The sequence below is a fragment of the Gossypium hirsutum genome, chromosome D04 (genome assembly GCF_007990345.1).
Source record: "Gossypium hirsutum isolate 1008001.06 chromosome D04, Gossypium_hirsutum_v2.1, whole genome shotgun sequence".
NCBI lineage: Eukaryota > Viridiplantae > Streptophyta > Magnoliopsida > Malvales > Malvaceae > Gossypium > Gossypium hirsutum.
Window position 1 is genome coordinate 40,487,768 of NC_053440.1, and position 72,089 is coordinate 40,559,856.

Sequence of the window (72,089 nt, forward strand, 5' to 3'; positions counted from 1 at the left end):
ACAAACTAATGGGCAAGTGGAAGCAATAAACAAGAAAATTCTAATAACCCTCAAGAAAAAAGTTGGCAAGCTAAAGGCACTCGGTTAGAAGAACTACCTGGAATCTTATCGGCCCTTTGAACTACACCCCATACCGCAACAGGAGAAACAACTTTTTCGATTGTCTAGGGTGCAGAAGTTCTAATCCTTGCAAAGATCGGTTTGAGGTCGCACAGAACACAGCACTTCGATGATGAAGCTAATCAAGAGGCCATCAAGCTCAATCTTATCCTGATTGACGAACTCAGAGAAATAGCTAAAATTAAAAATACAGCATACACCCAACAAGCAGCTTGCTACTACAATTCCAAGGTAAAAAACAAGCAGTTCCAAGTTGGCGATCTTGTCTTAAGAAATACTGAAGCTAGTCTACTCACTTCGTAGCAGGGAAAAATGGCTCCAAATTTGGAGGGGCAATACAAGGTTATAGAAAAAGTAGGTTACGGAGCATAAAAGCTATCAAGAATAGAGGGCATAGTTGTACCGTGAACTTGGAATGTTCGACATCTCAAAAAGTATTATGTGTAAACCCTTACCCTATGAATGAAGAATCTTTCCCTAACAACATTTATATCATCTTAAGGCTTTCAGGATAAAAACTGTAACCTCTAACACAGTTAGCGAGAGCAAAGCTCCCAACTGTCATATTAAGGCTCGCAAGATAAAAAACTGCAGCCTCCAACACAGTTAGCAAAAGCAAAGCTCCCAACTGTCATCTTAAGGCTCGTAGGATAAAAACCACAGCCTCCAACATAGTTAGCGAGAGCAAAGCTCCCAACTATCATATTAAGGCTCGTAGGATAAAAACTACAGCTTCCAACACAATTAATGAGAGCAAAGCTCCCAACTGTCATACTAAGGCTCAGAGGACAAGATCGCCGCCTCCAACATAGTTAGCAAGAGCAAATCTCCTACCTGTCATACTAAGGCTTGTAGGATAAATACTGCATCCTCCAACATAGTTAGTAAAAGTTGAAAACTCCTAATTGTGTTATCTTTCAAAATTTTCTTAAGTATAAAATAGCTCTTAGATTCATATCCCCAGCTAGTTATCTTCCAAAATTTTCTTAAGTCTGAAACAACTCGTGGATCCACATCCCCAATTGGTTATCTTTCAAATTTTTTTAAGTATAAAATTACTCGCAGACTAATATTCCTAGCTAACAATCTCATTAAGTCTTAAACATATTGCAGCTTGTGATTTTCGAAGGTTTTTACTTAATGCCTTTATAACAACGGTATAGCTATACGACAAATGTGAGCTCGTAAAAGACACAACGGCAATAGACTATCAAAAACAAACTTCTTCAATATCAAATTTTCATTTCATAAAAAAATAATAGCAAAACAACAACAAATACAAAGAAACTAGGATGCATTATCTTCTCTGTCAGCACATTGGTCAATATTGTCAGGAGGGGCAACGTCATCAGTGGAAGGGACCACATCATCATTCTCCCCACTTTCAACTGGATTCACTTCTAAGTAGAAGTCTGGAGAGTTCTTCCAGGTAGACAAATGAGTTTCATGCAACATTCGAGGGACATAGCACATCAAAGCCTAGCTAGCTCATATCCACTCTGTCGAGAGCATCAAAGTCCAGTTTACGAGCATCGAATGGGCCACCAACAACCTGAGCTGTAGCAATATATTTATTTTCAACTTTGAAATATAATTCAAGACATTCTCAGTTGTTTTCTTTTTAAACTTTTCCAAGGCCTCAATTACTTTTGTACAGTGGCCTCCACTTGGTCCTAGCACTCCCTAATGATTTTTTCGAGAGTGGCCGCATGTTTCGCTATGACCTTTTTTACCTCATCCTGCATAGCTTCATTACTCTACCTTTCAACGGCTACCTCGTAGGCTAGCCTCTCCATCTTAATATCAAAAATAGTCAGACATTTTGTAAGATCCACATTCTGTTTATTAATAACCTCATTTTCTTCCATCACCTTAAGATACAGCTCGCGAACTCTGGCCAACTCTACCTTAGTCTCGGCAAGCTCACTCTGGTGGGCCTGTTTATACTTCAACCCCACCATGTTAGCCTAAAAAAAAGAATTACAGGGATGGGAACAGGCTTGATGCTGGGGGTGTTTGTGTGTTGCTTACCCTCGCAGCCTCTAATACAGAAGCCCTTTATCCTTGGGCCATATCAACAGGATTGTAAGGGTACTCCTACGCGCTCAAGTCCCTGCGTCATAGAAATGAACCCTATCGTTTCCCACTAGCACTTCTTCAACAGTGGGTACAAGAGAGGAAACATGAGAAAAAATTAGAGGAGTATCCTCAATGGTAATTGACGAGCTCGCCATTGAGGACTAGGAGATCTAGCCACACAGTAATAGGACCAACAGGGTCATCCCTTCTTTTATTGCGACACTCCAATAGTATGTTGCTCCTCTCTTCCTCACTCGTAGAATTAATACGCACAGCCCTGCGGTAGTCTTACGCTTCTTGTGAGCACCAATTATCAAAGAGTCAATATCCATGGCCTCGTTGATCTCACAGAATATACTATCAGTTTCACTTGAACTATCCCTAAAGTTATAATTAATCTCTGTATCAGCAACAACCCCATGATCAGTGGGAGAAGTTTACAAATTTACATTTTGCCTATCACATTCCCATTGTGAATACTCGACGAGAGCAAATGAGTGAAGCTTCATTTCACAGAAATGATAGAAAAAATTCACTAGTTCCTCTGTGGTACCCCGCAATACCAAGCCTAACTTGTCAAAGAAGTTATAAGGCCACATACAGCTCTCAAGTAGTGCACCAAGGGATCGAGCGACCTCCATGTTATCACCAGACCTCCATCCGTCAGAGCTGTAACCTTCCAAGTAGTACTAGAAAACATTCATCCCTGTGATAAAATCCTCCAAAACCAACTGACGCCTAGTGCGAAGCCTTCAAAACTGGGCCACAACTTTGTTTATAGGGATAGTTCGTTGGAACGAACACATGTCTTGCCTCAGCGAATACCACTTGATTGGAAACCCAAAGTCATCGCTAAGTCTGCTACGAACTCAAACATACTTCCCCTGGTTCAAACGAAGGTTGGAACATTGGTTCACAATAATCATCTTTACCTTTTTAAGAGGAGAGAAGTAATAGAACCCCAATGAGTTCTCTAGATTATGGCTCTTTAACTAATATAGATGTTGAAAAATAATGAGCAAAGGAACCTGATCACGTTTAGAATAATTGTTGAAGTACGTCATGAAAATCCACCAAGAAAAGACCGAGAGTTGGCCATGTGCAATCCTGTAGTCCTTGAGTAGACTGCAGAAGAAAGGGTGCAATGGCAAGTGGAACCCAGCCTCAAGCGTGTGAATCGAAAGAAGAAAGCTATCTTCAATGGTTTCGCATAACCGGTGTGAACCCTTTGGGATGGAGAACTTGTACGTAAAATTGGGAAGTTTTATTCCCCGAACGGCCAAAACTCTTTGCAGTGCCTCCTACTTAGTGGTACAGGGATAAAGCTTTTCTGTCACTAGAACCGGAGACAATTATTATCGCAGTGGACAAGCTGGGACTATCCGGTTACCAATCCCTCTCATCTTCACCATAACTCGAGTAAAAGAAGAAAGCAAAAATTTAAAAAACAAAAATGTTTGATAATACCTTTGTTTCAGATTACTGAAAATGCTAAGCATGACAGGTTTAGGGTTCCAAAGGCTCCTATTTTAAAGAATAATTTCTCATTCCGCTCTTTGACGAATCGTATAATCGAGGAAAATCAACGATCCAGATGCAAACAGATGGAAATGATTCAACTTTCAACGGTCAGATACACATACTCGAAACCCAGTCGTGCACTCGATAAAATGATCATTACGCATTACAACTCGCAAGCATACCCAACAAGCTGCATTAAAACTTGATATGACGGACCTAAGGCGCGCCACTTTATAGCACCCTTTAGGCCTACTAAGTGGGGAGTAGATTGTTATACACTAGTAATCACCGACCTGAGCCCTACTAGGGACCTGGGTCTTTGACCCATGACCTGAATAGGTCCCACCAGAAGATTAAGTGCGAAGCGAGCCACGATAGGACATCAAGGCAACTGCGCGGGCCCTACTCACATTGCGAGCTCGCGGATTCAGCTCGCAAGGCAAAGCCAATAACCTAGCTCGTAACGTAAGGCCACAGATCTAGCTCACAGGGACCTAGGGAGCTCGTAGAAAGGGTCGTGTGCTTCGCAGGCCAACTAGACATGTAACAGCCCGATTTTGGGCCTAGTCGGAATAGTGGTTTCGGGACCACAAATCCGACGAGGGAAAATATGGTTATTATTATATTTTTATGGTCTACAATTTCAAGGAAAATTTTCGTAAAATTTTCGTTCAAAAATTTTGACGTTTGGGCACTCAATTTAGTCAAAAGGACTAAATTGTAAATAGTGCAAAAGTTGAGTTCTACATCTTAGAAGTGTCTAATTGTTATGAAATTTTAAATTGGAGGTCTTTATGTGGTAATTAGACCATTAGTTAGTTGATGGACAAAAATAGACATAAGAAATGGGTGAAATAGATTTTTTTTAAATGGGGGCATTTTAGTCATTTGGTTATTAAATAGAATTAAATGGGAAAAAGATGGCAAAATATCCTCATCTTCTTCATGGTGAACGAAATCAGCAAGGGGGAAGCCATATTTAGGGTTTTTAAGCTTTCAAGCTCCATAATCAAGAAAGACGTGAAGAGTATATCAAACGAGGAAAAGAAAAGATAGTGGAGTAAAGTGCAAAATTACGATATTTTGCACCGAGGTAAGTAAACATGTGACTTAATGTATTATTTTGACATTATTTGACATATGTTGAGATTTATTTGGAATTAAAATAAATGTTTGGCCATATCCTAAAAATGTTGTTAAATCGGGAAAGGTGGTAAAGGGTTGCAATATATGGTTTATGGGTTGAACACTCGGAATAAGCCGGGGTATGTTGTATATAAAGGGGTTGCTGTGTGCTGATTCCCCGATTCATTGGTGGTGCTATGTGCGTGATCCACCATATCTTTGAAATGTGAAAAGGGGGTTGCTATGTGTTGATTCCCCCGAGGGATTGCTAAGTGCTGATTCCCCGGTTCATTGGTGGTGCTAAGTGCGATATCCACCATATCTTTGAAATGTGAAAGGGGGTTGCTATGTGCTGATTCCCCCGAGGGGTTGCTAAGTGCTGATTCCCCAGTTCATTGGTGGTGCTAAGTGCGATATCATTGTATCTTTGAAATGAAAAGGGGGTTGCTATGTGCTGATTCCCCCGAGGGGTTGCTAAGTGCTGATTCCCCGATTCAGTGGTGGTGCTAAGTGCGAGATCCACCAAAAACGGTTAACATTCCGAGTGTTCAACGAAAAAGTGTGGAAGGTGAATATTGCCATATGGTGGAAAATTTTATGGGGTAAATATTGAGTTGGACACTAAATCGATCCATGTATGAGATGGGAGAAAATATTAAAAACGAAAAAGGAACGATTTAATTATAAACTGTGTTGAACAACAGCAGTTGGGTAACTTTGAAAAATCACCATAAATGGTGGAAAATGAATGGGAAGCTGAATAATATATGAAATTGAAGCTGAATGTGTCTATTTTCATATGAAAGAAATAGAATAAGCAAAAGAGTTGTATTTTTGGAGATATCTGAATTTTACTGAAACAGGGCTGGATTGATTTCGAGATCCCCTGTTCTAACTTTGGAAAATTACCAAAAATTGTAAAAAAATAATTATGGCATGAAATTTATATCCTTGGATTCCTTATTGATTATATTTTTAATAGAAACAAGAGAAACCATTTTTCAAATTTTGTACAGAGAGTTAAGGGAATTTTTGTGAGGAAGGGTCAGAACCATTGGGCAGTGAAACAGGGGAAGGTTTAATGAATAAACTGTACTAATTGGCTGGGTCAAAAATTCTGAAATTTTTATGGTGAAATGTTATATGAGTCTAGTTTCAGGAAAAAATTACGGAACTCAATTTGGAGCCCTGTAGCTCCAGATAAAAATAAATTAGCGACTATGACGCAGAAAAACAGTTTGCTGGAAATTGCCTAAACAATGAAGTTATTCATGAATAAGTTTATATTTTGGTGTAGTTATGTGAGTAATTACTTATTTATCATGTGTTTACTTACTAAGCTATATGCTTACTCGATTTTATTTTTCTCTTGATTATAGTGACTTCCAACAACTCGGAAATTTGGAACGAAGTCAGACAATCATCCACACTATCCTTCACACTTGGGGTATTTTGCTACTATCGCTCCGGAAATTTTATGGCATGTATAGACGACCTATGAAGTATGGAATCATCATGTAAACTTATGTTATGCCTCGTTTTAAATGTGGTGTTCATTAATAGTTAAATTGTGAGTATTGTTATAAATGAGTTTGGTTGATATATATATATTGGATTGTGTTTTAAATTTGCAGGAGGTTTAAGCAAAATTAAGCAGAAATGCTGTCGAAATTTAAAAAAAAAAACTTAGTAATACCTCATACTCTGTTCCGAGCCGGAATACGAGTAAGGGGTGTTACAAGACACGTGTCTAATAGGTACGGAGCTCGCCCAGAATGTCAGTCCCATGAACAGAAAGGACCGCGTGCTCTGTAGACACGTGCCCAACACACCTGGAGTTCATAGAGAATGTCAGTACTAGAGGCAGTGGAGTCAAGACAAAATAGTAGGCCCTATCATGAGCTAAATAGCATTTATAACAACATGTATAAATACCTGAACACTCCTATAAACAATATATGAGAAAATATTAACCAACAATTATATATATTAATATTTATTGAACGATTGAATTTTTTTACATAAAAATAATTAGAAAATTTTAATTTACATCAAATTTGACATCCATGATTTATATGATTAAAATATAATATATGATGATTGGATCATTAAAATATTAATAGTATAAAGAGATACGAAAAGGTATAAAACTAATTTAATTTTACACGTAGATCACTCCCTATTATTATATTTGCTAAAACCAATATCATATGTTTTTATAAACAATGATCAAATAGAAAAGAAATCTTATCAAGATTATATAGAGAGTGATATGAGTAAAAAGTAGAAAAACTATTTGAAACTCAAGTAGGATAAATCTCAAAATTATATATGAATGTGTAATTTGATACATTAATTTTCATTTGGTGCAATTATATATATAAAACTTTGATTGTAGGGTGAATTTTGGCCGATTGAGTCTTAGCTCAATTGACATGGGCATTGTTGTCAATGCAAGACAACATGAGTTTGAGTGCGCTGAAGCACATTATCTTTCTATTTATGGGTTAGGGAGGGGCTATGAGTAGTTCTATATATTGTGTCAGCAAGAACAAATATGATTAGAACCTATAACAAGATTGTTCAAAAAAAAACTTTGATTGTAGTTTAAAAGTATACATGAAACTTTGGTTTTGAATCAACTATATACACTTAAATAAATACATCAATATATTTTTATAATAAATATAATTATTTGTGTACGCAATATGAAAACTTAAAACAATGCTATATTAGATAAAGTTGAATCAAATCAAGACTTGATGTATAAAAATGTACAAAATCAAAATTCATATATAATATTATATATTAAACTAAAATTTATATGTAATTTTTAGATTAAGATTTGTTGAGTAATATTTTCTTGTGTGTTATTGATAGGAATGTTCGGGTATTTATACATGTTGCTACATATGCTATTATAGCTCATGATAGGGCCCCACTATTTTGTCTTGACCCCACTGCCTCTAGTATTGGCATTCTCTGTCCCTAGTACTGACATTCTCTGTGAACTCCAAGTTTGCTAGGCACGTGCCTACGGAGCACGCGGTCCTTTCTGTTCCTAGAACTGACATTCTGGACGAGCTTCGTACCTACTGGACGCGTGTCTAGGTGACTTGCGAAGCACGCAGCCCTTTGGTAGCCTTGTCCTTGGCTTTGCCTTGAGAGCTGGGTCCACGAGCTCGCTCTGCGAGTAGTGTCCGCGAACTCGCCTTGCTATTCTCTTCGTGGCTCGCTTCGCACTTAATCTTCAGGTGGGACTTATCCAAGTCACGAGTCGAGACCTGGATCCCTAGTAGGACTCGGGTCGATGATACTTGATGTATAACAAGATGCAAAAAGTGATACATTTTTCATTTAGGATATAATAAAAATATTAAATATTAAAAAAAACATGCTATATTTGAAGCTTTCCTTTGTTAAAAAGAAATCCTGTGAAGTTAAAATATTAAATACTACCAAAATATTTATGTTCTCGAAAAGTTATTTTTCTTCATAATAAAAAATAATAGGCTATTCCTTTTTTCCTTTTCCAATCCCGTAGATCAAGGAAAATGAATTCGAGATTTCCAGACTTCCAGTTACTATTAAAGGGTAAATTCAACCACAGGTCACCCAATTATAGCCACTTTTCTCTTTTGGTCTTGCAACTGTCATTTTTTTTAATTTGATACGTTTTCTTTTTCAATCTATGCATCATTTTAATTTGGTCACTCAACTAATTGAGAATTTTTTTTTTTGCTTATTTTCGTTAACTGCTATTAATATGTGATAGGAGGGTGATGTGACAGTTAAAAATCATTATAATAATAAATTTAACTTTAAACTTTTATTATAATTTTAAAAAATTATTAATCCTCAAAATTTAATTATAGCTAAATCGATATAATATATAAAAGTTTAAAGTTAAATTTATTATTATACTGCTTTTTAATTATCACATCACTCTCATGTCACAGATTTAACTACACTTGATAGAAATAGATAAAAAGATGGATTAATTGAGTGACTAAATTTAAAAAATTGATGGTTGAGTGATTAAAAAAATAATTAGGTGACCATGGATGAAAAAAAAATTACAAGAATTTAGAAAAGGGGAAAAGTTGAAAAAGAAAGAAAAGTCGAACAAGGAAAATGTTAAAAAGCCATTTTGTTGTAGTCAAAACTCAAATGGTTCGCAAAACTATCTATTGGGAAGTAATTTAACGTCATTTGATTTCCCGGCAGAATAAGAAAAGGAAAATTTTGCGGGAAAGGGAAAGAAAAAGAATGGTGTTTGCAGAGTTGAGAGAAGCCATTGAGAAAATGAAGGTGGTGGATTCTCATGCGCACAGTATTGTTCCTTTAGATTCCTCTTTTGCTTTCATCAATTCACTGTCTGAAGCAACTGGCGACGCCTTATCCTTGGCTCCTTACTCCCTTTCTTTCAAGGCAATGGCAGCCACTCTCCTCCTCCTCCTCCTCTTATTCTTCTTATTTTTTAATCTTATAAATCAATCAGTTTATTTTCATTTCCAATGGTGACTTAATGTCTTTTGATTCTTTGACTTAATACTATAAAACAGTGGTGGAAACTTTTTTCTTTTTCTTTTGGTGTTAAGTATTGCTGTTTGTGTGAAATTGTTTTCGATAGTTTGAAGCGACGTTCAAATTCAATTTTCCTTTTACTATTTGTCTATTTCTTTAATGCTTTGTTTCTAATTTTGTTCCATAGATTTATGAATCTTACGTTTTAAGCTTGTTTGGTTCTCAGTTTAATAATAGATCTGGAATAGTTTGACTTTGCTTTGACATTTCTTGGATCGTTAAATCTGCTGGTTGAAAGTTGAAAATGAATAAATGAATATCTGTTCAAACAAAGCCTTGATTCAAAATGTAAAAGTGCAGCTTTTTGAATAACAAAAGTGTTTGGTTTTACGTATCATAGACCAACTGTGCTATAATTGTAAATAAAGTCAATCGTTATTGCCTGATAACTTTGAAAAAGTAGGGCTCTAACCTTTTGTTCTGAGACAGTTTGGTTTTGACAGAGGAATTTGAGGGAGATTGCAGAATTCTATGGCACGGAGTCATCATTGGATGCTGTAGAACAATATCGCAGATTGTCTGGATTGCAATCCATTAGCTCAAAGTGCTTTAAAGCTGCAGGAATCTCTACTATTCTTATTGATGATGGACTGAAGCTTGACAAGAAACATGACATTCAGTGGCATAAGAATTTTGTTCCATTTGTTGGTAGGATACTCAGAATTGAATCCCTGGCTGAGGAGATCCTTAATGGGGTAGGATCCCTTCTTAACCTTCTTTTTAAATTTATATTAAATTCTAGTAAATATTATCATTGATGGCAAGTTCATTTTTCACATTTTTTTATATCTTTGGTGTTGTTACAACTTACATATGTTTACAGGAGATGCCAGATGGATCTACCTGGACATTGGATGCATTCACCGAAACATTTTTGAAAAGCTTGAGGTCATATCCTTTCAGATAGTTATAGATGTTTGTAATAGTCATTTTCCATTACTCACACATATGTGGCTTGTAGAACCTATATTTACCATCACGGCTTTACCACTTTTTGTTCATCCTGTGACCTGCTCATTCTAACTGAAAGACATCTACTTCCATGGTTCTTTCTATTGATTTGAAATTAACACATCATCTGCAACATCTAATTGAAGATTTAGGGACAGTTCATGTAACTTCGGTTGACCACCAGTGAAAGATTATTGAGGTTAGCCTCCCTAACTGGTAAGGATGAATAGATAAGAAGAGCTTGCTGTCCTAGCTGGATTTCTTAACTCACTGTTACAGTTGCAAATGAGATTGTTGGGTTGAAGAGCATAGCTGCATACCGCAGTGGTTTGGAAATCAATCCACATGTCACCAGAGAGGATGCTGAGATTGGTCTTTCTGAAGTTTTACAACGTAAGTATACTATAGCCTCTGAATTGGACTTTTTGCATTTATCAGTGGATATAACAATTTCCCATTTCAGGTGGGAAACCTGTACGAATTACAAATAAAAGCTTAATTGACCATATATTCATTCATGGTTTGGAGGTAGCTCTACAGTTTGATTTGCCGTTGCAGATACACACAGGGTAAGATAAGCTTTTACATTGTTAAATGTTCCCCAACTAAACCCTTGTCGATTGCTAGGAAATTGAGGAAATGAACTTGAGTTGGATTGGATAGCAATCTGAAAGGGGCCCTGCCAGATGAAATTAAAGTTTATATCAAATTAGCGGTTGGTCTCTATGTTGAAATTAGCAAGGTCCAATAGGCAGCTCATCTATTCCAAGTTATTCTCCTTATAAGTGAGCTATCAGGTTGCACGCATGCAACCCAAATGCACTTTTAGCATCTTTTTCCTTATTTCTCGTGTTTCATTTCTCCCACAACTAGCTTTGGAGACAAAGATTTGGATTTACGGCTAGCCAATCCTCTTCATCTTCGAACCCTTTTGGAGGATAAAAGATTTTCCGGGTGTCGCATTGTTCTTTTGCATGCATCCTACCCGTTTTCAAAGGAAGCTTCATATCTAGCCTCTATCTATCCCCAGGTGAAAATTCTACTCTCTAGTGGATCACCTCATTCTTTAAACTTATTCAATCTTCCATGTTCCTTTGTATATAATGAGTCGTACTTTCAGGTTTACCTTGACTTTGGGTTGGCAATTCCCAAGCTCAGTTTTCATGGGATGATATCCTCAGTCAAAGAACTTTTGGAGTTAGCTCCCATAAAGAAGGTGAGAATAGTCGCCCAAAGGAAATATTGAGAATCCGTACTCAGTGTACAGAAGTTCTTAAGAAAATGAACATTTGTTTTTTTAGATAATCACACAACTTAGTAAAGAGCTCTATACTAGTTCATCCAGTGAGGAATCTGTCAATAGACACGGTTGGTTCTTTTTATATGTGCTCTAAGTTTGTTTTATTACTGATTGATCTTAAACGCAAAAATTGCAGGTCATGTTCAGCACTGATGCAGTTGCAACTCCTGAAACATACTACTTAGGTCAGTCGAAGTTTCCATCCGCACATATCATAGAATGGCTGGAGAATGATGCTTCTGATTGTATTCATTCTATTTTTAAGAATCTCATGTCCAAACCTGATCACTCTTAGATTATTATTGTCTGTCTGTACTGCTGGCGATTAAAAATTTGCATTGCACCAGGAACAGTTCTAAGTGCTAGAAATTTTCAATTTTTCATATTCTCGATATTCATTAAAAATTCTGATTAGAAAACACTGAATTACCATCTAAAATAGCCCTTTAATATCTTTAAAGAAATAGTTACTCCCTTATAGAAACTGTTTTTTCTAAGTTTATATATTCATGTACACGTAGAGGTTTTGCTGTGTGAATCTGTCTTGGGATTGGAAGGTGCAACATAAATTTTATTTCTTTGAGGAACGAGTTCGTTTCTGTGCAGGTGCATGTATTTGGCATGGTCCTCACCCTTCACTTTATTGACAAAAATAGGACTAATTTGTTAAAGCATTGGAAAAGTCTAGAAGCCTTCAATTGTTTGAGGGTTTATTTGATAAAACAACTTCTGAAGTAAATTATTAGATTTCCTTGTCTTACACAAAATAGAATCCACGTGATGACGAGGCCTAAACCTACTCCTTTGTTTCAGGTGCCAAAAGAGCGCGTGAAGTTGTCTTTTCTGTTCTACGTGATTCATGCATTGATCACGATCTCTTGATCACTGAAGCTATTGAAGCATCCAAGGACATCTTTGCCCGGACTGCTATACAATTATACAAGATTAATATAGGCGAGGAACTAGTAGGTTTAAAGGCTAGTGACTCTCCTAGCTACGTGATAGGGACAAATGTTCCAGAACATAGTGTTTCCCTTGTTCGTATTTTATGGGCAGATGCTTCCGGACAGCATAGATGCCGAGTAAGGTTTCTTTTTCTTCGTATAGATCAGTTATTCATTCTTTGATTAAGTTCATCATCACAACTCTCAGGAAGAAATATAAGTTATTCCTTTGCCACTATCTGAAAAACGAGGAAACTCAAAAACTTTACTAAAGGGAATTACCAACTTTGATGAGCAAACCTATAACTTCTAAAAATCAAATTAATTTCCTTTTCCCTCTATTCTTCGGATGCTACCTTAGGGATCATATGCTGGCTGGTTTATGCATCATTCACCTAATAGTGCAAAAACATTAATCTGTTTTGAATTTCTATATCCTGTTAGTTCCTATTGCAAGTTTTATGTTGTAGTTATTCTGCCAGCAATTGGACTTTATTACTCCAAAATAGAAGCCAATGGTTTGGTTGATCCTAATAACAATATGATGCCTTAATGGCACATTGGAGGAAAGATTGAGATCGTTTTCATGCTATATAATTGTGCCTTAGGCTATATTTTCTTTCTTTTATCAGGTTCTATAATTATATGGTATGTACTGAATAGTACTATTGTAGATGTCATTTGTTCAAGGAGTGTTCTTGACCATTTGTGACTGTAAGGGTAATCTGCAATTTAGCTGTTTCTTCTTAATTTATTTGACATTTCAGGTTGTCCCCAAGAAACGCTTTAACGATGTTGTGAGGAAAAATGGTGTCGGTTTGACTTTTGCATGTATGGCAATGAGTTCCGCTGTTGATGGTCCAGCTGATGAGACTAATCTAACTGGGACTGGTGAGATTAGACTGATGCCTGACCTATCGACTTGGAGGGAAATCCCATGGTACTGTATCTTTGAGGAATAATATCTGGTTTACCGCAATGGGAAATATTTCTATCTTCCCCTTCAATACCTTCACAATTTTACATGCGTTTGCATCATTTAGTATTTCCTGTTTTGCTTTCATATCTTTGACATGAATATCTCTTTGTTATCGTTGCTAACATTGTTAATTTTCATTATGCCTTTAAAATAATGTTGGTACCCTCTTCCTCAATAGGAAAAAACAAGAGGAGATGGTCTTGGCTGACATGCATCTTAAACCTGGGGATGCATGGGAATATTGCCCAAGAGAGGCCCTACGAAGAGTTTCAAAAGTTCTAAAAGATGAATTCAACTTGGTACGTCAGGTGGTCTGTCATGCATATGAATTCACGCTCAATTAATGAATTCTATATATGCAGGTAATGAATGCAGGATTTGAAAATGAATTTTATCTCTTGAAAAAGCTAGAAAGGTGGGTGACATAGGCACTTCCCTCCTTTTTGTTGTTTTAGCAGCCTTTAGCTCTGGTTAATTGTAATGAATTTTTCCCCTTGAAAACTTGCAGAGAGGGGAAAGAGGAGTGGGTGCCAATCGACTCAAAACCTTATTGCTCCTCTTCTGGATTTGATGCTATCTCCACTTTATTTCAAGAAATTGTTGCAGCTCTAAATTCCTTGAATGTTGCTGTTGAGCAGGTACAGATGAGAAGTCATGTTCTTGATATCCACTATCATTGGAGGGACTTTCATCAACTGATACTATGCGGCTGTCATTAAATTTATTCATATTTTACCTGACAATTAGTTTGTCTTCATTATGTCTGTTATTTAGTTGAGTGTCTGCATTAAGACACAAGTACATAATCCAAGATAAGAATAAACGTGCAGAGATCAACCGAGTTTGCCCAAGTACCCATTCAGGTGTTCTTTTAGTGTGAGTGCACGAGATGTACTGAGATCATTGCAATTGTTCATGTAGCCTACTTCCAAATCAAAGAATCTTTGGTTGCGTTATCCTTTTCTAAAATGTAATAAATTTCAACACACTAAATGCATCCCTTTTCTTACAAGTGGTTAAGAACAAAGGTCTACTATTTGAACCTTTTATGAGTTGCCAGGCTTGCAGAAAACGATTAATAAACAATCATCAGTAATGGATCCCTATGGTAATAACTTTAGATGATGGTATAAGCATTTTATCATGTAATAATTATCTAGAAATTTTGTTTCTTTTCTCAATTATGTTAAGTTTCTATAATAACAAATAAAAGTAGAGATCCAGTGGTTTTATTCGTTTTCCTTAATGGGGAGCCATCATTTTCTCTGGTTTCCTTCGTCCCTCCCTCTCCTGAATGCTGCTTTTTTGTGCATCTTAGGAAGTGAAAAGTTGAGTATTACTTGATTCTCCTGGCTTACTTTAGCTTTCAAAATTTACAGATGCATGCAGAAGCTGGAAATGGTCAGTATGAAATGGCTTTGGGGTACACTGCTTGTACATATGCTGCTGACAACTTGATTTTCACGCGCGAAGTTGTTAGGGCTATTGCAAATAAACATGGGCTGTTGGCAACGTTTGTCCCCAAGTAAGTTGTAACTTTTTCTTATTTTGACCAATGCTTTCTACCTCATCTTCTGGTCAAGGCCTATAGTTTCTGATATTTTTCGCTTTTGCTTTGGATGAAACTCAAATGGTTCATTAAAATATTTATTTTGTCATGTAGTGGTATTGCAGATGAAGGGTTTATTGAATGTCTACTAGTATACCAATTTATGCTTTATCATTCCAACTGAGTTACTGAATCTTTCTGATTATATAATAACAAATAAATATTATGGGAGACTCGTCTGATAATCATTTGAATTGAGCTAAACTTCATATATTAGTCAATGCTGTGAGGCTTTCATGCATGTTTTTCCCTTAACGTTAGAAACTTGGAATACCCAACATTTTAACTATGTTTCTCTGCCCAGGTATGCTTTGGATGACATAGGTTCTGGATCCCATGTGCATCTCAGTTTATGGCAGAATGGACAAAATGTTTTCCAAGCATCTGATGCATCTTCTCAGCATGGAATGTCTAAAGTTGGAGAGGAGTTCATGGCAGGGGTTTTAGATCATCTTCCCTCAATTTTGGCATTCACGGCACCACTTCCAAATAGGTTTATTCTCTACTTCTTGCACACATGTGTATTTGCTGCACGTGATAATATTACTGTAATGCATTCATGTATTCTAAATCTACTTTGATTTTATGTTCAACTTTTATTTGTCTTCAGTTATGATCGCATACAACCTAATACATGGAGTGGAGCATATCAATGCTGGGGCAAAGAAAACAGAGAAGCACCTTTGAGGACTGCATGCCCACCTGGGATTCCAAATGGATTTGTGAGCAACTTTGAGATCAAATCTTTTGACGGATGTGCAAATCCACACTTGGGATTGGCTGCTATAATTGCTGCTGGAATTGATGGTCTAAGACGGCATCTTCATCTGCCTCAACCTATTGGTAAGATTACATTTTTTTTTGTTGGTATTTAAAGATTTTTCACTGCATAATAGCTTTTGTTATCAGAAACTTTAAACAGATTGTGCTCAAACTCTTCATGTTGCTTGAAGTACTTGAAGTACCACGGTTAACGCATATTTGGACACGGGTATTGAAAAGCTTAGAAAATACTGAAGCCAACTCATGTGGACACATATCATATGTAACGCTCACGTCAAAGTTCAAATAACATAGCTTTTGACACATACACTGCATAAATTGGTTAAAAAGTTAATCTGCAGAAAGTAATGGTCTTCGACTGAATATTCCATTACTACTTGAAATCTATACTCTGACGTTACCATCTCAATGCAATTTTTATGAATAAAACAGATGCAAATCCAGCTACACTAGAAGGGAAACTATCGAGACTTCCTAAATCACTTTCTGAATCTTTAGAAGCTCTTCAGAAAGACAATGTCTTGAAGGAGCTGATTGGTGAAAAGCTTGTTGTTGCTATAACCGGAGTTCGAAAGGTAATTTCCATCCACGTTTACCTGAAGGTTTCATCTTCGAAAATTTTAAATCCATGAATGCATGCATGCATGATCTGTTCCATGTTCTGCCTCGATGCTTAAATCGAAATACATCTAATGCATTTCAGGCAGAAATTGAGTACTATTCGAAGAATAAGGAAGCATACAAACAACTTATTCACCGTTATTAAGTTGATGAATCAATATCCAAGCAGTTGGGGGAAGAGTAAGGAGTTTTGTCACTCTTAAAATAAATTGATAGATGATGCTAATCATGGTTAATAACTTTGGGGTGTTGGCTACTTTTACATTTTTATATATGCAACATTTTGTTGTAGAATAATGGTTTATCTCCGTTATGTTTCTTAAGCTATTTAATCCATTTCTCTAGGTTCAAGGACTTTCCCTTTTATAAGGGGAAGATTTATTCACAGTATTACCATTGTTGAAATTTAAGTTAAAATGAACTTATTGAAATGAAGTACGTTCTAAAATTAAATTGTCATGGTTTGACATCAATTAATTAAGTTTTGATGAATTAAACTAATAAGAAAAATATATATATATAAAATAATAAAATTTTCGAGATGTATTCAATAAGCAAAAATAATGAGTTCATTATAACTTATTACATAATACATAAACAATGTAGATTTTAAGCTTCACAAGTGAACTTAATAAATTATTATATTTAGTATGCATAGATTTTAAGTTTCACAAATTCTTTAAAGATTAGTATTTACATTTTTTTTATTCTACAAATAAATTTAAAAGATTATCATGATCTTGCTTGAAAAGTCTAAAAATTCTATTTACAATCAAATCATTACTGTTTAATTATTGCGATCTCTCATAAAAAGATAATGATATATTAATCTAACTTGCCTTTTATTTTTCTATCTTATATTTTTTAAGTAAAGTTTTGTCATAAGTTTCTCATTTTTGGAAAGACCAATCCATAAAAAGAACTTGTAATTGCAAGCTTATGCTTGTAATAATGAAAAGGAAAAGTTAATATTTAGTCAGTAAACCACCTTCAAAAATTGTCGTTTACCTTTTTTTTTATATATTTATTTTTATGTTTTATTACATTTTTATTAAATACTTGTCAACCTTAGAAAAATTTAAAAACTTCATTAATAATTTATCAAATATTATTTTAAAAAAAATTCTTAACCTAAAACTAAAACATTTCAAAATTGACTTGCATAGATTAGTGATTAAAACTTTTACCAACACTCATTTGACACAAATTTAAATCATGTTGCCCCATCCCACAATATTATATATGAAAAAAGAACACTTCAGGATTTTATTTGTAAGAACCATAATTATTACAAGATTATTGTTGCAAGAACGAAAACACTTCAAGAAAGAAAAGATTATTGTACTTTAATTTTTTTAATAATACAATATAGTTATCTCAAACCACATACCTCAAACATGATCATTTTTCCATATGATCTTAAAACCCTAATATTGTTGAGATTAAAAATACGAATACATACCGAAATGACATCGAATAGATAATTGAGTTTGAATCCAACATCTATGACCCCTTTATTAGGATCAACCTCGTTTGTACTAATATATACCAATGAACAATTTCTGTTACATTAGATGATTGAGTCACTATTAAGCAGTCTAGTCAAAATCCATTGGACAGCCATAATTGTATTATAGACATTGTTATAATAATAAAACCCTTCTTAGTAGTCATTCGGGCCCATAAATATAAGCAAACTGGTCATGAAAACTTCAAAATTTCACTTGGATGATGATCTTCGTATATTACAGACAACTGAGGCAAATAAGAGAACTTAGAATACAAAAATATGCTTCTTACCTGAAGCATGAAGATCATTCCGGGAAGCACTCTCTAAACCTTAAAAATAAAGAATGAAAGTATTGCCCATGTTGGAGATCAGTCTATTTCTTCTGTTTCTTCTTTTTTTTGTTTTCTGTTTTGGTCTCTGTTCTTGCTTCTAAACGTTTTGACTGCTGCGAACGAATCTCCAGCAACTTCGACTTTGCATCTCGGAATAGAGCATCGGATCTTGAAGCCATCAGTTGCTGAAATCAAAGGACACATAAGGGTGGAAAATAAGTTTTAGCCTTTTTATTAGAAATTTAAGTGATGATAGTGGAAATGCCATTTTATAAACCTTTAGATGATCCATTGCTGCAAGGTTGAAACCAAGAGTATCTTTGCATTCCTGAGAAATTCGAAAGGTTATGTCATTGAAATGGATCCTTAAAGTTTTCCAATATTTAAAATTTGTTAGGGGCTCCTAATTGCAGAACTGAACGTTCTTGTTCCAAGGGAATATGCAGGTTCAAGACGAGTATAATCCAAAGTACATATTTACCTTAACTCGTGGATAAATAATCTCCTTTAGAGCAGCCAACACTGGTCTGGCAGATGGGGTACTAATTAACTGACTATGATGTATCTGCAACAACACTGTAACAATCCTGCAAACCAGCTCAACCTGTGCAAACAAGATATATTGTAACTAACAACAGTAAGTACCAAATGATGAGTGCTCAAATGCATAAAACATATGCTTTCGTAACATCGATAGCTTTAGTGTTTATCTCAAAGAGAATGCATGGTGTACATGACACATCTATTTACAAAAACATCCAACCATAAAGACATTTATAATGCAAGGTGGCCAACCTTGTCTGGATTTGAAGTCCAGTCCTTTGTATAAGAGAGCAGCTTGAGAGCATCTGAGAATGGTAATGCCTGGGCAGAGAACAACTTTGAGTCAGTAAGATAAACAATAAGATGCGTAAAAAATGAAAGGTTCCTATTCATAATCTACCACAATCCTGAAGTGAAGTTCAATTTAACTTCTAGACAAAACAAAGATAGTCAAGCTTTCATATATGATTTTTCTTTTATTAATTGTGAGAAGCTGAATTACTAACTTGGCTATTGACATGGCTGGAATATGAATAGAAACTCAATTTAAAGTTGCTGAATTTTCAGCATATGCGTGGTATTTGGTCCTATTATAAGGTAAATAATTAACTAAACAAGTAGAAAATCATGGACTGCAATCCTAAGACACACTTAATTACCAGTAAAGTCTGCTCCAGATCATTGGTGCTAATATTTGAAAGAGCACGAAGGACATAATCAGATGGGGACAACCCAAGCATAATCATATTTGGCTGGAATTCAGCAACTTTTCCTCTGGCTTTCTCATCCTGAGATACAACATAGTAAACATATAAATTGGAACAACTTTCTTTTTCTTTTCTCCTCTTTCCTTAGGGGAAGAGAAAATTATTAAAAGCATCAATTAATGAGGGTCAAAATACAAATTTGGCATTCAAAGATAGATACCACTTTTTTTCCCAAACTTAACAAGCAAGTTAAAGCCATTAACATATCAATTTAGAACAAATGAACAAGGTAAGTGAAAAATACCTCATGTTCAGCTATTCGTTTCAACTCCACTTCCGCCACATCTAGTGCATCAATAATTGAATCAGTGGCTGTCAGGGTTTCCAAAGTTCTCTTCCCTGCTAATGCAACAGCTCCCTCCTCTGGAAGTTCTTCCTTTGGTATATGTTTGTCTTCAAATGTATTGTCAATGTCAGCCTCAAAAATTTCTTCCAATCTTTTCTCTTTTTCTTCCTGCACATTCAAGCAACGGTAAACACAAAAAGAGAATCCAGCTCTAAAGATAATCACAAATGCAGTAAGTAGAACTAGCTTAACAACAGCATTCTCCTTCCTGAGCCAAGAACTTCACTTTCGGTACACAGCACAAACGTTAGAAAGTACCTCAATAAAAAAAGGCTCCTCAGTACGATCCCAACGGCGAATGGACCGGTCATGAGATCCTGTAACAAAAAAGTCACCACGGTTGCTGACTGCAAGGCACCATACATCTGCATGATGCCCTTCAAGAGTTAAAAGCAACTCAAATTTATCGGCATCCCAGTACTTTACAAGGCGATCTTTCCCCACACTAAACATGTAATGTGTGTTGCGGACAAACTGAACTGCCATAACACTGATAAAATACCTCATCAGAATTGGTGATTAAAATGTTCAGCAAAAACCTCTTGCATTTCATGATAATTACCATCATACAAACCTGTCAGCATGAGCAAAGATGGATTTGTGGCAATCACCAAAATCCAAGCCCCAAATCCTCAAATTCTTGTCTGCGGATCCAGTTACAATCAAATCTCCGTCAGATGAAATATCCATACATAGGACAGGAAGTTTGTGGCCATATAAGGAAAGGAAAAATTTGAGCGAGTCCATAAAAAGAATCTGCATAAAAGGGAAAAGAAAATTGTCATTATCAAATAGGCTCATGATAATGCAAAACAAGTGGACTTGCAAATCCTAATTGATAAGAGGATAACACAATGTCATGCATGCTATAATGAAGTTAAATTGCAGAGAATGCTATTCAGTTTATTGAACTTTATTTTTTTTTTCACCAGAAGCTTCTATCAGAACATGTTTGGACAGAATCTGAAAACAAAAATTTTTAAAATCAGCAGATTTAATTAGCACACATTAGTCAATATTTGTAAGACATGATAAGTGCAGGAGGGGATGCAATATCACTTCTAGCTCTCACATATAAAACATGGGATAAAAAAGGTTCCATACAGGGGGTTGAAGACATAGTGAAGAAGTGAGATGAAGGAACTAAAGTATAATAACCTTGTGTTTTACAGGTTGAGCAGAAAAACTACGTGATGCTTCCATTTACAAATTATAGAAAAACAATAACAGAATAAATTCACCAAGACAAATAAAAGTGGACAAAGAAAATTCAATGGAGAGAAGGATAAGTCAGATTATTTCTACCTTCACAGTGCAATCCAGCAACGCAACAGCAACATATTTAGCATCTGGGCTAACGGCAACCACTAGAACATCATCATTCATTTTCATTGTCCTTACATTTGATATAGTAAGGCATTTAGAATCCTGAAAATCAACAAGACCAATCTAGCATCACTCATCTGTCAACTCAACATGACAACTACATTCATAATAAAGGATGAGTTATACATTCCACTACATAATGTATAAAGGCAGAGCTAAACAAGCTGAGCTTTGAAGCGATAAATCAAAAGTTAGCCACTAATCCTGAAAATTAACAAGACCAATCTAACATCACTCATCTGTCAACTCAACATGACAACTACATTCGTAATAAAGGACAAGTTATACATTCCACTACATAATGTATAAAGGCAAAGCTAAACAAGCTGAACTTTGAAGCAATAAATCAAAAGTTAGCCACTCAAAAAATTTAAGGAGGTTGTGAAGGTAGGAGGAACACACTTGACTAGGTCTCTGCTTGATTTGGTATCCCCAGAACTTCACATCATGGTCTGCACTACCGGTAACAAAACCATTTCCATTTGGAATGGTAGCAATTGACCTTATGGAGCCGCCATGAGCTTCAACAACTTCACTGAGAGTACCACTACCAATGTCAATAATTTCAATTTTCCCATCCCTAGTGCCAACCATTGCATACTTGTTATGAGGTACAATTAGGCCACAGAGTCCATAACCAGAATCAATTGTTCGTAGGCAAGAACCAGTACTTGGATTCCAAATCTTCACAGCATTGTGACTGGTTGACATCAAAAGAGTATTGTCTGAACTAAGTGTGACACTTCTAACATCAGAACGGTGTCCTTGAAGCTCAATAGCGAGTGTTTTTGTACTAGAACCGCTTTCAATTGAATAAAACTCCAATAAGTTATTATTCAAAGACAATGCTAAACTAGCTAGTGAGCTCTTCGGAGTGACTGGACAGAAAGAGATGGAACAGATCTTTTTGCTGGCTCGAATAGTTTGAAGGAGCTTAAAAACATCAGGAACTGTAACAACCAAGACATTCCCAGCTTCTTCAGTACCATGATTTGCTTCCACATTATCAGTCACTTCAACTCCCATTTTTGCAGATTTCTTCTCTTTCTTCCTATTAAGTCTACGTTTTGCTTTGCGCTTGGATTCAACTTCATCCAATACACGGAATATTTCAACCGTTTTTCCTGCTACCTGACACGCAAGCAAATTTCCAGACTTGCTAAATCTCACAGTTGCAACCCTATCCTTACCTTGCCGCTGAATTTCACCAAAGGGCTTTAGAACTTCCCACTTATTTTGAGTAGCTGACTCACCATCATTCCCAGTTTCAGGCCCAGTTTCATTCGCCATAGATTCTCCATTCATCAACTCATGCTTTACATTGTAGAATCTGAGTTCAAGATCTGCTGAACCAGTGACCAGGTATCTTTCATCTGGGTCAACATCAATAGACCAAATTTCACTATGATGGCCGCTAATAACTTGCATACAATGCTGAGTTTCAAGATCCCACACTCTCAAAAATTTATCCTTGGAAGAACTAACAAGTTTTTTGCCAGAATCAAGGAAAACAAGGTCCGTGATCTGCAAGATGTAAAATGCAAAGACATTAAAACATATAAAAAACAAATAACACGATAATTTGTTAACTATAATAGAAAAACTAACAAATGATAAACCTGATCACGATGCCCACGAAGGCGAAAAAGACCCGTCTCACCAACCACATCCCACAATATAACATCATTGTCTTTACTTCCAGAAGCAAGCAGAGATCCAACCTTATTGTACCTTAAAGCAGTCACAGCCCCCTTATGTCCATTCAATGTAGTCTCACAACTTCCTTTATCGCAATCCCAAATCCTTATACTACCATCCGCATAACCACTTGCTACCTGCAATTTAAATCTTTTTCTTTCATTCATACTTATTTTCATGAAAATCACGATAAATTCACCATCTAAAAACATTGTGAAAAACCTTGCGACTCAGTTGGGGTTGTCACTATTACAACTTACATTTTATAAAAGTTCCTAATTTATCAACGCGAAAACAATAACATACATGCTTATCATTCATCAAAATATTAAAAATAAAAAATTAAGGTTTTGCTTCTCTGAAAACTATAAAATAAAACGGAGCATTCATTATAATAATTGATAATGGAAGAGAAGACTAAATCTTTTACCAGTGAAGAAGGGGCGGAGGCGACACAGGTGACGGCGAGGGAGGGGGCACGAGAAGAAAGAGAAGGAGATAGAGTTTTAGTGCAGACGCCTTGACGGACGTGCCAAATACCGAGCTTCTCGAGAGCCGGAGCGAGTAGGTGCTTGCCTGAGCTGTCGTATGTGATATTGGATTCAACGGATACAATAACACCGAAGAAAGCCGCCGGCTCGTACCTTAGGTAGGATTTCACCATGGTCCGCCGCCGCCGCTGCTGCCGCTCTGCTTTTTGCTCTGGCGGTTTGGGTTTTTCTTCAGCTCTTGAGGTTTAACAGTGTCAAGGGTTTAAGCAAAGGTATAGTTGTGTGTTTTTAAGGATTTTGATTTGTAAATGGGCTAATTTAAAGCCCAATTAATTTAATTTCGGGTTTCAATATGAACGATGAACCCAATCTCTTCCTTTTTCGGGCTTCACATTTTCTAAGAAATTATTATAAGTTTTTTAAATATTACATAAATATAAAACTTAGGTATCTATCACAATTTTAGTTTTACGTTTATAAAAATATTAGTTTTTGTCATCAAAATTTATAAAAATTAAATGTGATTTTAATTAGAATGACAAAGTTGAAATAGTGAAAAGTATGATATTATGAGTATAAATTTTTCTAAATTTATAAAAATATTAAAAGACATAAATACTTTATCAAATAAATAAACTTTTGGGTATAGTATTTATATACAACAAGTAAGTAAAATAATAATAATTGCACCATAGTGCTTTTGAGATTTATACTTTAAAATTTTTGGATCATCTTATTTTAAATTCAGACAAGAGTCATTATAGCAAAATTTATAATAATAAAAAAAATAGAGGAAATTTCAATGTTGTTTGAGGGATTCAAAAGGTGACTTTAAATTAATTAGATTGAAAATTAATTTATTTTCACCACTTGAAGAATGGAGGCCACTTCACACCTTAATGTTATCAAGTCTTAGCTTATTATTTACTTTTATTATTAAAAGATAATGAGTCATTTCGTGGAAGTCCAAAACATTGCCGCCCATCTATTAATTACCTCACTTTCAACCAATAACGCTGCCCTTTCCAATTCATTTAATTATTTGTAAAACTTATTTTTAAATACCAAGTGAATTTATGATATTTAAAATTAGATATAGATTTTAAATTATTAAAAAAAAATTCTGAAAATGGATGAAAGCGGATTGCTAATCAAGCTGTGAATAGATGTGTAAGTTTAACCCATCAGATGCATTATTTGCAATAAAAAGTAAAAAATTTTTAGGTAACAAAATACTTTTTTAAATTAAATTAATAAAACATTATTTAGGTTGTGTTTGTTTTTCTAAATATAACTTTAAAAAAAATAATTTATGAGAAATAGATTTTTTTTTTTGAAAAAGTTGATTTTTTTTTATGTATAAATGATTTTGTGTAAAATATTCTCTATTGTTTGACAAAATTTTTTGAAATCAATTTTCAAATTTATTTTAAGTGAAACAAACATTATATTTATTACAAAATATTGTAAAAATATTTTTTTTGATAATCAAATTTTTTTATGATAAGATAAGATATTTTATATACTTAATAATAACAAATATCTAATTAAAAATTAATTTGAAGTTAAGCATATTATATTATATATATATATGAAAGGTAAGGCGAAGGTATAAAAAAATTAAGGATCATAATTAAATTATAAATTTTTGGAGGTGAAAAACCAATTTTATCATCATACAAATTCATAATTTTATAATTTTTTTTAAAGAATTTGCAAAGCAATGTTACCTTTTTCTAATGATACCAAAAATTAACTAGAGTACTAATTTGGAGAGTGGTTTTGACTTGGGGGACCAAGAGTCGATATGGACCAATTGAATTGATTAAAAACTGATTGAAATGGTTCAATGGTTTTTTTTTAATTTTAATAAAATTTTAATTGGATCGATGAACTGGTGACCTGATTAGTTCAACTATTGATTCAGTTTTAAAAATATTGCCTTCGTTTGGTGGGGCCAAGGCACGATAATAATATATTAAAACTTTTAGGATAAATGAATTTAAGTAGGATATAAACAAATAACCATATTTATATTCTAAAAAATATTCATAATTTATATTATGAACAATTTATCACCAAATATTGATAAATTTTAATATATTTTTATTATTAAAATGTTACTATAATTTTTTCTAGTAAAATATTAAGAATATTACTTAAAATTTAAAAATATTATTAATGTTAAATTTTATTATTAAAGTAAAATTGTAATAATAAATAATTTTATAAAAATAACATTAATTATTAATAACTTATGTTTAAAAATATTGAAATTTATAATATTTGGGATTAATATTTTAATATTTTTAAATATTTATTTAAAGTTAAAATGAGAATTTTATTTTTTAGGTGACTTTAGTCTCGTTGATTAAGAATTATGACTGTTTGATGATGAATTTCCATGTTAATTTATGGCTTCTTAATACATATTTGAATTCATTGGTCTTATAATTTTCTGCAGCATTTATGCTTTTGTATTAGCAACCTAATTTTGGTATAATATTTGCTCTAAAACATGCGTCCGAATGGAGGGGAGTTCTAAATTGGACTTTGCTTTGCCAAATGCCCCATTCATACCCAACTAACCAAATTTAAAGAAAAAAAAAACAGCAAACTAAGTGTTGCTGTTTAAAAGTGATAATGTCTTCTTTTTTTTTAATTAAAAGTGATATTTAAATTATATATATTTTTAATGTTAATATCTCTTGTTAGTTAATCGTGATCAATAATAACGCCTATCAATCTCATAAAAATACATACCATTGTCATATCATTATCTATATCTAATGGAAATTTTTAAAAGAAAAAAATTATAATATATGATAAAGTAGATACCTTATATTTACGTCAAGTGATATTTTCACAATTTTTTACATTTAATTTCTTATTAATTAATAAAATATATAAGTATTTTTTGCACATGTATATTAAAAATAAAATATATATTAAAATATTAATATTCAATTTTTTTTGAGTAAAATATCAAGGCTTCTTATTATAATATTAAAACAAAACAAAACACCCACCCACACCTAGCATTCTCATAGTCACATGTGGAGATCCAGCTATAAGCAACAACATTAACACATGAAAAACATAACTCTTAAAGACAAGAAAAATAAATGAAGAGCCTCGATCAAAACAGAAGGGCGATTCAAAACACAGCAGTGAAAATCCATCTAGCTTCCCCTGAGAACAAAACTTAGCATCAATCGCCTTTCTACAAAATTCCATTCTTCTGATAGATCAATACGCCACTGTAGACGAACCAGAATCAAACATCCACCGCCGGTCTTGATCTACCAAATTCGTTGCTTCTTCAGGTACGTTCTCTACCCAAAATTGAGGGCTTTCAAAGTTGAAACCTATTTGTGCAAGCTTATGAACAACTTCATTTGATTCCTGATTTGTGTGCCGAAAAGAAATAGAATTGAAAATTAGGGCCTTCATTTTAATTTCCTCAATATAGGTCCCAATCTCAGATCTATCTCGGGTCCCTTTTTAGATTTTTACTATGGTTGTTCTTGAATCCCCCTCCATTACTACCTCCCGAAAACCCATTTCTATCAAAAAAATCCAACGCTTGGACACATGCTAAGGCTTTCGCCGAGAAAGCATCCGCCACATGGTTGTTTACCACCACTCCACTACCCATGACTAACCCATGATTATCCCGGATTACAAACCCCGAACATGATTCACAAATTTGAGGTTTGAACATCGCATCAAAATTAACTTTTATTGTCAAATCATTCAGGGGAAGCCATTTCATTGTAGCATGTCTCGGTTTATTAGGTAACTTCAAGTTCACAAACTCTATCTCTTACATGAAACACTGAATTTTTGAACAGATATCTTGAATTGTTTGCCTTTTTCCTTATATGACAAATTTGTTGTGAGCAAACCAAAGGGACCATAGTGTTATTATTATTCTACCATAGGTAACATAACAATTCCTCTGTAGAATATATTCAAACCAATCCCAAAAATTATCATACTGAAGGGTTAATACCCAACTAAGTCCCAGTTTGTTCCATAACTCTACTACAGGACCACAAATTGTCATCACATATAGCATAGATTCTGGTAGCAACCTACATCGCGGACATATAGGAGAAGAGGAAAATTTTTTATTGTAAAGGTTGTAAGCTGTAGGGATAAAATTGTTTAAGAATTTCCATGTAGCAATCTTAATTTTTGAAGGGATGTTTAAAGCCCATAGCTTTTTATAAAGTGCGCTCCTGTTTTGAGTGATAGTATTAGGGTTAGTTTGTTTGTTGAGAGCAAGGATTTAAATTGCGGTTGTGGCCACAATTTCGGTCGCATTGCGTTTATCGCGGTTGCGGACATAACGAATGTTATTGCGGTCATTGCGGGTATCGCGGTCGTGAATTTTAAAAAAATTCACACAACTTATTGTAAAATATAATAGCAGTTTTGGCAGTAGTGGTTTCAGACGGTGCCGCTACCGCTATATAACGGCCGCTATTTCGGTAACGGACCGCTATTTAAATCCCTGATTGAGAGTCCTGTATCCACTCTCAGAATACTCTCCTGAGTTTTCACCCTTCCAAGTAAGTTTATCTTCATCAACCGAATGAGACAACGAGATGCACTTAATTGCTGCAACGTCTTCTACATTAAACACTCTGGTAATTAACTCTATATTCCATGTTTTTTGTGTTTGTGTCTATAAGATCTGCTACCCTATTAACAAAATTATTAACCAAAGTGTTTTGTATTCTTCCTCTAGCCCAGCTAGGAAGCCAACTGTCCCTCCAGATCAATATGTTCATACCAGAGCCCACATTCCAACCCACCCCGTCCTCTAGAAGTTTTTTTGCTGCAAAAATGCTTCTCCACACATATGATGGGTAAGTTCCCAACTGAGCGTTCCAAATGGTAGTATTAGGATAGTATTTAGATTTAAAAATACGAACAACCAACGTATCAGATTTAGTTAAAAAATGCCACTCTTGCTTCGCAAGCAACGCAATATTAAACTTACATAAATCGCGAAACCCCATACCCCCTCGATCCTTCTGTTTACACAAATCATCCCATCGACTCCAATGCATCCCTCTACGCTTTTCACTTTTCTGCCACCAAAATCGATTCAAGATTTTTTCAAGATTATGGCAAAGGGTTTTGGGTAGAAAAAAAATAAGACATGGAGTAAGTGGGTAAAGCTTGAAGAACAACCTTTATGAAAATCTCCTTTCCCCCATGCGAAAGAAAATGAACACTCCAATTTTCAATCTTTTGTCTCATCCTATCGCAAATATATGAAAAAGGCTTCTTTCTTGCTTCGACCTACCAGAGTTGGTAATCCAAATACCGTTCCATACTAAAATATTTTCACACCCCTAAATTGTTCACAATCTGATTGCAAACATGATTCTCCAAAGTCGAGCTAAAGAAAATGACAGACTTATCCAAGTTAATTTTCTAACCTGAAGCCCTTTCATACTTTTCAAAAATATCTTTAATCACCTAGCCTCCCCTTTCCGTAGCCTCACCAAAGATAATACTGTCATCGTTAAAGAAAAGGTGCGTCATTGATGGACTCCCTCTCTCTCTTCATTATGCCATCCTGCTTTGCAATCTTTAGTAAGGTTGAAAAACATTTTGTACGTATTAAAAATAAATATGGACTCAGAGGATCTCCTTGTCGTAATCCTTTACTAGGAATAAATACTTCAATGGCCTCTTTATTAACCATTACAAAGTATGAAACCAACGATATGCAATGTATAATAAGTTCCACCCATCTTGTATCAAAACCCATTTGAAGCATCATACCTTCCATAAAATCCCATTCAACCCGATCGTAAGCTTTGCTCATATCGAGCTTCAAAGCAAATGACCCCTTTTTTCCCGTTCTCTTCCTCTTCAAAGCATGCATCAACTCATATGCCACCAAAACAGTGTCTAAAATAAGACGACCCGGAACAAATGCCCCTTGTGCCTCATCAATACAAATATCCAAAACCATATTCGATCGATTCGCAATGACTTTAGAAATTACTTTGTATAATACGGAGCATAAACTGATCGGGTGGAATAAAGACATATCATTCGCCTCATCAGTTTTTGGGATCAAGGAAATCTTTGTAAAATTTATCTCATGCAATGGTATCTCTCTATTCAAGGCTTGTAGACAAAATTGTTTAACATCCTCCCCAATGATATGCCAAAATCTCTAGTAGAAAATGGCTGGGAAACCATCATATCCCGAGGCCTTCTTAAAGCCCATTTCCTTCATCGTTTTCAAAATTTCATGGTCAAAAAATCCTCCAAAAGGGAATTATTCATCGATCAGGTCACTGTAGGAGTCAGCCCATTATATATAACATTCGCACCTACAGAACCCTTACTTTCAAAAATACCTTTAAAGTAATTATAAGAAATATCTAATTTTTCTTCCTCCCCTTCACGTAACACTCCATCACCATCTTTCAGTTTCTGAATTCTATTAACTTTACGCCTAAATGACGCATAATTATGAAAAAAATTAGTATTGTGATCACCATACCTTAGCCAATTTGTTCTGGCCCTTTTCTCCCAGTGGATCTCCTCTTTATCAACCTTTAAATTTAGTGCCAACTTAGCTTCAATTATTTCACCCAACACTACATCAGCCACATCTGCTTCATACAGCTCATTGAGTCTATTTCAGAATTTATGAATGGCTTGCTTGTTGTCATTTTACTTTCTAGTTTCCCATTTCTTCAACCTCTTTCCCATATTTAGTAAACAATTCGGTATACTCAACTAATTTGAATCCTGCCAAAGTTTAGTAACCATCTCCTCACACGAGTCTTCCAACATCCATGTTGTTTCAAATTTAAAATTCGGTTCCCCTGCTGACCTTTGACTGACAAAATTGAAAGCCTTTGTATCAAGTAATAAAGGGTTGTGATCTGAAATTGGGCTAGTGAGATGAGAAACGACATAATTAGGGAAAGTACTATACCAAGTTGCAGTAGCGACACCCCTATCTAACCTCTCACGGATGTTATTTGAAGCAAAATTGCCACGTTCCCACGTATACCATCTTCTTAAGAAACCCATATCCGCTAATCGGCATCCCTCCAACGCATCCCGAAAAGTGCTCATAGGTCGCTCCTCTTTTAGCCTCCCTTATTGCTTCTCTTCATTCAACACAATTTCATTAAAATCACCCATGATCACCCATGGCCCTTCATAATTCTGGCCAAGTCATTTCATTAAGTCCTACGATTCACTTTTTCTATGACCCTCCAGAACTCCATAAAAGCTAGTGAAACACCACTTCAAATCCATATCAACATCAGTAATCGTTACATCAACATGGTAGTCACTAAAATTCTGCAAATCAACTGACAAACTATTTTGCCATCCCAAACTTAAACCACCCCTTGACCCATTAGATGAGACATCAATGCCATTATATTAACCAAATATTCTACGATTTTTTTTCCATATTACTCTCATTTAGTTTTGTTTCAATGAAGAAAATTATATGGAGACGATATTCTTTCAGTAACTGCTGAATTCTTCGAACTAACCGTGGATTCCCTATTCCACAAACGTTCCAACTTAATATTCTCATAATACTCAGCTGACCTATTCTACAGGTTCAGCCGTTGAAATTTTTTTCCATCACCCTTTTTTCCTTCATTCCCAAAATTCGACACATTCTCATCAGAACCACACCCATCATCAAAATATCTGGGACTTATTTTCCTATCTACAAAATTAATGGGCCGATTATCACTCCCCATATTAGCATTCATTGCTTCAGATATGTCTTCATTCATACAAGGAAGTTTTGACTTTCCAGCCAAATTAATGCCCAAGTTGCTGCCAGCATTTCTCATACAATCAGCCATATTAATGTTCAGATTAGACTTTTATTTTTCCTCCATTGTAACTCCTGAATTACCTTTCCAATTACCTCTTGTCTCGTAAAGCCAAATGCTACCTCCGGCCACCATCTTCTTCGCCATCGCTCTAAGAGAAATGTCCCATCCCATTGGTAATTCTTGGCTCCCCTTAACCATCTGGATAAGGCAAAAGCTTTCCCCATGACCTAGCCTACCACACAAAAAGCAGAACGTGGTTAGTTTTTCATATTTAAACATGGAAAAAGTTTTCTTTTTTCTTGCCAATTATAAGCTTATTCTTCCATTTTAGTGGGAGTCAAATGTCTATCAAAACCTGGATTCGCATAAAATTTTTTAAACTTGCTGCCACAACCTTCACATCATATTCATACAGAAGGTTATGTATTTGCACCTAGAAAGTCAATTTCAACATAGGGACTTTTAAAGGACCAGCACCGATCTGTAAAACATCAAACATTAATAAGTGATTGTTAAAGGTCCAAGGAGACCCCTGTACAACTCTAGTCATATCAACCTCGCAATAAAAGCGAAAAAGAAAATATTTGTCCCTAATATCAGTAATGGTGACTCCACCAAGGGGATGCCAAAGATTTGCTAGAACATTATTATGGATTGAAAATTCACGGTAGTAGCCGTCAAAAAATGTTAAGAGTATGAATTAGAAATGTGTTAGCTAAGTTCTGTTATTGAGCTAAGTCTATTAGCTGTTAGTTTGTTACTTCAGCAGTTAAGTTGTTAGCAATGACAGTTATTAATGTACTTTATAAATACCATAGTGTAAAATAAGAACAGATGATATACAAAGAATTCATTCATACTAGATATACTTTCTAGTTTTATATTTTTAATAATTGAGTTAGTTTTATTCTTTTATCACACAATACATTTACTCACCAAAGGTGTTAACATGGTATCAATCGCCTAAGGTGCTGGAGACTTGTGTTCATGGCCACCACGACTTCTACTGATTCTGCCTCTATCGAACATGGAGGTTCAATGTTCACCGGTGCTAGGCTCGTTTACTCGTTTTTGCGTCATGAGACTGTCAAATTGGATGAGGGCACGTTTGTCCAGTGGAAGCAACATGTTAGGTTGATAGTTGAAGGATACGAGCTAATTGGTTTTTTAGATGGAATGGTACCTGCTCCACCGCGATTTGTGCAGTTTTTAAAAGGCTCGCTTGTTTTGAATTCGGATGCCTCGGCGTTTATTCAGCAAGACCGGTTACTCACTTCTTGGCTACTGTCCATAATTAATTCCTCACTTCTTTCATCGTTTACAGAGGCTCGAACGATGTGTGATGTGTGGAACACTGCCACTTGTCTCTTCGCTGCCGTTACAGGTACAAAACTTTCCCAACTTCGTCATGATCTTTATTCAATGAAAAAAGGCAGTTTATCAGTCACGGAGTATATAGAAAAAATTAAAAACATAAGTGTGTTGATCGAAGCTTCCGGATCTCAAATCTCAGAGGCAGTGAAAGTAGAAATTGTGCTTGCAGGCTTACCTCAAGAGTTCGATTCTGTCATCACCCTCGCGTCGCTCTCGTCGAAGCCTCTGCCGCTTCAGCATTTAATCGATGTGCTGCTTGAATATGAGAGTCGGCCGGTGCGTGTGGTATAGGATGTACCTTTTTGTGCAAATATTTTGAAGCTACTTCGTCGTAGGAGGGCTCTGTTCATGGTGATCAGTTCTCGTCTGGAGGCCGCAGTCGAGGGTTTTGAACCCGTCTTCAATGTTAGATCTGCGGAAGATTCAGACATTCAGCCCAGAGAAGCTTCTTCTGCTTTAATCATGAGTATGTTGACTCCTCATCAAGTGTACGAGTGTCGAACCTGGCGGACCATCATGTTCGTGGTGCGTTGGGTCCGTCACCTCTTCTTGGATCTGTCTTAGTGGAATCGCAGGGTCCTTTGTTGGGAGAACAGGTTGGGCCGTGTGCTGAGTCTCGCTAGTTTTAAAATGATAGGGCTTCTAATCCATCCTTACAGGGAAATGATGGTCGATTTAGCTGTGGGCCTTATAAGGGTCAATTCGGTCTTGGGCAGGCGCCGTACCATGCATATAGGCGCACTAACGATGGGATGTTTAGGCCGATTGGACACTTTGATGGGCCTTTTAAGCCTAGGCCAAATGGTCTTAATTTTTTAATGGATATTCTAGCCCAAGCCAACAGTTTAAGGGAGGAGCTCTTTCTTCTTTTGGGCCGTCGGTTCCTGCTCCACCAAATGGATCGATTTTGAATTGTGTAGAATGTGTTCCTTCTCTGGGTCATGAACGAGCTCGTGGGGCTTCAGGTGTTGCTAATGTGTCTGGGTCGTCTGTTCCCTGGCGGACCAAGCCAATGGCTCATGTAATAGTCCGTTTTTTAGTGGTGTCAAAAATAGTAGTTTCGGGGCCACTAAATCCGACGAGTAAGTTCGTAAATATTATTATCTAATATTTACAAGTCAAGTGTGATTTTTAAAAAAAAGTTTTTGATTTGATAATTTATGTTATATAAGTGAATTATTAAGTTCAAGTGGTTTTAGAAAATAAGGTATCGGAACCTTGTTTTTATAAACTGAACTGTAAATATTTATAAAAATATTTACGGAGTGTCATTAAGGTGGTATTAAAGTTTCATTAAAAAATTTTAACGTTTCGATGGTTAGTTAATTAAAAAGGATCAAATTTAAAAAATGCATTCCCGAGACTCTGTTCCCGTAAATCGAACTCGTAAATATTTTTAATAAATATTTAAGAAGCTAGTTGTGTAGTTAATTATGTTTCGATTAAGTGAATTTGCTTGAATTAAAAGTAATTAGGTATAAGGACTAAATTGCATAATATAGGGAGAAAGTTGAATTATAGATTAAAGAAAAATTTAAGGGACTAAATAAGCAATTATGCCATTGGCATTAAATGAGGCGATATAAGGATGAAGATATTTATAAAATTTAAAGTTAAAATATATATTGTAATATTAAATATTATATATTAATTATTAAGTATATATATTATATTATATTATAATGATAAAAAAAGAAAAAAATAGAAAGAAAGAAACAGAGAAAGTTAAACGAAACAGAATAGAAAAAGGAAAGAAAAAGAAAAAGGGAGAAAGGAGAAAGACGAAGGGCCTTAGGGGTTTCAAAGTTTCAAGCTCAATTATTAGTCAATTTAGTTCTATTTTCTTGTAATTTTTTATTTTTAGAATCCTGGTATTAAATACTACCCGACCCATGTCAAAATTTTAGAAATTATTAAGTTTTTAAGTGATTTTTTTAAAGTTAGAAGTGAAAAATGATAAAATTGTAGAGCAAGTTGTAAATTTTGAGTAATAGGGACTAAATTGTGAAAATTTTGAAATTTAGGGATTTAATTAAAATTAGAGAGTTAAATCTAGTTTAAAGTGAAAATTGAATGAAAATATAGAATTGATTGTGTAGAAATAAAATTAGTCTTGGTTAAGGGACTAAATTGGAATTTAGACAAATGTTGAGTAAAAATTGAAATATGCAATCTGAATTTGAATTGTATTGTATTGATGAATTTTAATTGTTTTAATTTCGTAGCTAACGTCTTACCGGAATCCTTGACTAAAAAGGGGAAAGATAAAGTCGATGAGGAATAACTTAGAATTTCTGGTTTGTATTTCTATAATCTGAATTTAATTGTTAATTGTTATAATTCAATTTAATGTATATGATAAGTGTTGAGGTGAGAATTATTGTGTTTTGCAATTGAAATGGATTGATTTAGTATGTGATGAATTTGTTGAACTTATATTGATTGAATTGGTATATATATATTGATTATTTGATTATTTGAATTGAAATGAATATTGGTTGTATTTGAAAAGTGAATTGAAACCCTATTAACTATATTGGGGTGATTCAGATATAGATGGCATGCCATAGGATTGGAAGAGTTCAGGGATTTCTTCGACTTCGAGTCGATGAGACACTGAGTGTCAATTTACTACTTCGGATTAATTCGATGAGGCACCGGGTGCCAATTTACTTCGGTTTAACCAATGAGACATTCGGTGTCAAATTATTACTTCAAATTATCTGATGAGGCACTGGGTGCCAAACTGGTGTGTTTTGGTTGGATCCGTGTATCCGTCCGAGTTCGAGTCATGTTAATAGGGGTAAATGAGTAATAAAGTTTTATAATTGATATTGAAATGGTATGGTATGAGAAATGAAAGTGAAATAGTGAATTGAAAATAGAATGTGAAATATGTTGCAAATACATGGAATATATGAGTTATATACTCATGAAATGACTATGGAATGGATATTGCTATTGTATAATGAAATGTGAAATAAATTGTGAAAAGCTATTTATATAGCAAGTATGAGAATTGAGATATTTTTGAAACAAATGAAATATGATATGGTTTTGTAATAATTAAATATTAATATGCGTTTATATTTCAATTGTATATTTGTAATTTCTTATCTTTAAATATTGGGATTATAGAAATACCACTGAGTTTATACTCAGCGTACGGTTTTGTTTCCGTGCACAGGTTAGGTACTTAACTTTTGATCGTCGATTTAGCATCCAACAACGATCCCGAACTCAAATATGGCGATGTTTATCCTTTGTGTCGGCATGTACCTAGGATGTTTAAATAATAGTTATCTTGTGGTTTGATTGTAAATGAGGTTATAAGTTTAATTTTGGTTGGTTTTATACATATAAATACGTGTTTGTCTTTGAAGCCATATTATGGCATGATAAATTGAACTAAATCTAGTTAGGTGCATGTGAATTTAATTCTATGTTTAAGTGTTCATGAACTAGGTAAATTGATTTGGATTTGATATGTTTATAATATGGATTAAAATGATGTTTTGATGTCTTGTTTTGATGATATGAAATGTTTAAAATTTCTATCTGTTTGATTTGTAAACTTCAGTAATGCTCCGTAACCCTGTTTCGGTGAAGGATACGGGTTGGGGGTGTTACAGCTCGTGTATACATTGGGTCCGACCCCTGCATTAGGCTTCCTCGTCTACCAGACTTGCATGTTTCTGATGTTCCTAACTCTATTAAGTCTCAAATTAATGCCACTCAATTCGATTCAAACTATGAAGGCACTGAGTCTTATATTCCTATGCTCGTTGGATCTACCACTTGGTATCCAGATTCAGGGGCTACACATTATGTATGTCTCGATGCATCTGCTTTGCATGACTATACACCATGTTCAGGTACATCTTCTCTCTTAATGGGTGACGAGACTCCCACCAAGATATCGTATATTTGGTAATTCAGTTGTAACTACACAGTCTAAATTGCTTCACCTGTCTAATGTTTTATGTGTACCTAATATCCAGAAAAATCTTTTGTCTGTATCTCAGTTTGCCACTGACAATAATGTGTTTTTTGAATTTCATCCAACGTATTGTGTTGTTAAGGACATCGTGACTCGGGAAATTTTACTGAGGGGCAACATTCGTGATGGGTTCTATCATTTTTCTCCGTCGGTTGCGTCTGCTCAGTTTGTTGAAGCTTCGACTCCTACTCATGTTGGTCTTCAGAATAAAGATGACAGTGGTGCTATTTTTTCTCTATGGCACAAACAACTTGGTCATCCCTCTGCTTCTGTTGTTAAGACTGTTCTAAATAAATGTAAAATTATTTCTGCTAAATGTTGCCTTGAAAATATTTGTACTGCCTGTCAAAAGGGAAAATCTCATAAGTTGCCGTTTCTCAACTCTACTCAATATTTGTACTGCCTGCATCTGTTGCATGTGGTCGTAATTGGTATTATGTGTCCTTTATTGATATGTGCACTCGTTTTACGTGGCTTTATCTTATTCGTCAAAAATCTCAGGCAGTAGATTGTTTTGTTCAGTTTCAGAAGTTAGTCAAAACTTAGTTCGGGAAGACTATAAAACAATTTCAGAGTGATTAGGGCGGAGAATTTTGAGCTTTCACGTCTGTTTTAGCAACTTAAGGGATTATTCATTGGTTGTCTTGTCCACATACCTCTGAGCAGAATGGGGTCGCTGAACGCAAACATCGACATATTGTGGATATGGGTATCACACTTCTGGCTCAAGCGAATCTTTCTATGGAGTATTGAGGCTATACGTTTTGCTGTGCTGTTCATCTCATCAATCGTATTCCTACTTCAGTTCTGAATGGTCAGACTCCATATAAGGCTCTTTATGGACAAGATCCCACATATGATCATTTACATATATTCAGGTGTTGTTGTCACCCATATTTACGTCTATTTTTATGTCATATGTTGGAGTTTCGCTCTCAACCTTGTACGTTCTTGGGATATAGTCCTCAACACAGAGGCTATCAATGCCTTCTGCCAGATGGTAAAATCATTGTTTCGCGTCATGTTGTGTTCGATGAGTAGCGGTTTTTGTCTTCTTCGTCTACTACAATAGGATTCATGTCTTCGTCAGAGTCTATAACAACTTTTGTTCCACTTGTTGCGAAGGTTCCTGCATCAAATTCAGATCATGGTTCCTGTTCATCACCCTCTCCCTTTGACACTCCTCTGGCTGAGGTAAGATCTAACACTGAGCAACAAAGATCTGTCTCCTTACCCACTGGTGATAGTAGTCCCGGTCCTACTGTACCGACCACTAGTACTCCATCTTTTTCACCTCCATCATCCTATCTGCCTTCAACAAATACTCATGCAATGGTTACTCGGTCTAAAGCTAGCATTTTTAAGCCCAAAGCTTTGTCTGTTAAGGTTTTTGAGCCTCGCACGATTGAGGAGGCCTTTTCTACCACAGAATGGCGTGCTACTGCTCAAGCTGAATATAATGCTGTTATTAATAATTTCACATGGGATCTTGTTCCGTTACCACCGAATCACAAGGCAATTGGGTGTAAATGGCTTTTCAAAGTCAAGAAAATTCCTGATGGCACTATTTCTCGTCGCAAGGCTCGGTTAGTTGCAAAAGGATGTTCTCAAGTACCTAAGTCTGATTTTCAGGAGACATTCAGTCTAGTGGTAAAACCTACAACTATTCGAGTCATTTTGTCCATTGCAGTCTTAAAAGGATGGCAACTTCATCAAGTAGATGTGAACAATGCTTTTTTTGAATGGCGATATTATTGACGAGGTCTTTATTTAACAACCTCGAGGGTATGTCCAATGTGATTCCAGTGGCAAACCTTTGGTCTGTCGTCTGAAGAAAGCCTTATATGGGCTTCGTCAGGCTTCGCGTGCTTGGTTTGATAAATTGAAGGCTTTTCTTCTTTCTGTTGGCTTTGTTGTATCTAAATCTGACGCGTCTTTGTTTGTTTGGGTTACCACTAGCTCCACTCTCTACGTGCTTGTGTATGTGGATGGCATTATTATTACTGGAAATGTCCCTGATTGTATAAGTAGTTTTGTTCAGCAGCTGAATGGTGAGTGTTCACTTAAATATATGGGTGATCTCCATTATTTTCTAGGGATTGAGGTTACTCGTTCTTCCAATGGGTGTCTTCATCTTTGTTAGAAAAAAAATACATTCACGATTTACTTGACAGGAGTTCTATGTTGTATGCTAAGCAGGTTATACTCCAATGGTTAGCTCATCTACTCTTTCTAAAGATGATGGCCATCGTCTGTGTGATCCTACCGAATACAGAAGTCTTGCAGATGCTTTATAGTGTGTGGTCCTAACTCGTCCTGGTATTACTTATGCGGTAAACTGTATCTGCCAGTTTATGCATACACCTGCTACTGTTCATCTGGTAGCATTAAAACGAATTCTGTGATATTTGCGTGGAACAATCGATTATGGGATTATTTTTCATCCATCTGACCGCCTTTAGTAAGTTGGATATGCAGATGCTAACTGGGGGCTAGATTTTGATGATCGACGCTCTACGACGGGCTACTGTGTGTATTTTGGTCACACACCTGTCTTCTGGTGTTCAAAGAAATATCATGTTGTTTCACGTTCTATGGTTGAGGCTGAGTATCAGAGTCTTGCTGCGGCTACCAGTGATGTCGCTTGGTTAGTCTCATTGCTACGAGAGTTACACCTTCAGAGTGTTGATCCTCCTACCATTTGGCGTGACAACTCTAGAGCAGTTGTCGTTGCAACTAATCCTGTGTTACATTCTAAATTCAAACATGTCGAGCTTGATTTGTTTTTCGTTCGCGAGAAGGTAGCCGATGGCTCTGTTATCATTGGTGAGGTTCTTGCCTGTGAATAGGTTGCCGATATTCTTACCAAACCACTTTCTGTCTCCTACTTTGATCGATTTCGGAGTCTTCTTCGGGTTTTGCCTCTCGGAAAGTTGGGTGAATGTTAAGAGTATGAATTAGAAATGTGTTAGCTAAGTTCTGTTATTGAGCTAAGTCTATTAGCTGTTAGTTTGTTACTTCAGCAGTTAAGTTGTTAGCAATGGCAGTTACTAATGTACTCTAGAAATACCATAGTGTAAAAGAAGAATAGCTGATATACAAAGAATTCATTCATACTAGATATACTTTCTAGTTTTCTATTTTCAATATTTGAGTTAGTTTTATTCTTTCATCACACAATACATTTACTCACCGAAGTGTTAACAAAAAACAACCCACCAAACAAAAATCGAAAATATCCTGCGTTGATCTCTCCCACGGATCTATTTTTCCATCCTTCTCCTTCCCTATTTCCCTCTTCATCTTCCAGTTGAAGATATGCTAATGCCACTTCCATACTCTACACAAAACCCCACTGTTGTCAAAACAGGTTTTCTAAAGAAACCACCAAATCTTAAACCAAATGCTACAGGAAGGCATACAGTAAACTTAGATGGTTAATATTCAATCATATGATACTAATAATTTTGTACATATTAGTTAATATATGTTTTATTTTTATACATTTTATTAACTAATAGAAAATTAAATGAAAAAAAATTGTGAGAGTGCCACTTGGTGTAAATATAGGGTATTAACTTGTTATATTAAATAAGAAATACTTATGATAATCATAATTATTTTTAAATTTTAATTAACCATCACTAACTCTATAAATACAAGTGTAATTTTTTTCTATATTATTGTCAAGTATATGATTTTGATTTAAGTATTTTATAAATTGACTTTATATCTTTTTCCCTTTTATATTTTTTCCAGATTGTCCAATTGTCTAATAGTAATCTATATTAGTACTTAAAACTCTTTTGTTCAAAATATATATAAAACAACACCAATATAAATTCTTTTTTTTAGGGTAAATTCTTTTATTTATTTATGCTCTTCATTGCACATGTATTGAAATAAGCAATATATACATACACATTATATACGATTACTATAGTTCCTAGAATCCTTAATTAATGTTAGATATCAAGCCATTCTATAAAACCAATGATATAACTCTATGAACCAATAGCATGTTACTGAGTCTGCTTCTAATAGCACATTTTAGTCAAAATAAATCTCTTCGTTCAACAACTTTTACACGCAATGCAAGGCGAAAGGACAAGATTGACGACAACGACTGTGCGATGGAGGAAGAATTAGTGGCGTTGTCGATTGCTGAAGGGGAGGGGAGGAGGATGCATGGTAAGTTGATTTGGAGGAGGAATTGAGGAGGGAAGGGGAAGATCTGAGCGTTGTGGGCTGTTTCTTGACTGCTAGTGTTGTTCAATTCTAGGCTATGCGTACAACTTTAGCCAATTTACAGCATCCGCTTGGGGGTGTGACCATTACAGATCTAGGGGGAAAATGATTTCTTTTTAAGTTCTATTATGAGATTGATCTAGCCAGGTTTTTAGAAGGAAGCCCTTGGATGTTTAATAACCATTTGTTGCTTTTCCACAGATTAAAGGTAGGGGAAGATTCATTGGCTGTGCCATTGTTTTGGTCAGATTTTTGATCCAAGATCTTGATCTTCCGGCGGGTTTAATTTTTGAGATGATGGCCAAACAGTTTGGGGATTTCTTAGGACAATTTTTAGAGTGTGATGCGAAATCCATAAGCAAAGGTTATCAGAGTTACATGAGGATTCAGGTAAGAATTGATGTGAAGAATACGATGAAGAGAAGGAAAAAAATTGTTTTGGGTAACAAAGGTTGCATTTATGTACGCTTTCAATATGAAAGATTATTGATGTTTTGTTTCCTGTGTGGACGATTGGGACATTCAGAAAGATTTTTCCTGGAAAGGATTGTTCATGGGAAGAAATATTTGGTGTTTGAGTGGGATCTTTCTATAAAAATGATTCCCAAACGAGCAATGATGGCGTCAAGCTGTTGTTTACGTGAGGAGAGGGAAGGGCTGTAGTTTGATGAGTTGGGGAAGTCGTTGGGAATGGGAGAAGAATAGGAGCAAATGAATATATAAGGCTTTTTTCGAAATGCTGATTTTTTGAGGCATGTGGGTGCCAATCTAGGATTGAATAGGGGGAAAAAGACGTCTGATCTAGATGGGGAAGAGAATATGGATCCATATAGGGATCTGGTGGGGGAGATTGTCCCATAAAAGTTAGGGAAGGGAAGAAACGACCTCGTAGTTCATGATTTTCTCAAGTTTCTATTGGATGGATTCGGGGAGAACTTTTGATGAACATAATTATGTTCATGTTTCTGAGATATCGGTTGGCTCTGTAGGGTAAGGTAGTCGAATGTAGTAAAAATCTTGTGTTGGAATGTCCGGGGGATGGGAACCCCCGGGTGATACGTCGCTTTCGGCACATGTTGAGGGAGACTAATCCTGAGGTGGCTTTCTTCATGGAAACTAAGTTATAAAGTTCTAAGATGGAGAAAGTTCGAAGTAGTTGGGGTTTGATAGAATGAATTGATGTGAGTAGTGAAGGTATAAGGGGGGATTATCTTTATGTTGGAAACAAGGGTGTAGGGTGGTCTTATGAAGCTTCTTATTGAACCATATTGATATGATTGTGGAAGGTGACACAGAGGCTACTAGGTGGCGATTTACTGGTTTTTATGGGCATCCAATGGAAAGTTTAAGGCATCATTCGTGGAATTTACTATGAGGCATATCAACATAGAGCTTTGAACCGTGGTTGGTTATGGGGGACTTCAATAAGATTTTGTATTCTCATGAGAAACAAGGGGGAAGCCTAAGAGATGAAAGTTGTATGGAAGCTTTTAGGTTTGCTCTTGATGATTGTGATTGCTAGATGTGGGTTATGAAGGCCAATGATTTACGTGGGAACGTGGAAAATTGACTCATAATAATATTCGGGAAAGGCTTGATAGAGGGGTGTCAACACCAGGAGAGAGAGATTTATTTCCGAGTTATAGTCTTAAGCACTGCACGCATTCAGTATCTGACCATTGCCCACTTTTACTTAATACTTGTGGTTTGGTTGAGAGACAGCAACAAAGGTACCATAATTTTAAGTTTGAGGCAACTTGGATTCTTGAGGAATCATGCGAAGAAGAGGTCCGTCGGCTTTGATTAATTCGGAGGGATTGGTGCCTGATAAGATTAAGTCAGTTGAGAGGGGTTTAATGAGGTGGGCAAAGAAGGTTAGGCAGAGTTCGCGAATGACTATGGATAGATTAAAACATCTTCTAGAAGAATTAAATAGCATATCTTCATATAATGAGATATTGGAAGAGTTAATCATCATGAAGATACAATTAAATTTGGAGATTGATAAGGGGAGAGGTATAGGGAGCAACAAGCAAGGGCTAATTGGTTGAGAAACGGTGATCAAAATATAGGTTTATTTCCATGGAATGACAACTTAGCGTAAAAAGATGAAGAGTATTAGTCGACTTGAGGATGGAGATGGACGAGTGAGGATAGGGGATGAAGGGATAGAGCAAAATATGTGTCGATACTTTTCAGAGTTATTTATTTCGTAGGGTAGATGTGATAGTAGAAGGCTCTGTTCAGGTATTCCGATTCATGTTACTGATGGCATGAATGAGTTCTTGAGTTCGAGATTTATGAAAGAGGAGGTAGTGGCGACAATTCGAAGCATGCATCTTACAAAGGCACCGGGGGAAGATGGAATGCCAGCTTTGTTCTATCAACAATTCTGGCATATGGTTGGTATTGATGTAAGTAATTATTGCCTTGATATATTGAATAATGAAGGATCTACGTCGAAGATTAATTATACTAATATAGTGCTTATTCCAAAATAGTCTAATCATGTTAGTATGACACATTTTAGACCGATTAGCCTTTGCAATGTCTTGCTTAAAATCATTACTAAAGAAATTGTTCATAGATTGCAAATGATAATGCCACATTGCATTGATGAAGCGCAAAGTGTATTTGTACCGGAGAGGTTGATTATGATTAATGTCATAGTGGCTTTTGAGTTGCTGCCTGCTTTTAAGAAGAAAAAAGGAGGTCGAAGAGGGTCTTTTGCATTAAAGTTGGATACGAGCAAGACATACGATAGAGTGGAATGACATTAACCGTCTTAAAAGATAGGATCTTTTTCACTAAAGCTTGATTACAGTTAATGTTGAAGACGGGTTTTGGGAAGGGTTGGGTCAAGCTGGTTATGAGATATGTTACGTCTGTCCAGTATTCAGTTGTGTTGAATAAGAAACTAAGAGGGCTCATCTCCCTTTCTAGAGGACTTCGACAAGGTGATTCGTTAAGTCCTTTCTTATTTCTTTTCTGTAGTGAGGGCTTGTTTGCTCTGTTACGATTAGCCTCTCAAGATAGTCTTATAAAAGGAGCGAAAGCGAGTCGATCAAGGCCTATAGTATCTCAAGATAGTCTTAAAAGGGGCGAAAAATGTGAAAAATGTACTGAAAGAGTATGAGGGTTGTTCGGGTCAACTAATTAATTTTAATAAATCCCTTGTTTGCTTCAGTTCAAATGCTAGTGAAAGAACTCGGCAACTAATTGAAAGGGTGTTAGATATGAGGAGTTCTTTGGATCCTGAGAAGTACTTAGGGTTACCTATGGTGATAGGTCGAAACAAAAAGCTCGCGTCCTGTACTATTATGGATCATATTCAAAGCAGAATAAATGGATAGTGCAATTGATGGTTATCGTAAGGGGGTAAGGTATTTTTTATTAAATCAGTGTTACAAGCTATTCCCAATTATGTCATGTCATGTTTTCTGTTGCCAACGACATTTTGTGATGAAATAGAAATTGTGTTTTGTTGTTACTGGTGGAAAAAATCACAGTCGAAGTGAGGGATTCATTGTTGCTTTTGGGAGAGGTTGTGTAACCTAAAGGAGGGTGGGGGATTGGGTTTCTGACAACTAACGAAATTTAATGTAGGACTTCTGGCCATGCAGGGTTGGAGGCTGGCTTGTAATCCTACTTTTTTAGTTGCACGAGTTTTGAAAGTTAAATATTATGCGAGGAGTGAGTTTATGAAAGCAAAGTTAGGGAGTCTGGAGAAGCATTTGGGCAGCAAAGGGACTCTTGTTGAAGGGAAGCAGCTGGCACGTTGGTGATGGCAAATCAATTCCAGTATGGGATGTAGCTTGGTTACCTGGAGACAAACCATATATTGTTCAATCACCTCGAGTTAATGATGTAATTACTGTGGCTGATTTGATTGATGAACAGAATGGAAAATGGAAGGAAAATGTAGTTCATCTCACCTTCAATGAACAGGAAACGAGAAGAATCTTAAGCATCATGTTGGCAAAGTATGGTCTAGCGGACAGATTGAGATGATGTCCTGAGAAACCTGGTGAGTATACGGTGCGTAGTGGGTATCGACTGCTGTTGTGGGGTTTTCCAAGAACTGATAATGATTTGTACGGTGATATAGAGTCGGAAATGCGAATGTTGTACAGACAACTATGGCTGGCAAAGGTGCCAAAAAAATTGAAAATTACAACATGGAGAATTTTACATAACTATGTGCCTACTAGATCTAATTTGCTGGTTAGAAGGTTAGCAGATGCTGCTGCATGTTTTCGTTGTGGAATGGCGACAAAGACTACTTTGCATGTTTGTCAAGACTGCCCTTTGGCAACAGATGGGTATTAGTTGGAATCTGTATCAAACGGGAGTTATTCCTTCAATGGCTTCAACACTTGTTTTTAGGGAACAGTCAACAACAATCTTTGATTACTGTCATCATATGGGCTTTATGGCTATCAAGAAACAAGTTGATGCATGAAGGCAAAAGACAACCAGTCAGTGATTTTTTCACTTTTGTATTGGGATATATCAGAGAACTGGAATTGCTGGGGAATTCTTACCCAAGGACTTTGTAAAATTAGGCAGTGCTATGGCAACTTCCAGAGGATCAGTGGGTTAAAGGTAACTTTGATAGGGGCTTTTACAGTGACATGGGAGCATCCAGTACGAGAATAATCATTAGGGATACCAGCGGTTTGATAATGGGAGCGACATGCAGCCGGAATAGCAACATACTATCAGTCGAAGTAGTGGAAGCATTGGTCGCTGTTCAGGCCATTCAATTTGCCCAAGAGATGGGGTTTCACAGAGTCGAGTTCGAGGGCGATTCACTGGTGGTTATCTCAAAGTTGAAGATGCAAGGGTTAGTTAGATCGACAGTCAATAATTATATCTGGGAAGTTAAACAACTGGTAATGGGCTTTGAACGATTTGAATTCCAGCATATCAAAGAGGTGGAAATAAGGTGGCTCACCAGTTGGCAAAGGAGGGCTTCATTCGAAAGAGGGATGTTCAGTGGGTGGAGGAGGGACCGCTGGCGATCTGGGAAACAGTGGCAATCGACGAAAGGGAGCTATCCAAAGCCACATCATAGCCATGTATAGTTTGAAGAAAGAGCTGAAACAAAGGATGCGAGCAGCGTTTCGTGAAAGCACTTCAAATCAGAGCATGTCGTTGAAAAACTTATAAAAAATAATCCACATTAACAAATTTAAAATATAAAAATTGTAACACGTTAAATACATTTAAAAATTTGTTTGTCCCCTTAAATATTAAAAAACAAATATTTGTACATATAATTTCCCGAATTAAAATTTAATACTATTATCCAAAATTTTACAAACTTAAAACTTTAATACTATCATAACAAATAAATCTCACAAAATTGTATATAGCATATAATACTAATAATTTAATCTACGAAATTGTATATAGCATATAATAATTATTATTGTTTAAGACATTATTTTTATAAAAAAATTGAATTACAAAATATATAAAAAATTATAAATTTATTTATAATATCAATCATAAAAATTAAATTCACGCAAACTTATAAAATAAGTCCAATTGGGGATATGTTTTGTCTTGGACATTAGAGCGAATCTTAGAAAATAGAGACATAGATGTGACTGGCTAGACTGACAGTACATCGTACTGAACCCAAGAAGAATAGATCCTGAATTCATTTATGGATTTATTCACTTGTGACGTTCAAAGTGTGACATACCTTAATCCTGAGTGGATGATAGACTATGTATGCATGACTCGTATTTGATGTAAATAAAAGCACAAGTTCAAATAGATAAGGAACTAAAATCTGGTGCGTTGGGTATATGACTTCAACAATATGTAGTGGAATTCATAGCTCGAGATATGGGTAAATGATATCCTTTCATTGGCATTACATGATTGATGAAAAGTAAACATGTAACAGCCCGATTTTGACCCTAATCGGAACAGTGGTTTTGGGACCACAAATCCGAGTCTGAAAAAGATATTTTAGTATTATTTTCTGTGTCTGTGATATTTGAATTTGATTGTGTGAAATTTTCGTAAATTAATTTGACCATTTGTGTGTTTAATTTGATAAAAGAACTTAATCGCGAAAAATGCAAAAGTGGCTAGTTAATTGTTAAAGTACTTTATTGCTATGGTTTTTCTAATTTGGGGTCCTTATGTTGATATTATACCAAATAAATTATGAGTGGACTATTATAGACAAATGTTAGTGGATTTTAAATGAATAAATAAAGGTTAAAATAGTAAATTAGGTATTTATATGTATTAAATAAAATAAAACATGAAAGTGGCCATGCATTTGGCTTTGTTTTGCCGAAAATTGAAGAACAAAGAACACCTTTGGTGTTTTAAACATTCGGCAGTTTGGAAGCTAAAATTTGGTATGTATTTTGCTTGGCTTTTGATAATTTTTACGTTTCTGAGATCGTTGCTTCGTATACTTTAAAACCCATGTCTTAATTTTGTAAATTGTGGATAATTTTGAAATGTGCCATTGATGAATGCTTGAGTTTTATGATGTTAATAGGTGGAAAATAAATATATGTTGTTAGATTTTCATGTTATAATTAATAATTTTTGATAAAAATGTGTATTAAGGACTAAATTAAGAAAATATTAAATTGAGGGACTAGAATGTGAAATAAATGACATGCAATGACCTATATGAGATTAGGAGTATTCGGCCATACTATAGTAAAATTTATTTGGAATATTTTGTGTTTTGTGCAAAAAGGGACTAAATTGTGAAAAATGTAAAATGTTAGGGGCAAAATTGTAATTTTCCCATTTATGTGAATTTAGGCTAAATTTGATGGAATAATGTTTAAATAAGTTTGATTTGAATTTATTTAGATCAAGAATTAAAGAAGTCGAATTTGGATCGGGGAAAGACAAAAGTGGTTGAATAGTCGAATTAACAGTCGACGACATCTGAGGTAAGTCAATAAGCGTTTAAATGCTAAATTAACTACGTATGTATATATATAAATATATTTGTTATGCATGAAAATGAATTAATCTATAGCTGAATGTATATGTAATTGTTATACAGAGAAATGAATTAAACTATGGACGAATGTATATATATTTGTTATGCATTGAAATAAATTATTTGAAATTACATAGGTTATGGCCGAATGTATATATATATATATTTGTTATACATTGAAATGAATTAATCTATAGCTGAATGTATATGTAATTGTTATGCAGAGAAATAAATTAAACTATGGCCGAATATATATATTTGTTATACATTGAAATGAATTAATCTATAGCTGAATGTATATGTAATTGTTATGCAGAGAAATGAATTAAACTATGGCTGAATGTATATATATATATTTGTTATGCATTGAAATAAATTATTTGAAGTTACATAAGCTATGGCCGAATGTAATATAGTGAATTGTTTATATTCCGAGAACGATTTATTTAGATGTGAATTAGGTGAAGAACCATTTTGTAAGTTCGGGCTTTATGCCTAGCAGGCTCTGTGCTGATGAAATGTATTGGGCTTTATGCCTAGCAGGCTCTGTGCCAGTGAAATGTATTGGGCTTTATGCCTAGCAGGCTCTGTACTGGTGAAATGTATCAGGATTTATGCCTAGCAGGCTCTGTGCCGGTGAAATGTATCGGGCTTTGTGTCTAGCAGGCTTTATGCCGGTGTTTTATATAAGGCTCTATGTTTAACAAGTTTTACGTGAGAAATGGTAAAAGAAAATAAATGTTCTAAGAGAGTTAAATGATTCAGGTATGTATTAACCATTTGTTTAATTAGTGATAAGGTAAGTTGATTGTATTAAATTGTTAATAGTTTCAAATGTAATATAAAGTATGAGTTATCTATTTGAGTATATCCATATTTCGGCATAATGATTTATTGAATATTTGACTTTGTTAAATATTTATGTATATTTGGTCATATGATTTGTTTATTTAACTTAATGATTAAATAAGTATCGATATAAATATACTTGTAAATTTTTGCTTATGACTTACTAAGTTTTAATCGCTTACTTTGGGTTTGTTCAATTTATTTTTATGTTTTATAGATTTTGGAGACGCGTTACGAGCTCAGGGATCGTCAGCATAGTCTATCACACTATCGACTCGCCGTTTGGTATTTTGTTAAGTTTGAATCCGATCTTATGGCATGTATAGCATAGTTGAAATGTTGATTTGGAATCAATGTATATAGATGAGATTATTAGCCATGCGAAAATGGCTTATCTCTTTTGTTTTGAAATTTTATTAATGCATTAGCTTTTATGGACTAAGATGTAGTATATGTTCATATTATTTTGTGCATGGTTTGTTGGATTTTGGTATGACATATAATCGGCTATGGTATGATATTTAAAAGGTTATATTTTGATTTATTGTTTTTGGCATATTGGATTGAGATGATTAAGTAAATTGTATGTTTGACTTAATCATTTGGATTTAGGATATAATATGTGATATAGGGATATTTGACTTAATTATAAAATAAATCACATGCTAAATGTGAGAGTATTGAATGAGGTTAAGTTGATTATGTATAAGTTGGAACTGATAGATATGACTTATATATGAAAAATCAATTGGCTATGTTATGATGGTATATGCATAGGTCCATTTGAGGTTAATATTTATGAGTAATTGTACATGTGTATAGAAGTTGTATGTAATATTAAATTTAATCATGTGCTCATTATGTTAGAATTATAATATTTTGGTTATGGCATATTATGTGTACAAAGATTTAAATATTAAATAAATAAATAAATAAATAAATAAATCTTACTATGTTAAGGAATAATTCTGCTAAGAATTTTAGATAATAAATAGATTAAATTTATTTGTTTGGTTTTAATATGTGTTCAGCTATGGTACATAAATTTAATTAAAATTTTTTATTTAATGAGTTATGTTATGTCCGGTAATACCTAATAACCCTAGATCCGGCGACGAACATGGGTTAGGGGTGTTACAATTTTATTGATATCAGAGCTACGGTTTAGTCGATTCTAGGACTAACGTAGCATGTATGAGTCTAGCTATACATGCCATATTTTATACTGAGATAGTGTGATGACTTCTGACATCTAAAAATGTGTTTTTGTATAGTAATGGATCCCGGTCGAGCCATAGTTGATGATGTTGAGAGTATAGCGCCTGCTCCCGTACAAGGGACATAGCCGGTAGATTCTAGACCGACCTAGAGTAACTAGGAGGGAGAGGCTAAACAAGCCTTCTACCAAATGATGAGCGACTGGTTTACTCAATATATTCAGACTAATCCGGTTGCACAACAACCTCCACCCCGATTAATCCATCTTCGGTTCCTGTTATACCTCAAGTGAGTGATCCAATGAGATTACTTAAGCCTCCTGTTGATAAAATTCAGAAACACGGGGTCGAAGAGTTCAGAGCCACTGATGATGATGATGCTGAGTGACCTGAATTCTAGCTCAATAATACTAATCGAGTGTTTGATGAGTTATCTTGCACCCCTGATGAGTGCTTGAAATGTGCCATATCTTTGCTGCGGGACACTACATATCACTAGTGGAATACACTAGTAACGGTGGTTCCAAAAGAACGAGTGACCTGGGAATTCTTTCAGACTGAGTTCCGTAAGAAATACATCAGTCAGAGATTCATTGATCAGAAACGTAAGGAATTTCTTGAATTGAAACAGGGTCGGATGACAGTGATAGAATATGAGCAGAAATTTGTGAGACTCAGTAGATATGCTCGAGAGTGTGTTTCGACTGAAGCTATTATGCGTAAAAGATTTGAAGATGGGCTGAATGAAGATATTAAACTGTTAGTTGGGATACTTGAGATAAAAGAGTTCGTAGTACTTGTTGAACGAGCTTGTAAAGCCGAGGATCTCGGGAAAGAGAAGAGAAAATCTGACTATGAAGCTCGAGATTCCTGTAAAAGATCATTTAGTAAATCGTTCCAGTCGACCTTAAGAAAATTCAGAGAGGATCATAGCCGATCCAAAACTATTGCAGGGTTTCCTAAACATGATCGAGATCGACCCCTTGTGAGTTCACGAGCTATTTCAGTTGCTAGTGTGGGTAATGTTCGACAAAATAGATTAGAGTGCAAGCATTGTGGTAAACGGCATCTAAGAGATTGCAGATTATATGATCGGTCTTGCTTTAAGTGTGGATCAAAGGATCATTTTATTTGAGAGTGTTCGATGGTGGCCGAGCAAAATACTGTACAGAGTACCAGACCGAGTAATGTGTCAGTACGAGGTAGACCGCCCAAGCATACGGGTAATGTTAGTGGTAGTCAGAGAGGGACAAAGGACACAACAGTTCGATCTGAGGCTCGTGCACCTGCCAGAGTATATGCCATCCGTGCTCGAGAGGAGGCTTCTTCTCCAGATGTTATTATGGTACTTTTACTCTTTATGATACTAATGTTATTGCATTGATTGATCCTAGTTCGAATCATTTTTATATGTGTGAGACTTTAGTATTCAGTAAGACTCTACCTGTTGAGTCTACTAAGTTTGAAGTTAAAGTATCAAACCCCCTGGGTCGGTGTGTTTTGGTTGACAAAGTGTGCGAGGATTGTCCGTTGATGATTCGAGATCTATGTTTTCCAGCTGATTTGATGTTGTTGTCATTCGATGAGTTTGATATAATTCTGGGTATGGATTGGTTAACTCTACATGATGCTATAGTAAACTGCAAACGGAAAACTATTGATCTACGGTGTCAGAATGATGAGATTATTCGGATTGAATCTAATGATCTGAATGGTTTACCAGTAATAATATCCTCAATGTCGGCTCAGAAGTATGTGAGAAAAGGTTGTGAAGCTTACCTTGCATTTGTTCTTGATAGTAAAGTAACCGAAAAGAAGATTGAATCCGTACCAGTAGTGTGTGAGTATTCAGATGTGTTTCTCGAAGAATTACCGAGTTTTCCACCTATTCGAGAGGTAGAGTTTGGTATTGAGTTAGTACCAGGGACGACTCCAATTTCGATAGCTCCGTACCTTATGGAACCGACCGAATTAAAAGAATTGAAAGTACAGTTACAAGAGTTGACTGATAAAGGTTTCGCACGACCGAGTTTCTCTTCTTGGGGTGCACCAGTTCTATTTGTGAAAAAGAAAGACGGAACGATGAGAATGTTTATTGATTACCGGCAGCTCAATAAGGTGACTATAAAGAATAAATATCCTTTGCCACGTATTGATGATTTGTTCGATCAACTAAAAGGGGTTTCAGTGTTTTCGAAGATAGATTTGAAATCAGGTTATTATCAGTTGCGAGTTAAAGATTCTGATGTGCCAAAGACAGCTTTCCGAACAAGGTACGGACATTAAGAGTTCTTGGTTATGCCTTTCGGACTTACTAATGCACCTGCTGTTTTCATGGACATTATGAGTACTTGTAGTTGGACCTAATATGCAAGGGCCCAAATGCCTCTCATGTTTAAAGAGAGGGACGACAAACCCTAGTTTGTTGAACTAGGGTTTTTGCCCCACCTCCTCCTAGTTAGAGTAGGAGTTCATTTTTCTATTTGAAATAAACTTTTACAATTCAACTAGGGTTCACCTCTTCTTCATACACCGGTAGGGCTAAATATAGAACTTTAAGATATTGTTATTCTGCCCAAAAATAGTAAGAGACCTATTCTTTAAGTATATATTCTATTTTCTGGAATAACAATTCTACCAGTTTCTATTGAGGGAAAATTTTTCTTTCACACTGAAAGTAAAGAAAACTATTTTTGGTTCGATGTTTGATTCGAAACGTTCGAGCCCACACTTGAAATAGTTCGTAGTACGAGAATAGCGAAAAAAGCCGTTCGGTTGAAAGCCTGGAACGAAAAGGATCCATTTAGTTGAAAACACATATATGCTTTCGTTAAAAGGTTATGGCTATAAATATTACAAATCGGCTCGGCTTTAAAAGTTTTTATTTTCTGTTGTGCAAGGAAACTATTTTTGAATCAAATTTTTTCCAACATACACCGATTGACCCACTGTCAGCCACTTGTTGGTTGGTTTGGTTAGGTTTGTGTCGTCTTGGTCGTTTTGGGTTATGTCATTGGTCGCCTCGTTTCTTCGAGTTTCGTAAGAAAATTTAGGTTACATAAATTCTTAGTCTATTTTTGGCTCATATGGTTTATTATAAATATAAAATTAAATAAAACATGTGTGGAGATTATAGTCCATGATTTAAATACCTAACCCAAAATTTATGAAAAACTGAAAAATACACCAAATTTAATTTCTATGAATCACAAGTTTTAGCAAAATTGCTTTATCGTATATATATTCCAAAACATGCATACAATTTAAATAATGTCACATCTTATCTGAATTTAATTAAACATGAGAGATAGAGAGAAAATCTAGTATCAGTTTATACTATAAAAATAGTACAACGTGACTCTGATACCAATCGTTGGAAAAATTAGTTTAGAGCTTCGATTATTTTAGTTACATTGAAAGTTTAAATTTTTTCTAAAAGCGATCTTATTGTGTTATTTAAAGTAATAAATATAAATCGAGATATACATGTATTTTTTGTGAGGCGGACTAAAGTCGAACCTGGCTTTCAAATAACTGGCCTTCTCTTCTATCCTCAAATCACAAATTACCTTGAGTGTGAGCTCAAGCAATACAAACAAAGTCACATAATGAAAATTTTTTATTTACTTTCAATAGGAAAGTAAATTCTCATTATAAATCGGTAACTTTTTGATATTCCCAGAAAATAGAATTTATTCTTGTAAATAAATTACCACTATTTCTGGCAAAATAATGACGTATATGATATCTGTTTCTTGGACTTTGCCTAACACTTACAATTTATCTAACCCAATATTTATTTTCTATTATACATAATATTATTTAATCAATCAATTAAATTAAATTAATTATCTCAATTAATTTCTCAATTAAATAATTTTCTTGACTCAATTCCAATTCTGTTAAAATTATAACAACTTTACCATAATATAAAATATATAAGGAAATATATTTAATTTCATCATTCAGCAAATCCATAATGGCTAATTAATTTAACTTCATCTTCAAACTTCAATTATTAAATAATAATTTGAAGAACCTTGAATTAATTCCTAAATCGTTTTTTGGACTTAGTGAGAAAACATGTTCACTGAGAATAGTGATACATGCGATCTATTTCTCTTCATCATTTTCATTCATTTCATATTATTGTTTCTTACATGCAGTTCATTTCTAGTTATCTTGAGCTAGCAAAGAGATGAGATCAATTGAACTTATATAATTAGGGCTCAAATAATTTATAATTAAGTTTTGACTTTACGCATATTAATTATTGTTGAATCTGGTGCCTTAAGTGTAGTATTTTCATCTAAGTACACTAGTAATTTTTTTTGAACAGATTGATTAATAAAAAAATTCATTAATTACATTAATATACTTTGTGTAATTTTCCTCACATGGTTTTTGCACGCAAAGCAAAATGGAAGCAAATGTTGCTCATTGGTTGTCTAAATGTTTAACTAATACTAAGTGGTATTACGTGGTCGGATCGTAGTACAGAAAGACAACTTATATTAGTTAACGAACCTAAACATGCCCTTAGTCTAATAAAAAATGAGCAAACTGATTAAAAGACTAATATGTTGTCTATCAAGTCCAATTGGGAGAAGTATTGTCTTGGGCATCGGAGTGGATGACTCCCAAAAGATAGAGACATAAATGTGACTGACTAGACTGACAGTAGATCAGATAGGACCCAAGTAGAATAGATTCTAGATCCGTTTATGAATTTTTTTCACTTCTGACATTTATAGTATGGCATACATAAATCCTGAGTGGATGGCGGACTATGTATGTGTGACTCGTACACTTTCATGTAAGTAAAAACCTCAGTTCAACTAGATAAGGAACCGAAAGCTGGTGTGTTGGCTGTACAACTTCTGTAGTATGCAACATCATTCACAATAGTGGAATTTATAGCCCAAAACATGTCATAAATGATATTATCTCATTGGCATTACATGGTTGATGAAAAGTAAATGTGACCAAATGTAACACCCTTAACCCGTCTCCGTCACCCGATTAGGGTTACAGAGCATTACCATACAAATCCGAACACTTTAATATCAAAACATATCAATAATTTCATTTAACAAAAATTAATTAAAACTCATCAAAACCCTAGCATACATGTACATTTGGGCCTTAAATCAGGCCTTCGAGGCCCTAAAATTAGTTTGGGAACGATCTAGGACTAAATCGAAACAAATAAGAATATTTGGGAAAAAGTTGCAAAATTTGAAAACAGGGTTCACACGGCCGTGTGACATAATCCAGATCGTCTAACAATCGAACAGAGGGACACACGACCATGTCCCTACTCGTGTCTCAAATCATGTAACTCACTAAGTTGGGTCACATGGCCATGTCGTAGGCTGTGTGCCAGACCATGTAACTCTCTGACTTGTAACACAATGTCGTGTCGTAGGCCGTGTAACACACTGACTTGATACACCAAAATTAACAAGTGACACACGGTCGTGTGAAAGCTCGTGTCCCAGGCCATGTGCTTTATAATTTGACCCTAAAAACAAGCCATTTCAAGGCTAAAACACACATAATAAACCATCCCATTTGTGCAAACAGTCAAAAGACCTAAACACCTTTCAAACACTTATAAATATACCATTTCAAACATCCTATTTCATCTAATCAATATGTCATTCAAAGGCACCACATTTATACCAAAACATCATTAACCAAAACAAATCAATATATAGCCATATTTCAAGCACAACACCTAGTTCCTTTAACTACTAAATGACATCACATATAACCATTTACATATCATCACAAACATACAAAAAATGATGATATATTACAAGTACCTAAAAGTGGCCAAAATGATTTAACTTATCAAGGCATTAAAGTCTATCAAACCAAACATAAACTCCAAAAGCATACACATACCAAATTAACCATTAACACATTCAAGAACTATTATTATAAAAGGTCCTATACATGCCATTTATAACCTTGGCCAAAATAACTCAAAATCTACCGAAATGGTTGCTGGATAGTGTGATAGATCTCCGAAAAGCTTCCAATTGATCAAACTTCCAATAATTTATGAAACAAAGGAAAGTAACTATGTAAGCAACTAGTGCTTAGTAAGCTCGTATAAGCTCAAACATAACTTACCATTTCTTAAGTACAAATTACAAAATAAGCATAACATCATTACCAAGCCATAAGGTTAATAAAATCCTATACAAGCACCATTAAGCTCACAAGTTAGTAAGTTCATACATGATACATATGACTTCAATCTTATCATAAGTAGATTTTCATGTACACATCATTTGTCACATTAATCCTTTTCATAAGATCATGAACCAATATCCAATTGTATACATACCATGCCATTTCCTTTACTTACCCGTTGAACCATCTAGAAATACATTGGATGCTTAGGAATGCTTACATATAGTGTGTCTTTCCATATAACTGTAACATTTCTTTTTCAATAGTGCTCACACGAGTTATGAAATGGGACTGCTCACATGAGCTGTGGGTTGGAATGTTAGCTATACGATACTGGTCACATGAGCTGTGGAGAATTTGCAACAAATGTAGGACCTCAGCCATCAGTAGGACATTCAAGACCAGCGCCCAAAACATGAAATCCCTAATGACATGTCATACGTATCTTAAGAATTCTTAAAGTTCAAACGGGATGATTTATCTGTCAATTACTCAAAAAATTGATATATGTATATTCAAGTCCGTTTATAACTACACAATATAGCATATAATCAATTTAACTATCATTAATAACATTATAATTTATACAAACTTACCTCGATAACTATGGTCGTAAAAGTAGAGTTGGAGACTAATCCAAAGCTTTAGCCTTTCTTCGATTTAAATCCGGTTGTTGTTTATCTTGATCTAAATAGATAATTTCATTCAATTAAGTACTTCAAATAAATCCAAGTATTCAATTCAATCAATAATTCATATTAATGTAAAATTACAAAATTACCTCTAATATTTTAACTTTTTACAAATTAGTCCTTAAGCTCATAACCTGAAATTTAACCATTTTAACCTAAACCCATGTTAACCAATTCTACTAAAGACCTTGGAAAACCTCATAATTACCAATATTTCACATTAAAACCCATGGATTTACACTTTCAACAATTTAATCCCTAATATCAAATTCATCAAAAACCACTTAACAAAACAAGTTTGTTTAATAACTAAGATTGATAATCTATCAACTAACATCAAAACACATTCAAACTCAACTATGGGAAGTCCCTCAACCTTTAATATTTTTTCAAATTAATCCCCGGGCTAGCTAGATTAAGCTAATATGAGCTCAAAAACATAAAAATCACTAAAAATGGGATAAATTTACATACCATGCATTAGCAAATAGCTTGACTGAAACTTGCTTCCTTCTCTAATGGTGGAATAGGTTTTGGGAAAGGAAAAAACAAGGAAGATGATACTTCGTTCATATTTTATTTACTTAGTTTAATTATTTACTAATTTACCTTTTTACCTTTCAAAAACCATTAAAACTACCATAATACTTCTCTATAAACATCCACTAATCTTAAATGTGGTATATTTACAATATAAATCCACTAATTTACCTTTTAAATCTATTTGGTCCATTTAGCTATTAGAAATCAACTTTTGCTTCTTTTACAGTTTAGTCCTTTTTACTTAATTAACTATGTAAACTTTAAAATTTCTTAACGAAACTTTAATACGACCCTAATATAATCCCATAGACTTTAAATAAATATTAAAATATTTATTCTCTCATCAAAATTGTGATTCTGAAATCATTATTTTTGACACCACTGAAAACTGGTTGTTACATCATAGGTCGTTTATCTTTGTGATGGATGACTTAATCACTATTTGATAATGATTGACTTTTCATGGACGAAGATGTAATGGTTACCAGGATATAAAATAAAATCATATTTGGAGAACGAATATTATCATAAAGAGATCAATGATATCCTATGAGGGTATCACACTTATGACAAAGTCATTAGACGAACACTGAGTAGTTGCTTTTATAATGGTATGTTGTTGGGGAGAGCTCAGTCATGAACTGTAGTGGAATGACTTCGTGACTAAATGAGTTTATAATTAATAGACGAAGAGTCAAAACTTAATTATAAATCATTTGAGTCTCAATTATATATGTCAAACCGGTCCCTCCGCTAGCTCGTTGAAACCAGAAATGAATTATGCCTCTGAATAGAAATGAACGGGATGAATAGGAAAAAGAAAAATGGGAAACATTCAAGAATGATTAAGATTTTCTTTGAAATAGAGAAATGGAATCATTTGGAAATGGATGTAGGTTTCCAAAAATAGAAATGAAAATGAAAATGATCCATTTGCAATATTATATGGATTACTGAAAAAATGATCAGAAGAATGAGTTTATGTTACTAGACTGTTTTGAAGCCTAAAAATGAAAATAAACCATTCGGTCATACTGGAAATGTTGAGTTGTGAAATATGAAACATATTTTCTCAAAATTTTACTAGGGCTAAAATCGATAAAATTTTGTTGGGGATAAAATAGGGATGAGAAAATTATTATATATATAAATAATAAATTTTATTTTGGGAAATAGAAAAACTAAATCAGGTTTACAGAGTATTGGATCAAAAATTCCCAAGAAGTACTCATAATTGGACCCGATCTGAGAGAGACCCAAAAACCTCTCATAGACATGAAGAGGGTTGACAACCCTAGTAGGAATACTAGGGTGTGTCGTCCACCATAGTCTTACTTTAAGTAGGATGTTGTTTTTCTATTTGAATAAACCACTATAACTCAACAGGAGTTCTAGATTCACTTCCTATAAATAGATGGCACCGATAGAGCTATTAGCACAACTTTGAGAGATTGTTATTCTGCCAAAAAATAGAGAGAATTTATTCTCAAATACTACATATATTTTTTCGGAATAACAATTCTACTAATTTCTATTAAGAAGAGAGAACTTTCATTTTCACCCCCAAAAAGAGAACTTTTTCTAGTTCTATATTTTGATTCAATTGGTTCAATCCTACACTTGAAGTAGTTCGTTGTACAAGAATAGCGGAGAAGATCGTTTGGTTGAAAGTTGGGAACAACGAGCGTATGCTAAGCCGAAAACACATGTATGAATTTGGTTAAGGTTGATTGCTATAAATATCATAAACTGGTTCGGTTTTCAAATTTTTAATTTGCCTTTGTGCAAGAAAACCTTTTTCAAACTTGGATTTTTCCAACAGTTACAACATTATTTAGTCATGAAGTCATTCCACTAAAGTATCGTGACTGAGCTCTCCCTTTATTATGTACCATTACAAAAGCCGCTTAATAAGTGCTTATCTAATGACATTGTCATAAGTGTGTTACCCTTATAAGATATCCTTAATCTCTTTAGGGTAAATTCGTTCTCCCAATATGATCATATTTTATATCATGGTAACCATTACATCTTCCTTCATAAAAAGTATATTACAATCAAATAGTACTTAAATCATATATCAAAAAGAAAATTGACTCATGATCATGTTTTACTTTTAATCTATCATGTAATTCAAATGAAATAATATAATTTACATCAAAGTATAAGAGTCACACATATATAGCCCATCATCCACTCAGGATTAAAGAATGCTACACTACTAACATCGCAAGTGAATAAATCCATAAACAGATTTGGGATCTATTTTACTTGGGTTCTGTTCGATGTACGGTTAGTCTAGTTAGTCATATCTATGTCTTTATCTTATGGGAGCCATCCTCTTCGACATCCAAGATAAGGTATCTCCCCAATTGGACTTAACAAATGACATATTAGCCTTTCAGTTGATTTGCTTATTTCTGATTAAACTAAGGACCTGTTTAGATTATCTACTAATATAAGTTGTCTTTTTATAGTAAAATCTAACCACGTAATGCCACTTAGTATTTTTTAAAGATTACATAATCATTGAGCCAATATATGCTTTTATTTTGCTTTGCGTGCGAAAACCATTGAGAGCAACATACAAAGGATATTATTGTAACTTTGATATTTTATTAAACTAATTTGTTCAAAAATTTAAAATACATATAGATGAGAAATACTACACTAAAGGTACTAGATCCTAACAATTGCATACATCAAACTACCCATAATTGAGGAGCAAGGAGCTTTCTGCATGTCTTTCTACTCTTTATTTGAGGAAGGACTTTATTTAACACTCAATTTGAAGTGTGTAGAAAGGGGCATGCTCATCAATTTAGCTTTATCTCTATTGAACCTTTGAAGTAAATTTTCAATGTACTTCTCATGTGGTAACCTCAATTTCTTCGCCTTTTTACCAAATTTCATCCTTATACTAAATTTTCTTTACCAGCCTCAACTCATTTATTGCAAAAGGACTTTTTTTTTTATTTTTACATCAACTTGTCAATTCAAGAAGCATTACAACAAAAAATAAGCATATCATCAATATAGAGTATTTAAATGCTAAAATAATTGCCACACAATATTTTAACAAAAACATAATGATGAGGAGTAATCTTCTTGTATCCATACTCCCTTATAACTGACTCAAATTTCTTATATAATATCCTCAAAGCTTGCTTTAAACCATACAAGCTCTTCTCCAATATGTATATGCAGTCCTCTTTTGCTCGTGCGATGTAACTCTTTGGTTGCTTCATGTAAAGCTTTTCATCCAAATCCCCATGTAGAAAGTTTTATAGTTTTGATAGAGGACATCTTCATAATTAGAGAAAATATTTCCTCAAAATCAATCTTATGAAGAATTTTCTTCTTAATTTAGCATATAACCCACAAATTTTTAAAACTCTTTTATCCTTTGGTAGTTTCACTGGCTTAAAGACCTGTTTGTCTTTCAAAGTTTAAGTTCATCTTTCATAGCCAAAACTAATGAGAATTACATTCACTCTCCATGGCCTCTTAATAATAATTTTATTTCTCTTGATAGTTAAAAGAACAAACTTATGAAAGTAGACCTCTAAAGTGGAATTGCTAGACGAGCTATATGTATTTTGTGTTGATCATTCAAAAAATCATCCATAGGTGCATCAAAATAAAATATACCTTATTAAACATCATGACTTTCCTCTTGCAAGCCATCCTAAAAAAGATTCAGACATTGGGTTCAAGGAACTAGATTTATGTCAGTCAAATCACCACTATCTTGTGGATATGTACTTCTTACAAGCTTCTTTTCAAATGGTTCATATAATTTGTACCCAAAATCCTTTTGTTCATAACCAAGAAAGATGCATTTTCAAGTCTTGCCATTTATCTTTGACCTTTTATCCTTAACACGTCAACAAATAACTAGCAACTGAACACATGTAGGTGATCATGTGACATGTCTTTACTAAACCAAACTTTATCCGATTCATCACCATATAAAATAAAATTATGAGAAAGATTAATCACATGTGCAAATATAAACAAAACTTAACCTAAAATGATCAATGAAACTTTTCATCAAAAAGCAATATCTAGCTCCCTCGGCTATTGTCTAATTTATTCTTTCTACCATGTCATTCAAATAGGTATTCTTTAGTAGTTTCTTTTAATTTCTAATTCCTTGTAATTGGAAAGAATAAAAAATAGTCCTTTATACTTATTACCATGATCAATATGGATACACTTGAACTTTTTCCCTATTTGCCTCTCAATTGAATATTGAAACTATTTAGGGATTTACTATGAATTTTTTTAATGTGTTTTTGAACTTTTTAATAGATTCATGAACTTGATAGTTAGATATAAATATTTTGATAAGCGATTTTTGGTAATTTTAGGGTTTAAGGACTTATTTAAGAAAATAGTAAAAGTTCATGTAAATTTTGTGAAATGATGAAAAATAAGGGTTGATTAAAAGCTCTAAGAAATTCAGCTAGCATGGTTGGTGGCTAAGAATGGTAAAATTGTAAGTTTTGGGTTTAGGGACTAAATTGCATAAAAGGTAAAATGTTAGCGTAATTTTGTAAAATGATGATGGAAGGGCTTAATCGTACAAAATTGTTTATTTGAGTGCTGTAATGGTATTAATTGAATAAAATTACTATTTAGATCAAGAAACGCACCAACCAGACTTAAATCTAGGAAAAGCTAAAGTTTCAGACTAGTTATCGACTATGTTTTTGCAATAGTTTTAGTCGAGGTAAGTTTGTAAGTTAATTTAATAGTTAATTAATTGATGTTTTGTAATTAAATGCTTATCTATATATGATTGGTTCATCAAATTCATTGGATTGAGAAATGAGAAAGACCATGATTGAAAGATATCATGGTATTAACCCGAAATGATAAAGACCATAGTTGAAAGATACTATGGCACTAAACCGAATATGTGTAAGGCCATAGTTGAAAGATATTATGACATTAAATCTAACACGAATAAGACCATAGTTGAAAGATACTATGACATCACATCAGTAACGATCAAAACCATAGTTGAAAGATACTATGACACTACTTCGGGAATACATATGACCATGGTTGAAAGATACCATGGCATCCTTTGAAACGATGAATTATTAGTGAAAATTCCTTTGAACTATCGAGGTTTGCTGTACGAAAATAAATCAAATGAACATATAGATGCTTTATGACTCAATGCATAATTAAGTTTAAATAATCTTGATTTAGCAAATTATGTTACATTCTATACGAGCTTACTCAGCATAAATTGCTTATGTTGTTTTTATCTCTCTTGTAGATTTTGAAATAAATTGACAGTTGGAAGATCGAGTCAGAGTACACACACTATCCATTCATCATCTCGGTAGATGTTTTGGATAATTTTGATGTTGATTATGAATGACATTTATTAGGATCTTTTGGTTAATTTGTTCATGTTGTTATGTTTGGTACTTGAAATGGTGATACTTTGTAGTCATGTATATATGTTTGGTATTCTGGTTTAATGGTATTGTAGTAAATGCTTTTAGTCTTTGGTGGATGCTTTATGATGATAAATATAAATGTTGATTAAAGGATGTGAAGAAATGAAATATTTGAGTAGTGTTAAGTACATATATTAGATGTTGCTTTGAGATGAAATTGTGTAATTGTTGGAAGTAGTCATGGATGGTATGAATGAATGGTAAATTAGGTATGTGATTATCCTTGTTCAATGTGAATTTAAAAGCAAGTTAGCATGGTGTGTGATAGGTGTTGGATTTGGTTTAATTTGGCAAATGAATTGTGGTGTCAATGAAGGCACGTTGGTTAGACACCTAGGTTGGTTGATTTTGGCATGTTTTAGGTGTGTTTGATTGAGTTTTAATGTGTGAATATGTTTGGAAATTGTTTGTCTTGGTGTGTAAGAAAAGATTTATTTAATTGGCTTGCATTAGGGTTATTTTGGCAGCACACAACCTGGGATATGAGTTGTCATACGACTGTGTGCCACACACAATCACACCACATGATTGTGTGTCATTTTAAATTTTAAGTGCAGGTTGGTCCACACGGTCACAGAGAGTTACACGACCGTGTGACCCTACTTCGAATATACACACATTCTGGCACACGGTCATTTGATGCTATTTCGAATTCCTACACGGGCTAGGACACGACTGTGTGTCCCATAGTTCAAATGGTACACGGTTGGCCACAAGGCCACGTTTTGAGTCACATAGCCTGGCCACACAGTCATGTGACCCCTGTTTCTAAAATTTTTTGATTTTTTTAAAATTTTCTGTTTATTTCAAATTAGTCCTTGATTTTTCTCAAATTATTTTAATGCCCTGTAGGCTCGGTTTAAGGCTTGTAAAGGGATTTATGCTATGAATGAATATTGGATATAGATGTTAATATTTTAAATTTATTAATCATTCTATGTGATGCTAATTATTTCAATTTGTACTGTAATATTCTGTAACCCAAATCTGGTGACAGAGACAGGTTAAGGGTGTTATAGCATGCATTTGCTAAAAAATAGATGGCTTCAACAAGTATAAATTGGGGCTAGTTATTTCACTCATCCACTCATCATCTCTTCGCCCATTTTCCATTCATTCACTTCTTATTTGAAAGAGCAACACACAAATTTGAGAGGATCAATTTAGACGTCTTTTTGAGCTGCCAAATTCGACACTTCAAGGAGTAATTGTGCATAGGAGCAAATGGGAGGAACGGAGGAAAAACAACACAAGCCGTTCCACGAAAAATCACCAGATTCGGCTTCTAGTTTCTTTCCCTTTAATCTTTTTATTTTTGTTCAAAGTTGATAAACATGATTTCTAGTCATTTTTCCACTTTCAACTTAATTAAAATGAATTAAATCTATTGATGTTAGATTGATTGCATTATCTTAGCTTAGATTTGTAAGAAAATTTGATATCATATGTAGTATTAATATGTCAATAACAATGATAATGCAATACAATGTAGTAGCAGTAAAACAACAAAATACTTGTAATCCGACAAAGTTAAAAATTAGAAGAAGAATTTTGCCGAGCCCTGTATAAATAGTTTCCTTAAGATAGATTCGTCCTCCCCTTGGTGCTTTGAGTAACGTTAGACGCCTGTCTCCTAGGATACAACAACAAACGATCACAGCAGTAGCACAACAAAAGTGATCAATCGAACACAATCTCTCCTTTCTCTATTACTAGGAGAAATGAATTTAGAATGAATTTTTTTATATTGATAGTTTTGATGATATCTTTTTGAAATCTCCTAACTTGGTTTTATATAGAAGAGAGGAAATGAATGAAGAGATTTGTTGAAAATTTAATAGACATGCGTGAATAGAGACAATGAATGAAAAAATTAATATTAAACCAAGAGATACATTTTTTCAAAAGATACAACTGTATGGAAAAATGCAATATTAAACCAAGAGATAAAATTATCATTCATCACTCAATAATTATTTTCCAACAATTCCCCATATGAATTAAATTGATGGATCAATGAGACTCAAAGACTCAAAGAGGTAATAAATTCTACATTCGATAGTTGCATAGGATAGGTAGGCATCAACCCTTGAACCTTTATTGTGAAAGTATATTACTTTAGTAGCTGACTAGTAGACGCGATGTCTTTGAATTGTTTTGCCGTTTGTGTAAACGATGATATTCCTCATGCAAATACCTCACTGGTAAGATTTTTGGTTATCATAGGTATGTTCATATGGTAGTGAACATCCTCCTGGTTCTACAAGAGCTTAGAGAATTATGCCACAATAGTCTCCTTGAAGTGGCCCCACTTCACTCTCACATAGGTGACTTATGTTGTCCATTTCACTGAAATAGAAAATGGTTATTAAAAGCATTGCTTAACCTTTTCCACATTTTAATCACTATTTTCATCATAGGAATATACTAAGGTAATTAACTTAAAGCACATTCTTTCATTTCACATTAATTATAATCATAAATGTGAAACGTGTGTTAAGGCAAAACTAACAAGGTCTTTATTTCAATCTATTGAAAGAAATACTGAATCACTTAATCTAATACATAGTGATATTTGTGACTTAAAGTTTATTCAAACTAGAGGAGGGAATAAATATTTTATTACCTTCATTGACGATAGCAAAAAATATTACTATGTATATTTGCTTAAAAGCAAAGATGAAACTATAGAGAAATTTGTTCTCTATAAGTAGGAAGTTGAAACCCAACTGAATAAAAGAATTAAGAGGGTGAGAAGTGACTATGGTGGTGAATATGTTGAACCATTTGGGAAATTTTGTGTACAACATGGTATTATTCACCACCATACTTTCCTCAATCCAATGGAGTAGCAGAGTGTAAAAATTGAACCCTAAAGGAAATAATGAACGCAATGCTAAGAAGTTCTAGATTGTTACAAAACATGTGGGGGGAAGTTGTTTAATTAGCAAATTACCTTTTAAATAAGGTGTCCTATAAGAAAAAGAACAAAACACCATATCAGTTATGGAAGGGCAGGAAACCTTCCTACAACTACTTGAAAGTGTGGGGGTGTCTTACAAAGGTAATGATTCCTTTTCTGAAGTAAATGAAAATAGGTCCTAAAACGGTAGATTGTATTTTCATTGGTTATGCACAACAATGCATATCAATTCTTGTACATGAATCAAAGAATCTTGAAATTCACAAGAATACGATATTGGAATCTAAAAATGTCTCATTCTTTAAAAATATACTCCCTTGTAAGACTAGAGAAGATGGGTCAAGTTCAACAAAACGAACTTCAGAAACTATTGATAGTCAAGAATTTCATCAAAAAGTTGAAGTCAAGGTAGAACTAGGAAGAAGTAAAAGGGCAAAGGTGGAAAAGTCCTTTGGATCAAATTTTCTAACCTATATGCTAGAAACTGAACCTTAAACTTATAGTGAAGCTATATGCTCATCTGAAAGCATTTTTTGGAAATATGCTATCAAGAGTGAAATTGATTCCATCATGAAAAATCATACGTGGGAATTAGTGGATCTACCTCAGGGAATTAAACCACTAAATTCTAAATGGATTTTCAAACGAAAAATGAAAGCAGATGGAACAATTAATAACTATAAGGCTAGATTGGTTATAAAAGGTTATAGGCAAAAGGAAGACATTAATTACTTTAATATATTTTCTCCTGTATCAAGAATAACTTCTATAAGGATGATACTTGCTATTGCCATTTTGCGGAATCTAGAAGTTCATCAAATGGATGTTAAGATAGCTTTTCTAAATGGAGATCTTGATGAGGAGATTTACATGGAACAACTTGAGGGTCATGTAGCTCTAGGGCTAGAAAGAAAAGTCTGTAGATTGGTAAAATATTTGTATGGACTTAAGCAAGCACCAAAGTAGTGGCATGAAAAGTTTGACAGTGTCATGATATCAAATGGACTTAAAATTAATGAGCGTGACAAATGTGTGTATGTCAAAACCACTGTTGATGGATATGTAGTTCTACGTTTATATGTTGATGACATACTCATTGTTGGAAGTGACAATGAAATGGTAAAACGTACCAAAAAATTGTTAAATTTAAGATTTGATATGAAAGATATGGGACTTGTTGACATGATATTGGGCATCCAAATCAAAAGGTCATCTGAAGGTCTCGTATTGACTCAATCACACTACATATACAATATTCTTGAGAAATTTGGCAAGGATGATTTTGGTGTAGCCAGAACTCCGATAGATATAAATCAACATCTGTCTAAAAAAAAGGTAAAAGTATTGACCAACTGGAATATGCAAGAGTCATAGGAAGTCTAATGTACCTTATGAGTTGCACTAGACCTGATATTGCTATCATTGTAAACAATTTAAGCAAATTCACAAGCAATCTAGGGGAGAACCACTGTAAAGTGATTGTCATGGTACTGAGATATCTCAGATATACTCAAAACTACGGATTACATTATTCCAGAGATGCTACTATGTAAGAAGGATTCTCCGATGCTAGTTGGATATCTGATATTCAATATACCAAAGGCACAAGTGGTTATATTTTTACATTGGGAGGAAGAGCTGTGTCATGGAAATCCTCAAAGAAAACAATTATAACCAGATCCACAATGGAATCTGAGTTTGTAGCTCTAGATAAATCTAGAAATGAGGCAGAATGACTATGAAACTTTTTAGAGTATATTCTTAAATGGCCAAAGCCTGTGCCCACAATATGCATATATTGTGATAACCAAGCAACAATTGGTAGAGCACAGAACGTAATGTATAATGGTAAGTCAAGACATATGTGTCGTCGACACAATACCGTAAGACAATTGATCTCAACTGTAGTTATCTCTATTGATTTTGTAAGATCAAAAGATAACACTGCTGATCCGCTAACCAAAGGGTAAAACCGATATCAAGTTGATAAAATATCGAAAGGAATGGGACTAAAGCACATGAATATTTAAGCCGCTATATGAAGGAAAACCCAACCTAGTTGACTGGAGATCCCAAGATTTAGGTTCAATGGGATAGCCTACTTGCATAGACCTTATGAGGTCACTATGGGGGTTCTTATAAATCTACGTAAAGTATTAGAATTAACATGTCCTTGCCAAACATGCCATAAATTAAATAACTCAAGCATATAAACAGAAGAAGAAGCATTATTCTTATTCATAGTATTAACTTTTATAGAGATACCATTGGGTTTCCACATATCATTTAATACATATCCTATTCCCACATATGTTCCCCATTTGTTCCCCCCTTTGACAAAACAAACTTCTGGGATTCAAATACCATCCTAAAGCCATGCATACTTAGGAGGGTCCCAGAGACAAGATTCTTGTGTATGTCAGGCACATACAACACATTTTGAACTTTCAACTCTTTGCCAAAAGTCAACTTTAAAATTACAATGCCTTTCCCCTTAATCTTGGAAGTTGTAACGTTGCCCATATATAGTTTCTCCTCTTTTTCACAAGGAATCAATTCAACAAAGGAGTCCTTTTTATAGCAAATATGACGTGTGGCACCAGTATCAACCCACCATTCTCTTAGATTTGAATCAACCAAGTTGACTTCAAAAATCACAGCGTAGAGGTCAAGATCAGATACTTCCTTAGAAATATTTTCCACAGCGTTGGCCTTGTTTGTTCTGACCCTTTTTGGAAGCCTACAATTGGATTACTTGTGTCCCATCTTATTGCAATTAAAGTACTTTCCTTGGAATTTTGGCTTCTTGAAAACACCGCATTTTGGTCCTAGTTTAAACCCAATCTGAGAATGTTTTCTTTTTTTGGAGTCTTTCTTGACTTCCACTACGTTTGCCTTGACAAAGTTAGGATTGGTTGCTTTGTTTAGCCTTTTAGCCACACCTCGATTGTCTTCTTCAATTCGAAGGCTAACAATCAGATCTTTCCTTGTCATTTCCTTTCTCTTATGCTTAAGATAGTTCTTAATGTCATTCCAAGCAGGGGAAGTTTTTCAATAATGGCTACCACTTGAAAGGATTCACTTATCTCTATCCCTTCTGTGATAATACCATAAATGATCAGTTGGAATTCCTGCACCTGATTTACAACAGCTTTAGAATCAACCATTACAAAGTTTAAAAACTTAACAACTAATAATTTCTTAGCACCAGCATCTTCAGTTTTGTATTTATGGTCCAACGATTCCCATAATTCCTTAGCCATTTTCTTAATACTGTATACTTCATAAAGTTCATTAGATAAACTGTTCAAAAATTAGTTATGACATAGGAAATCAAAGTTGTTCCATGCTTCGGCAATGTTGAAAGCGGTAATAGCATTTTCCTTATCCTTTCTAAAAATAGGAGGATCATCCTTCAGAAATTTTTGCCATATTCAACATGGTCAAATAGAACAACATTTTCTATTGCCATGTTTTAAAATTCTCTTTAGTGAATTTCGCAGGCTTTTCATTGTGACTCATAGTCACAGGTAACGTTTGGCTAGCAGCCTGAGCTTGAGTAGCGATAATCGCCTCAGCCTTTGAACTGGATGAGTTGTTTGACGCATGAGACATTTCTGTAATTGGAATAAAGAACCATAATCTTTAAATAAATTAAAATCTGAAACAGAAGTATAAACCAATCTTAAATAAGTTATGATGGTAATCTGTACGCCTTAGATTAAAACTACAACAATTATTCTGTCTTAAGAATGTAAGAAAATTTGATATCATATGTAGTATTAATATGTCAATAATAATGATAATGTAATACAATCCAGTAGCAGTAACATAACAGAATACCTGTAATCAGACAAAGTTAAAAATTAGAAGAAGAATTTTGTCGAGGCCTTTATAAACAGTTTCCTTAAGATAGATTCATCCTATCCTCGGTGCTTTAAGTAACGTTGGATGTCTGTCTCCTGGGATACAACAACAAACAATCACAGTAGTCGCACAACATCAATGATCAATCGAACACAATCTTGCCTTTCTCTATTACCAAAAGAAATGAATTTAGAAGAATTTTTTATATTGATAGTTTTGATGATATCTTTTTGAAATTTCCTAACTTAGCTTTGTATAGAGGAGAGGAAATGAATGAAGAGATTTGTTGAAAAATTAATAGACATGAGAGAATAGAGACAATGAATGACAAAAATTTAATATTAAACCAATAGATACATTTTTTCAAAAGATACAACTGGATGGAAAATGCAATTCTAAACCAAGAGATAAAATTATCATTCATTACTCAATAATTATTTTCCAACAAGATTGTTATTACTCTGTTGATGTTGTTATGTGATTTCATTGCTTATTCATTCAAATAAAAACACGAACATACAACATATGCATTATGAATGTAGGGAAGCAATTGAATTAATTATTTAATTCGAAAAAAATAATAATTAATTGACACAATATTTGAATGGTGCATGTTTGATCACTTAATGATTGAATTAATAATAATATTAAACCATATTGTTACCTTGCATAACCCTTAAATGATATTTGTTTATGAAATTGTAAAGCTGATTGAACGTAGAAGTATCTGAGAGAAACTTAATAATTAAATAAATATGACTTCATAACTTATATGTTATGGGTTAGTAAATAGCCAACTTGTCATGGTTTTCTTTTGTAACATCATTGACATTATTTCAATAATTTTAAAATAAAGAAGACAATTAACCTAACTCCTTCATGTCATAGTAATTAAATATTGTGAATTGTTGCGTATTATTTTGTGTTTACATTTTCATTTGTTTTCGCATACTTAGTAATTTTTACTTAGGTTAATTAGTAAACTAAATTCATTCTTAATTATTTTTAATTACCAACTTGTCAATTGATAATTTCACAATATTTTTCTACATGGTTCCTGTGGAGACGATACTCTTACGCACTACTTTATACTTGTTGACGACTATGTACACTTGCACATCATTCGATAATTTCAGGACAATACAATTTTGATAATTTGAAAATTAAATTAAAATATTTAGAGATGAATTTAAATTACATTTAAAATATTTGGTGTAATTAGAAAAATAAGTGTGGAAATGGTCGGTTACCGGCATAAAACAAGAGTCTCCAAGTAGGAAGTGGAAATATGAAAGTATTTCGAAAACGATTCAATAAATAATTATGCAGTGGAAAACTATAGCTGATGGCGTTGGTGGAAGGTACAGGGATGTGACTCCATTGGCATTTATCTCTATGTGCTGACCTGTCTTAATCGTCCCCCCCCCCCCCAAATTTACAATCTCATGTAATTTAAGGTTGCCAATTATAATTTATACATTCCCAAAAATTCTCTCCATCTTACAAAATATATATATATTAAAAAAATGTTTACTTTAAGGTGAGTTTAGATAGACAATGTATTTATTTGTAATTAGTGTAAAATCAACGATGATGATAAAAATAAATATTATAACATAAAATAAAAAAATAAATTAAATACACCGCACTACACCATATCTAATTATCTATCCAAATCCCCCTAATTTCAGTCTATTCTACACTCAAATTTCATCAAATTCTTTATATTTATATTCATATGAAAAAGAATTATAAGATACAATTTGGGCATGGCAACGGCAAATATTTTTCTTCGACAAATTTGTGTTGCATTAATTGCAATGATAAATTAGAGAAAAAAGTCAATGCACAAAAAAATGTCGTTGTCAGCATCATCATATATATATAATGCTCTTTTACCTTTTTATCATGTATCTGTCTCAATCCAAATATCCTACTTTCTTGTTCACTACTTCTTGAGTACATACACCCAAAGATTTATCCCTGAGCCGAATAAAATATTAAACGAAATCTAATTACGTCAAACTTGTTATAGCAATTAGTAATATATAAAGGAGGAAACTTTTTTTTATTCGTTTATTTAATTTTTCGTTATTTTTTAGTTTTTAAATTTATAATATTTTTTAAATTATTTTAAAATAGATGAAAAAATTAAT

At 34.3% G+C, this 72,089-nt stretch overlaps 3 protein-coding genes and 1 long non-coding RNA gene across 4 annotated transcripts; 2 read left to right on the plus strand and 2 right to left on the minus strand.

Annotated features, from left to right (window-relative positions):
• Positions 1 to 8,981: 8,981 nt before the first annotated feature.
• LOC107899497 (protein fluG) lies at positions 8,982 to 16,955 on the plus strand. The gene is made up of 18 exons (XM_016825223.2): positions 8,982 to 9,276; positions 9,876 to 10,127; positions 10,256 to 10,323; positions 10,661 to 10,776; positions 10,847 to 10,952; positions 11,257 to 11,413; positions 11,504 to 11,599; positions 11,820 to 11,868; positions 12,497 to 12,765; positions 13,395 to 13,567; positions 13,785 to 13,905; positions 13,969 to 14,021; positions 14,115 to 14,244; positions 14,986 to 15,131; positions 15,520 to 15,708; positions 15,826 to 16,058; positions 16,431 to 16,573; positions 16,702 to 16,955. Exons 1-18 carry the CDS (start codon positions 9,115 to 9,117, stop codon positions 16,762 to 16,764), a joined length of 2,526 nt encoding a protein of 841 aa, XP_016680712.2. The 5' UTR covers positions 8,982 to 9,114; the 3' UTR covers positions 16,765 to 16,955.
• A 1,253-nt stretch (positions 16,956 to 18,208) lies between these two features.
• Positions 18,209 to 23,955, minus strand: LOC107899496 (WD repeat-containing protein 3). Its single transcript, XM_041091155.1, has 12 exons — positions 23,632 to 23,955; positions 23,123 to 23,338; positions 21,906 to 23,027; positions 21,423 to 21,545; positions 20,692 to 20,873; positions 20,376 to 20,607; positions 20,016 to 20,225; positions 19,664 to 19,792; positions 19,257 to 19,325; positions 18,943 to 19,065; positions 18,739 to 18,789; positions 18,209 to 18,646 (listed from the first exon to the last, which is right to left on the minus strand). Exons 1-12 carry the CDS (start codon positions 23,863 to 23,865, stop codon positions 18,503 to 18,505), a joined length of 2,835 nt encoding a protein of 944 aa, XP_040947089.1. The 5' UTR covers positions 23,866 to 23,955; the 3' UTR covers positions 18,209 to 18,502.
• Positions 23,956 to 47,467: 23,512 nt separating this feature from the next.
• On the plus strand, positions 47,468 to 49,711 carry LOC107898447 (uncharacterized). The gene is made up of 3 exons (XR_001684404.2): positions 47,468 to 47,550; positions 48,023 to 48,105; positions 49,225 to 49,711. It is a non-coding gene; the product is annotated as an uncharacterized lncRNA (long non-coding RNA).
• Positions 49,712 to 68,364: 18,653 nt separating this feature from the next.
• Positions 68,365 to 69,681, minus strand: LOC107898235 (uncharacterized). The gene is made up of 4 exons (XM_016823765.1): positions 69,536 to 69,681; positions 69,204 to 69,369; positions 68,852 to 69,087; positions 68,365 to 68,806 (listed from the first exon to the last, which is right to left on the minus strand). The coding sequence occupies exons 1-4, from the start codon at positions 69,679 to 69,681 to the stop codon at positions 68,365 to 68,367; spliced, it is 990 nt and encodes a 329-aa protein (XP_016679254.1).
• Positions 69,682 to 72,089: the final 2,408 nt, after the last annotated feature.

Bases quoted from the DNA above. Each gene is read 5' to 3' on its own strand.
- LOC107899497 (XM_016825223.2), top strand. From the start codon at position 9,115: ATGGTGTTTGCAGAGTTGAGAGAAGCCATTGAGAAAATGAAGGTGGTG. The intron at 11,600-11,819 runs GTGAGAATAGTC...CAAAAATTGCAG, and splicing joins AGTTAGCTCCCATAAAGAAG to GTCATGTTCAGCACTGATGC. The intron at 12,766-13,394 runs GTAAGGTTTCTT...TTGACATTTCAG, and splicing joins CCGGACAGCATAGATGCCGA to GTTGTCCCCAAGAAACGCTT.
- LOC107899496 (XM_041091155.1), bottom strand. From the start codon at position 23,865: ATGGTGAAATCCTACCTAAGGTACGAGCCGGCGGCTTTCTTCGGTGTT. The intron at 23,028-23,122 runs GTTTATCATTTG...TACATCTTGCAG, and splicing joins TTCGTGGGCATCGTGATCAG to ATCACGGACCTTGTTTTCCT. The intron at 20,226-20,375 runs GTACTTTCTAAC...TTGAATGTGCAG, and splicing joins AGGAGCCTTTTTTTATTGAG to GAAGAAAAAGAGAAAAGATT.
- LOC107898235 (XM_016823765.1), bottom strand. From the start codon at position 69,681: ATGTCTCATGCGTCAAACAACTCATCCAGTTCAAAGGCTGAGGCGATT. The intron at 69,370-69,535 runs GCAATAGAAAAT...ATTTTTGAACAG, and splicing joins AAAGAGAATTTTAAAACATG to TTTATCTAATGAACTTTATG. The intron at 68,807-68,851 runs GTACTTTAATTG...ATCCAATTGTAG, and splicing joins AAGCCAAAATTCCAAGGAAA to GCTTCCAAAAAGGGTCAGAA.